The sequence below is a fragment of the Lates calcarifer genome, linkage group LG5, assembly GCF_001640805.2.
Source record: "Lates calcarifer isolate ASB-BC8 linkage group LG5, TLL_Latcal_v3, whole genome shotgun sequence".
In the NCBI taxonomy this organism is placed as follows: Eukaryota; Metazoa; Chordata; class Actinopteri; family Centropomidae; genus Lates; species Lates calcarifer.
Window position 1 is genome coordinate 12,536,005 of NC_066837.1, and position 60,948 is coordinate 12,596,952.

General features: G+C 41.3%; 3 protein-coding genes and 1 long non-coding RNA gene across 4 annotated transcripts; 3 read left to right on the plus strand and 1 right to left on the minus strand.

Moving 5' to 3' along the window:
* The first annotated feature begins 17,011 nt into the window (after nt 1-17,011).
* Nucleotides 17,012-29,932, plus strand: LOC108896632 (WW domain-binding protein 1). Its single transcript, XM_018695865.2, has 6 exons — nt 17,012-18,045; nt 21,760-21,804; nt 22,212-22,274; nt 23,018-23,165; nt 24,058-24,219; nt 24,442-29,932. Exons 1-6 carry the CDS (start codon nt 17,995-17,997, stop codon nt 25,152-25,154), a joined length of 1,182 nt encoding a protein of 393 aa, XP_018551381.1. The 5' UTR covers nt 17,012-17,994; the 3' UTR covers nt 25,155-29,932.
* A 1,305-nt stretch (nt 29,933-31,237) lies between these two features.
* Nucleotides 31,238-47,183, plus strand: pdcd4a (programmed cell death 4a). Its single transcript, XM_018695751.2, is given in 12 exon segments — nt 31,238-31,705; nt 37,929-38,231; nt 38,568-38,665; nt 40,728-40,841; nt 40,976-41,032; nt 41,034-41,198; nt 41,873-41,970; nt 42,376-42,490; nt 44,183-44,290; nt 45,476-45,586; nt 45,691-45,830; nt 46,027-47,183. Coding segments are annotated over 12 exon segments (1,407 nt in total). The 5' UTR covers nt 31,238-31,659; the 3' UTR covers nt 46,079-47,183.
* LOC127142471 (uncharacterized) lies at nt 33,296-36,718 on the minus strand. The gene is made up of 2 exons (XR_007813240.1): nt 35,581-36,718; nt 33,296-35,403 (listed from the first exon to the last, which is right to left on the minus strand). It is a non-coding gene; the product is annotated as an uncharacterized LOC127142471 (long non-coding RNA).
* Nucleotides 47,184-48,377: 1,194 nt separating the features above from the next.
* On the plus strand, nt 48,378-55,431 carry mogs (mannosyl-oligosaccharide glucosidase). The gene is made up of 5 exons (XM_018695749.2): nt 48,378-48,492; nt 49,688-50,052; nt 51,206-51,429; nt 51,569-51,762; nt 52,884-55,431. The coding sequence occupies exons 2-5, from the start codon at nt 49,887-49,889 to the stop codon at nt 54,652-54,654; spliced, it is 2,355 nt and encodes a 784-aa protein (XP_018551265.1). The 5' UTR covers nt 48,378-48,492; nt 49,688-49,886; the 3' UTR covers nt 54,655-55,431.
* The last annotated feature ends 5,517 nt before the right edge of the window (nt 55,432-60,948 follow it).

Below are 60,948 nucleotides of genomic sequence, written 5' to 3' on the forward strand. Positions count from 1 at the left end.
ATGATTTAAAAAAAAAAAAATCTAATTTATTACTTACAAATAAACTAGAACATTTAAAAACTGAGTCAATTATGTAACTGTTGATCACACAGAAAATTATTTACAATAATTTTAGCTCAGTCAGTTATTTCCAGCTTCTCCAATATGGTTATAATCAGCTTGTGGGATAAAACCATTTCAGTTTTTCAAATTTGGATTTGGAGAAGTGTGATGGACATTTTTCACTATTTTCTGACATTTTAGAAATGGTTAATCAAGAATGTAACTTTAACATTATTTGGTAATGGAAATAATTGTTAGTTGCTGCTCTTAACACAGTTGTGATACAAGTTTAAAAGTCTTTTTTTAAGTTGTCAATTCAAGTCTAAAGACCCCAAAAGAAGCAAACCTCGGCTGTGTGATATGCTTGCAGCTGAACTGTGGGAGTGAGCAAGGTGTCACAATTTCTGGAGCCATGGAAGACTTATGAATATCTCAGCAGGAGTGCCTGCAGAGTATAAATGTGGGTTGCTCTGCTGCATGGCAGGCGGTTTATATGCTAGCAGCCAGATGTTTGTGCATCAGATTGTTGGAGTGCATTCTGAAGAAATCGCAAAGGCATTACAATGAAGCTAGTGACTTTTACAGTGAATGATGAGGAAGAGGCCCCTGAGGACCACAGCCACAAACATTGTTTTTATTGTAGTTTCTTGGTAATGAGTGTCACACAGGCTCCTCATGGGGCTTGTACTGCAGACAATTTATCATGGATTGCAAGATTTCGAACATTGCAAATTGCTGGTTAAGTCTGTTGCTGTCAGTGTTGTAAATGTGAGAAAGAGGAATGTTTTGGATTTAAAAATTACCTTAAATGTGTAAAGCTGTGAGTGACTGCCACTAGCAGCCACACACACAAACAGAGATATACCAGTGGTGCTAGAAATGCACTGTATTCAATTGTATGTAACATTATTCGTTTGCATATACTCAGTTTCTGGTTTATTTATACAGAGCTAAAATGAATATTTATGAAGGTAGGATTTATTTCAGGCCTGTTGTATTAAACTATATCAGCTAAATGTACCTAATAAAATGGCAACTAAGTGTATATCTTAATTGTGTGTGAAGTAAAAACAAGCAATTTAACTCAAAATTGTACAAGACATTTAGGATGCAGGTGGCTAAGTGTAAATTGACCTTTACAAATACTGTGATTATATTTGGTTCATCAAGCTGAAGCCAAGCAGAAACCACATTCAGCTGCAGATGAAACTGTAAGAATTTATGTATGCCAAGAGTTTTTATTTCCTGTGTTTTTGCCTGTTGCTGTTGCACATGACTTCATTTCAGTGTCTAACTCTTGTTTTTACTGTAATATTTCCAATGCATTTTTCATTACATGTTCATTGTTGCTGTGATGCAGACAGCTGTAAAGGCCACGATGATGTGGATGTGTTCTGTGTTGTGTTAACTATGTTTTGTTTGTCCTTTTAATACGTACTTACGTACTTATGAAGCAAGGCTGCTTGCCAATGAGATGATTAATGGTCTCTCCCCCCATGCAATTTTAATTCACTATATACAGATCAGAACAGGAGTGATATTTGCTTTTTTTGTGTCACTCCTTAAGCGTAATAGAATATGTTGATTTATTTATGAGGTGTTTTGCTAGCTTTTCACAGGAGAATAGCGTTTGCTGTCCTGCCTGCATGTTCGTTCTTCATGGTGATGTGAAGACACAGTAAACAAGAGACCAAATTAGCCTCACTACATCCTTGTTTGAAACTGTGCAGCCACTGTACAGTCATAGTGAGAATATAACCCAGTCACACGTACAGTGCAAACTGTGTCACAACAACTGAGCTATTGCATTTTCTCTGGTCGGACCTGATGTTGTGTTTGGGCGACAACCCATGACGATTCCTGAGGTAATTATAGAGAAGTTATGCAACTTGTATACTTCTTATCACAGGCCCACACATACACAGTGATGTCGATGCACTGTTCCAGTGAACTCTGTACATCTGCAGCTTGTTTTTGATTGCAGGAGGCCACAGGTTTATGGAGCCACAAGGCGTGTTTGTCTCTTTAGATTTTGTTGTGTGAGCATTTGTTTGACCTGACTGGAGGTCAATGCAATCAAGCAAACACCTGCGAGAGACTCAACCTTGACCCTCTTTTACGTAAGCAAGAATTAACTAGTTTGTGAGTGTTAACACCTCTGAGGTTTACATGCATTCACTCTGCACGGTTTTAGAAGCCCTGTTTCCTCTCTTAACTCTGGTGGACTTCAGCAGAGAGATATGTGGCATTATGCTGCTGTATTTGCTGCAATTATTCAGTGATATGGTTTGACAATCATCTCAGTTACAGTGGAAACTTAGGCCAAGAATTTTTTATAAAGAGGGCTTAGTATGGCTAATGAATGCTGATGGAGCAGACACGAGGGAAAAACTCAGATCTTCTGTCATTCAAAATGTAAAAGGCTGGCAAAATAACATCTGGTTTTGTAAAATGCATGTTAATCTACTTGAACTTCAGCCTGTGCTGCAGTTAAAATATCTTTTAAAATGGCAACCAAACCACAGTCACATGGACATCTGAAAAATGTTTGGCTGCTAACCCAGAAAAAAATTCTCTATCTGAACAGACAATTGATATTTGTCTATTTTCATGGTATGCATGACAAAACATATTGGAGTAAATAGTCCAGAAGCCCTCCTGGTGAAATATGTTTTGCTATCCCATCTTGTGATGGTTGATTTAATGGGTAAAAAATTTAATGGTAACTGGTAATGCTCTGAAGTAGTCATTACAGAAGATTCAGCAGAAATTCAACCATCCTTTTGCATCATATGAAAGGAAATAGCCCTTTTGCCCCCCCCACTGCATGCTTCTATTTATAGACTTATCATCTGCATGCTCTCTGATCATAGTGGCTCAGGCCTCGCATTGCTCATTGCCTCAGGCCTGTCAGCCAAAAGACTACTCTCTCCGCTCTTTCTTTGTTGTCTCCCATCTCACCAAAACATCTCAATTTTGTCAGTCGACCAGTAACCAGCTGGCCTTCGCCAGGAGCATCACTATGTCCGAACCTGCACAGTAAATAAGAGCATTATGACTCTTTTTTGGGAATTTAGGTCATAATACCAACCCTCCTGCACCTCCACCACATTATACCATTACATATTAGTATTTGCTTAACTGTAACAGCAAAAAACAAATGTTATTTTTAGAAAATTTGTTTAGTTATTTCTGAATCGACTGAAACTGCAGGCCTCTTCATTGTGGCCTTCAATGTCCACCTCAAAATCTTCTCATTTCCCTTTTCCCTTGTTTACTTGTATGTTATTGGGTCAACTATTTTGAGTCACATTTAATACATACCACACTGAGGCCTCTGCAGAAGACTTCCGCATTTAATAACTGAAAACTGAGACTATCAATAAATCAAGGTCTTTATTTTTAAGTATATTCTTCAGTGTTGAAGTGCAGCCATATGCAATAGTCATCAGTCACTCGAGGAATCCGTTTTTTGAACGACAATGTAAGGTTTAATTCTCCTGCCTCAGTCAATTTCCATTTGTAGGCATGACTGAGGGACAAAATATCAGCAACATGTGTTTTGTGCTTCCTCCACTGCAGCAGGCAGTCTCAAAGTGATAATCCCCCAATCAAAGTGATGTTCTCAGGAAATAACCCAAATGTTTTCAATATGTGAGCGGAGGGCGGTTCCTTTCTACATGAGACTCCTCTGTCAGTCTCATTGCATTTAGAGTCATGCTTGTGGCTCATAAAAACCTCTTTCGACAGTAAATAGTCTGGAGCCCTGGAGCCAGGACAGAGAGTGAAGACAGACATGCCAAGTGTGACAGGAATCGGTTTTTGTCAATTATTATTATTTTTTTATCTGTTGACCTTTCGTTAACTAGGATGGACTCTTAAGATCACAATCTAATCACCACCATCATAAGAAATTCTGTGCTTTTATATCTACATGTGATTGTGAGATTACCTTGATGAAATCTCTAGCCCACAAAAGACCTGCTTGATGAATGTTTTCCACCCTGATATTGTTAGGTTCAATGCTTATAGGAAATCACAGCTCTGCACAGTGTGCTAATGTGGCTCCACAGTGATCCTTTCTCAAGTGAGCTAATGGGGGAGCGGGGTTGGGGAGTTGTTTATCTTGTTGACACTGACTGTTTACTGACTACCTTCCTCTCAGTTGCAAGCACCCTCCATCTCATCCTTTAGGCCAAAGGTCAGTTACTGTAGTCTGCGTTCTGCCATCTTGGTTCCAAACTTAAATAAATCAGATGTAGGTCTGTTAAATACTGCTCCACTCTAACTGGAGAGAGAGCTGAAGTCAATGGACACCTTTTGCATTTTCCATCAGCAGGCCTGGGATCAGATTATTAGTAAAGGCGTAAAGGTATTTTTTAAAATACAAATCAAACCTTAAAGGCTGTGTCAGCACTGAAATAGATGCTAAAACCCTGAGCTGATGGAGTTAAAGCCTATTACAAGGCTAAGATCTGAAAACCAGTGTTCATGCCCATTCTGAACAAAGGTCACATCGTATTAGCATGAACACACTCTGATTGGTCTCGAGCAACGTCTGATGTTCACTCTGCACTAAGTCTGTCCCATGACAAAAAGGTGCTGCTGCTCGTGTGACTTCACACCTGCAATTCAGGATTTTCCATTGAACTTTTGCTTGATAGCAATATGCTGCACAGTTTGCATTGTAGACACTGACACAAATAGCCTTAGTCACTGAAATTACATGTTCCATCCCTCCCCCACCTCCTGTGCATTTTCAGGAGCATCCGGTGTGTCATCGTTGTTGATGCACCAGAGAAATACAAAACTGTCTGAAAATATTCCTTAAGGGCGGGGTGGGGTGTGCACAAAGCAGGGGTTGAGTCTCTACACCTCTTGTACACGCATGCACTAACGTAATCCAAACATCCAACTGCATGATGCAATGTTTGTTACTTACAGTGTTATGTTTTAAAAGAAAAATGTTTAAATGTTTAAAAGAATTCATCACATTGATTTGTCTTTCATATTTTTCTGTGGTAAAGAATATATGATTCTGCAGCTACAAGCACAAAGAGCTTCTGTACAATTGCAGAACTCTGTTGCATCATGTTTTTAAGATTTAAAAGCTGTGCGTTCTCATGGTATAGCGAAAAACCTGAACAATCTCAACTCTGACTTGAAAACCTTTGATCTTACCAGGCTTCAAACCTCAAGCCATGGGCATATATTTCTTTCTTTCAGCCAGAATATCTCAGATGTATAGGGCTATCCTCCCACACACGCACACACACATATATTTATGTATCCAGGCTAGACATTTTCCTTCCACAATCATCACGCTCAATCTTCATGTTTATGTTTTGTTGTGTGTTTGGGGAGGACCGTGTCTGGTGACTCCACAAGGTCTTCAGCTTTGTTGTTTTTTTTCCCCAGGATTTTAAACCCAGTATTCATTCCTGTCAGCTTTCACACTTCATACAGCTTCAACATGCTGGCTGTCATGTCTGTTTGAGTCATATTTAGCACACCCATGCTTGTCTCAGCATGTGTGATGAGCATATGATGTCAATATTCTTAGGTCAAACTTAAGCATAAACAAGTAAAATTAACAGTATTCCCAATTTGTAGGCTATTCCACCTTCGCTCGTGAAATTTACATATAGCTGATTTGGCATCTTCTGAGGTCTCTGTTAGTAATTTACTCGTCACCGTGGCAGCAGTGTGCTCCAGGTCTATATATGTACATAAACACCATCTCAAAGACTCTTTCCTTCCCATATACGCCTGCATTCTCCCATCTGTGTCCCACCGTACGTCCTGTTCTCTCCATCTGTGAGGTTCTGCCCACAGAGCTGACAGCTCCTCACCCAGCAAGAGGCTGAAAGGTGGCAAACTATCCGACTATCATTTGCCATTTCATTCCTGTGGTCCAACTTCTTTTCTGTGGCATTAGCAGCAGCACCTGGGCTGTTTTCTGTGCCGTGCCTGGCACTGCTCATCTGGACTCTCTCCAGGTTCCTGGGTTCCTCAGTTCCTCAGTTCCTCTGCCTTCCTGGCATGGGTGCTGCAGTAGGACGACTCTGACTTGCTCCTTCCCCTCTTGTGCTCAGTGCCACATGATAGCACCATGTTGCTGTGGCATATGTCCTCTATGGGACCTCCAGGATCTCAAGCAGTGTTGAAGCATGAGTGCACAGGGCTGCGGCATTCAGATATGTTGTGTAGGATGTGGGAATCATAAGAGATATGTCAAAGAAAAACAGTGAAAACTCATTAAAACATATTGTAATTTGTATTTTCTGCCTCACTCACTTTTTAATGTTTACGTTCAAGCTTGTTAACTAGTGAGAAAAATCAGGCCAGACTGAAACACAGCCTCCAACACTGTGTAGAAAAACCATACAGCCACAGAAACTCAAGGAAGCCTAAGGGGGGGCAGGGATGTGTGCATGTGAGGTTGAATGGGCTCAAATAAAACAACCATATCCGTGACCATGGCAACTGGCGAACTTAAGCTAATTCATACACTCAAACAGCGGGTCTCTAACAACAAACATCCTCCCTATAAATATGCAAACTAGGCCTATCTTCTCTTGTGGGTGGGCAGCAGAGAAGGATGGTGACAGACCACCCACCAATGGATATGATTCTCTCCTGATAATGGATGAAAATTGGAAAATGAAAGTGGTCTCTTTTTGAAACAAGTATAACTTAAAAACCATGCCTCATGGTTTGAGATTTGAGTTTCATATCCCACTGAGAGGCTTTGTCAGGATGTCTGGATTTACAAATCCCTGGTGTGCCATTGCTTCTAACCTTTGTGACTTGTTTACTGGGCATTTCCGTGCATTCAGTTGAAGTGATACTCCACCCAGACTCTGTCCTTTAAATACACCCACTGTAAGCTTGAAAGGTGGCTTTAAAGAGTTGTAGTTTTTCTTTCAATGCGTGCTTCTTTTTTTTACAGCTAAAAGAGAGAAGGAAAGAAAATCAAACTGAGTAGTTAGAAATGTTGGAAAATTTGCTTATTTGTCTTAAAGCTTTACAACTCTCATGTCTCTGCATTAAATTTGCTATGTGTACATTTTTGCTATCACTACATGCCAACATTAGCATTAACAGTTAGCATGCAAACTTCTGTAGAAGTTATTATCCTAACTTCTGTAGAAGTTAGCATGCTAGCTGGTTAGCATGCTAACTTAAGTAGAAGCTAGCCCCGGGCGATAGTGAGTCACACTAGTGCTCAGTCTGCCCTTAGTCCAACATGAGAGGATGAAGAAGTAACTTGGCCCAGAGAATGTATTGTAACTTCTTGCCCTGTAAACTCCACAATGGTTGAATCCCTCAGTAAGAAGACAGTTGTTAACGTTGGCTATGTAGCGATAGCAAAAACATTTATATAAGAGCTTAAAGTATGAAGCTAGAGCTAGGTGATTAGCCTAGCATAGTATGAAGGAAAAGTTGGCATGGCTCTATCCAAAGTTACATTGATACAACACTTTCTAATGCTCACAAATTTACATATATATCATTTGTTTAATGCACACACAAAGATAAATATGAAAATGACTATTTTCAGCTTTCAGTCTTTATGTTAACATAAGCTAATCACCTGCTGAATTCAGCTCCAAAGTTGTAAAGTATGGCTAAATATGTACAAAGTAGAAATTACATGTACACAACATCACAACAAGACAAGTCAGTCACACAAAGCAGTCATCATCACACACAGACAGAAACACTGATTGAAACACTCATAAACGTATAGTGAAGAAACTCTGAGTTTCTCTCAGGAGGCAACTGTTAGCTTCATTGGCTGTGGGGGGAAAAAATACATGCACTTGTGCCCCACTGATAATTAGTTGCGTGTGTGTGTGTGAATACCTGCGTTGCTGAAATGTTTAGCTTAAGCTTTTCATCAGCCAGCTCACAAGTGGTCAAAGGGCGTGGCAGGGACAAATGTCAGAGACGGCACGCCACGATAATTACTACCATCTCACAGGGTCGCACAGATAGTATGACTTGTGTTTTTGTGACTGATTGCATGTGAACCTGTGTTTATACTCTGTGTGCTTGCACGCACACTGGCATTGTGAGCATACTATATGTGGACGTGTGTGTTTTGATGTCTGTGTGTCTCTGTGGGCATTATTTTGCCCATCTGGCATTTTAGGCCCACAGCTGCAAGGTACAGGGGTTGGCTCATATCCGGTGCTGAGCTGGCAGTGGAGGGTGGGGTGTTAGAAAGGGTCCGGCGTGTGAGGAGTCATCACAGCTCCCTTCCTGCTGTACTCTTCCACTGCGCAACTTCAGGGGAGGGGTCGGCCATGCTATATGTAGTTGTTTATTACTGAATGCGACGAAGTATGTAAGGCGCTCCCCTCCTCAAAAATAAGCCGTCTTTCTTTTCTCCTCACACACGCAGAGGCCCCTGACAGGTGGTGTCCCCATGGGCCTTGTCAGGTAATTACCCCCAGGTGCTGTGTGTGTATATATATTGAACCCACGCTGGCAATGAGGACAGATCTGGAGGGGCATTGTGGGCTAATCCAGACATGTTAGTATTGGTGTAACCTTCAGGACCACAGCAGGTTTTAATTCAGCTCAGGCGCTCGCTGGTTAATTCACGTTATACATAAGTTCTTGTCCAGAGCAGCAGGAGGGAAGCATTCTGCAGTTGTGCAATGTTTTCATCTGAAAACAATAGGCAGAACCACAGATATGCCTGGCTGTTTTTAAGGTCTCGAAGAAAAGGAGGGCAGTGAACCTCCAGGGGTGATTTTATGAGGGAACCGAAAGAGCAACAAGAGAGGAAACATGCATGTTGCATGCATGCTAACACATTTTTACTTTTCTGCATGCACAGAGATCAGTAGGACAGCAGTGATTAGTATAATTCACAAAATTTGTTAGCACAGGAGCATAGTTCTTGAGAGCTCACCAAAAGTGAAGTGCACATGCAATCTCCTTATTCATCATTTTTAAGGGAGGAAAGTGGAGCAAAGTACAGGAGTTTCAGAGCAGGGGGGCATTTGAATAGTGAAGTTAAAGCTCTGCGATGGCTGCTGGCCTCAGCAGACAGAGAGAATGGCCCACAAATGCACAGCTGTTTCTAATCGGTAACTCAGCACCGATGGCTGACCTACATTCTGGTGCTTGCACGTCTTTGAACCCGTGGCCCTGCCAGACTCAGCCGTGGGGGAAGGTAGAGGGAACGAGGGAGAAAAACAAGAGGGAGGAGAGGCTGGAGTCAAGAGGGGTAAAAGAAACAACAGGGAAAAAGAAAGAAAGACAGAAAGAAAGAGAGAACGTTTTTTTAACTTTTCTACTTTGTTTTTTATGTTGTAATGGATTGTGCAGGTATAGGTCTAACACAGGTTGCATGGAGTGCATGCATGTTTAATGACAGAGTACATCAGGCGGCCAGAGCTCTGTGTGTGCCTGCAAATGTTTCCACAGCCCCAAAGTGCAGCTGTGCACACCTAAAAAAAGAAGGAAAAAAAGGGAAAAAAGAACTCATAAAAACCTCCTGACCGTCAATTTTCTGGTCCTATGGATGGACTTGTTACACTTGGAAAATCTTCATTTTTCTAAATTGTTTTTCTTTGTCAACACCCTGCTGTCTATCAAACTTTAATAAAGTTCGGCTGTCTGCATCTGAATGAGTGTCCCCTTTCATTAAGGCTGGAGTGCATCTAGCTGGCATTCCTTGCATGCAGAGGAGGGAGAGCCGAACATGCAGAGTCGAGTGCCAGGGGTCCCCTGGTAATGACTCATGGCAAAGATCCCTATCCAATCCCACTCCCAAACAGGACGCTTCCCTGGGTCATGCAGAGAGTTTGAGTGGGGGTGGGTGTGTTGTATGGGAGAAAGAGCAAAAGGAGTGGAGGGGGGCGTTTGGAGTAAAAAAAAAAAAAAAAATGCTGCAGAAACAAAAACCGTTAGCTTTAACATTTACACACACTCCGCCTCTGAGAGAGGAAGGAACTGGAAGTGGGTCACTGTGTCTCAGGACTCCAGAAAAAAAAAAAAAGAACATAGAGAGCACCAGGGTGGGGGAGAAGGGAAAACTGAGAGAGAGAGAGTCAGTGGTGGACTCAGGCCAGCCACGAATTCACTGGATTGAAATGTGCAGCAAAAAAAAATCTACAACAAAAGTAGAAGGAGAAGGATTGTGAGTCAGAAAGAGAGAAAATAACAAATTAGTGGTGTTTGCAAAAGCGTTACTCCTCATGGGCATGCTTTCATCTTGTGTCACCAAAAGCAGGTGTGACAGACAAGTGCAAGCCTCAGAAGCTGTTTGCAATGTAGCACAAAGGCCCATGTTTCAATTTCAGTCAGTCCCTTTCTATAGATACCAAATCAACAGTTTCTCACCCTGAAAACAGTCACCAGACGTCATGGCAATACAACAGGCTGCAGAACAAAAAAACAATGCATGTTTTTCTCTTTGTGCATGCCCATGTGCTGCCATGCTGTGTTATCCATCAAAATGTGGCTGCAGCAGCAACACTTGAATCAGTCATTCCTCTCAAACAGTGTCATTGAACTCTAATAAGTCGTGCAGCTGAGGACACAGGCGCATTGCAGACACACACTGGGAACCAGCTTTTCTGCTTGTGCTGGAGTTTCCTCTGCTGACTGGCTTGCAGCAGAGCAGTGGTGAAACTCAGCTTGGTGCACTTCTTGTGTGTGTCTCTGGGCCTCTCTGGGCCCTGATGGTCCTCAGGGTTCCTCTTGTTTTTGTGCCTGGCTGAGACAAAGGCCTTATGTCAGCAGCAGTAGCACCAAACACTGAAGAAAGCCATCGAGGTCCTGTGGAGGGAGTGGAATCAACAGGGGGGGGGGGGGACTGCACTGATATGGAGGCCGTTTCATTAAACATATTCACAATTTCTTTCAGTCTCTGCTTTTCAGCAACCCCCACCCCAAGTTTACTCCTTTAAATCAATGTTATCCAGTATATTACTTATTCTACCCACGGTCTTGTCTCGGTTAACTATGGGCTGAAGCCTGACCCTGCTGTGGATAATTCATTTGGAAGGGGTAGAAGCTTTGGATATTTACCCCTATGGTGGGTTTCATCTCCTTTTTTACTTGGATATATTCTATTTTCCCATCACTCAGCTGGGTAAACCTCTGTTGTCTGTGTCACTGCTGTGTGCAAGAGCATCAGAAATAAACTGAAGTGAATGGGGTGGCTGCCAAAAGCTGCATAAATCCCACGGGCTGATTTTAACTCCCATTTTTTGCACTAGGGAGTCACAAACGTTATTACTTGCCATTTGCACTTCCAAACTAATATGTTCACATTTTCAATGTTCATTACTGTTGATGGTAGCTTGTTGTTATTTTCTCTTAAAAGTAGATTTTTCAGACATTTCTGACAGACAATTTGAAAGTTGCAGTCCTACTTCTGTGTCTATGCTACATGAGAAAAATGACATGGACTTATTCAATGGATGCACAAGGCTCAGTGGTTAATCCTGGAATATCAAAATTTAAGTCTTTGGATTATAATATACAAGGTTCTGTTTGTGTTCTCTTGTTATGATACTCTGATGTGTAGCTATGGATTTAAGGCTGCAGAGTGAGGTAACCTGATGCAAGTCATCCCATATGATGTTTTGGTTGTTTCACTCAACAGCATGATAATCGTGTTTGATAGCATGCACTTGTGTGTGTGTGTGTGTGTGTGTGTGTGTGTGTGTGTGTGTGTGTGTGTGTGTGTGTGTGTGTGTGTGTGTGTGTGTGTGCCATGGTCTCTACTACCCTCATTAAGGTAACTGCAGTTGACTTGCCAGGACTTGTTATGAACCTGTGTTTGGCCTGTGGTTCTAGACTATGTGTGTGTGTGAGGAGGGAGAGGGAGATCGGGTGGGGGGGTGGTCTGTCAGTTTAATCCGCTGTCAAAGAGAGGAACAGGAGAGCAGGGGTGCAAAACAGCCTGTCAGTCACGTGTGCTGCTTTCTCTCTGTAACCAGAGTTTGTCTCCATCTGAATGAGTTCAGAGTTACAGAGTGAGACATTATGTTTCCCTCCGCCGCCTTCATGTGGAAACAATACTTTCATTAACAAAAACATGCAGAGGAGGAAAAAGAAATGTCACAAAAGGCAGCCATTTGTGCGTCTGTGAAAGCTGCGAGTTGAAGTTGGAGCCCAAAAAGCAGATCTTTTACTGCCAGCTCATTATTTAGCAGAGTCAGGATGTGTTCTCTTTCCAAGAGATAGTGACTCACATTAATACAACTGTCGCGTCTCCGTGGAACCACACGTTGATCATGTCCACATCAGCAAAAACTCTTGTCCCGTTTAATATCTTGTGATGTGGACTTACATGAGACGAGGTGATGGTGCGTAATGAAGTGTTAAAGCGGTGTGGTGTGTAAGCAATAAGGCCTGTTATGTCTGTGTATTGACATACATAAGAATGTATTGTGTTTTTGCGTGTTTGCTTTAGATGTGGTTGGTTTAGGGCTGTACCACGGCACGTAAGGACAAACCCGGATGCATTGACAAGCATCAGAGGAGTAGTTTTGTCTGTCTCCCCCTGTTTGACAGCTGTGGTATATTCGCACAGGGACAGCTGATTTACAATGCTGATGATAGCACACTGCAGTCATACTTCAAACAAAGAGGACAAAGACACTGATCCAGTGATTTGGTCTGTCTTAACCAGTGACAGCTGGAGGGAGATCTTCTAGGGGGGCACATGAAGGCCTCATGCTGGACGTCAGGTATCATTATCAGGTATCTGATGGTCGCGGAGACATTTTACAAGTTTAAAAACACCTGAATACTTAGATTCAAATGTTGAATATTTCCACATAACATTAATTATTCAAAGCAATGATCAAAGAAAGATGCAGTCAGGATAAAAACAGAATTTATTTACACATAAATCAGATTTAAGCACTCAAAAATTCTGATAATCTGCTTCACCAGGGCTGTGGGGGTGTGGTTAAATCCAACTAGTTGACAGTGATATCTCCCTGACAACGTAGGCAACAAACCTAGACAAAGCTGTCACACTTTGTCTACTATAAAGCGTGTTTTATGTGCTCTATATTACCCCTCTCCCAAAAACACATGTATGGCATATGCTGTAGTGAGTGTCATGTAAGGCAGTGGTACCCATTCCTTTTGGCACGTGATCCCTTAAAATGAAACAAAGTCTACTTATGTCCTCTCATTAGAGATCATAGACATGACTGGTGATCTATTTCAGATTATACTGTTATTTCAAAATAACGTCTTCAAAATCATTTTGATGTTAACAGGGACAATGGTGTAACTTTCATTTCCACTCCATGCCCCAAGTGAAGCTGCTGTTGTCACTGCTCAGCAAAAGTCACAATTTATTGCTTTATATGTATTTTTAAATCCTGACTGTTGCATGGAAATATGTGACATCACCTATTTTTACAGCCTTGACCACTTCAAAACAGTAACACGAGCACAGACAAAAAAAACAGATATAAACAAATCTCATGTGAAATAACATGAGTATCAGAGCTTTACTCGCAATACCACGAAACCATGCTATTTTTGCTTGAGGTTATCATACCATCAGAATCTCATACTGGCCCATGCCTAGTCAAAATTGTGTTGTGTGTTGAACTTATCTGGAGATCTCTGGGTTCGCATCTCAGTAAATAAAGCTCAGCATTTGATGAGCCTTTGCATATTTTAGAATACCAAGTCAAATGCAGTGCAAAGCAGAGCCTTTCAAAGTTCCCAGCGAGACTTACACACATCATCAAAGGCACATTCAGAGAAAAAGACAAACCTAAGTGGCTATAATTTAACATGCAGGATGGGAAAAAGCTCAGTGCTCCTCCATTACATTGGAAAATGGCTGGTAATAATGCAAAGTATATGGAATATTTTGGGCTCCCCTTCAGGGAACCATTGTGCACTCTGCTGTCATTTACAGTGGCATTTTTAAATGTCACATGTCCGCGAGGCACAGGATGTGACTTGACAGTGTGGTAAGTGCAGGCAGATGCGTGTTGTTTTTGCAGCACCAGACCACTTTGCATTTTCCCAGCATTAGCAAATTATTGAGCTTTGCTGGCTGCTTTGTGGACTTTCTGTTGGGTATTTAGAGTGAAAAAGGAAGTTTAAAGTTGCATGACTTGTGCTTTTTCCCCCCTTATCTGAGTGACATCATTGTCTTCTGACTGTCATTTGATGGGCAGGTTTCACACTAACACAGTCACCATGTAGCTACAGGAAGCATTCCTTACTGTTGTATAACAACTTTATTTTTGACAACTGTGTCAAACTCTACAGCATGAACTCTTGTGTTTGGGCCCAGGATGCATCTAATCTCTCACAAAACAACCTGTGTTTTGTCATCCCCCATGCTGTCATGCAGCATCCACTGTGTGTGGTGTTGTGCTGTTAGATACGTGACTGTACCCGTGAGAGTGGAAATTTCTGTGTAAGCGCTCACAATATGTTGGTTGTGCAAGTGAGATTTTATCAGCAGGTGGAATGAAAAGGGAACAAACTGTTGTATATTTCAGTGTATAATTAAACACATTTTACAGCTACAGATGAATAGAAATATAAATATTGTGCATGATTAGAAGACAGTATCTTCATTTCCTAGCTAAACTTGCACATCACAGCCACATCAGGAGTTTAGAGGATGCAGGAGTGTGAGAGGGTCTCTTACTTTTAGCTCTGAACACTGTCTGTTTTCTGGAAAGCAGACTAGATCACCCTGTGCCAAGAGATGGTTTAGTGGTTGTAACCCTGCCTTTTGAACATCACATGTGCCTGTTGGTTCAGGTGGATCCTGTGCCAAATGAACTTTGATCAAAGTCTCTCCCCAAACTGTCACTTTAAACTGCTCCTGTCTGAAAACAGTGAAAAAAACTGTGCCCTAAAGAAATATATACTTCATCTGTAAAAACCTACATGTGACACCATCCCCCTTTGTTCATGTATTTGTGGATGTATAGTTCCTGCTTTGTACAGAAGCTGCTCCCCTTCTGTGGATAGAAAGGGGTTGATGACTCTGATGTGAGATTACAGAGAGAGAGAGAGAGAGAGAGAGAGAGACGTGCTGCAAAGCCACATCTCATGTAGTTCATGCCAGTTTGTAATTTGTATGACTTACAAATTACTTAAGTTACAGAGAATGTGTTAAGTAATCAGCAGGAATAATTACTGCTGACAGTAAATCACATGTCTAACTTCACCATGGAAAGAAAAACAAAACATAAAGTGAGTTTCATTTTGAGTTTCCTCTAAATTATATTGCAGGCCTTAGATCTTATGTCCTCTTTTAGCGTATTGTCAAGTGTTCCTCTTACTAACAGTCTCACTTTTCCTTATATTGTCTGATGGATGTACAGCTGTTCCAAGTGAAATCATTCTTTATTTTGTTTGCAATAAACAAAAACACTGTGTATTTCTTTATGTACCACAGCACGGTGTATTTATGTAAATTAATGTTCACAACAAATCGAAAACACAACTTCCCATTAACATTTATTATGGGTTTGATGCTTTAGTGTGTGGGCGTGCGCACACACACACACACACACACACACACACACACACACACACATGTATGTGCTAAGACGGGTCAGAGGAAGTGTGCTTTGTCACATTAATGCTTGAGAAAATTACAGTAAATCTGCATACAGTAGTACAGTGGATACAGTAAATACAAGTGGACAAAGGCAGCATCCAAGATTTATGAAGGGAGGCAGATTGCATTCATATCTTATTTCTCAGAAGATAAAATGCTAATATATTTTAATACAATTTATATACACAATGTAAAACTAAATTAAAGACTTTTTTAAAAACTGCTCTTGCTTTAAATTATTTATTAATTCACTTCAAGTTTTTCAGTGCAGAGCTGCCGACAGTTGAGAATGATGATGAACAGTGTTTCACATGTTACAGCTACTCGTTGTTAATTCCTGTCTGCATGTGGCTCATTGACATGGTATGAAACACGGTGTGGTTACCAACTTAACACCCCTGACTGGTTGAACACAACACCTCTAAAAGGCTAACACACCCTGATTATTAGTGCTGCATTTAATCCAGATGGTTTCGTGGGTTTTACACTCAAGTGCACAAACAAAACTAGTGAGCAATAACTCAAACTTGTATTTCAGACTTGTTAGGGTAATCAACCGCAGGTATATGAAATACGGGGAAACAATATAGGCGGGGCAATGGAAATACTTTTCGTTGTTCCCCTTTAGTGTCTAGGGTCTTACACAAACACATGAACACATAGAGACACACACAGAGAGAGAGAGGTTGCATTAGCATTTCTTCAACTGTAACAATACAACTGTGACTGTTTGCCCAAGTCCGGCCTCTGCTACAGGTCATTGATCCTTCCTCAGCACCAGAGTGCATGAAAAAAAAAAAAAAAAAACTACTCAGAATGCAAAAGCCTGTACTCTGCTGCCCTCATGCGACCAGCACACACAAACTGTCACTTACACCCTGCTAGATATTACAGTATATGCTGCTGTTGAAAACAAGTATTGCACCTGTACTTCTGAATACACTTACACATGAATACACATAGACTATTGATTTCATTACACATTTATTTTGCTAGTAATATTTCAACTAAATTTTTTAAAATTTAAATAAAAAAAATTAAAGTAGTTCACATGGGTCCTGGAAGACAGCAACATGATATTCAAATTCATGTGCAGGTTTATAAAGAAAAGCCTTACAAAATAAATATTTTTCCTGTCAGCAGATTCATGTGAAAAAAAGGGGGTTGCTAGTATGAAACTCTGCACATACACACCAGTCTGAACAGTGAAACTACACATTTCAAATATAACGTCAAATGTCCTGTACACTGATTGGAGGAAAGTGTATGTCAGTGGTGGATGATGGACTAAATCTGACCCTGCAGCAAAAATACCCCCCCCCCCCCCAAAAAAAAAAAAAAAAAACATCAATTTTATTTATTTATTTTTTATTTCATGTGTGGTTAACAGCAGGTAGAAAAGCCAAAATAGTGAGAAAACATAAGTAGGTGTAATATTTAAAATGTGTTTTTTTAATTTGGCAGACAACCAACAATACTGACTTAGAGTGAAACTTCACATTGACACAGTGAATTGATACTTTTAGCACAGATTTCAGCATACTGTCCTCACACCAAACTATATGCAAAAATCATGCATTTCATGGATAATTAACCCCTCGTAGAAAATATATTGAGAGAATACAAGGACATATTATAAATATTGTCAGCACATAATGCAACAGTTCTCAATAATATGCGGTAAATACTTTGACCTGTAATACTTCTGCTGCTTGTTCATTAATTCCTATTGCAGGTAGACTATCATTGGCTTCATTGAGCGAAACTGGCCGTTTAGTTAACATTTGTACACAGCTACATTGTTGGATAACGTGGTTATGTTACACTGAAATTACAAAAAAAAACAAAAAAAAAAAAAAAACAAAAAAAAACACGTGTGTTGTGGTTTGACTCGTAACGGTGGTTAATACAGCAACAGTGCGAGAATAAAGCCCGGTTGAAGCCGCCTCTGTGCGGCTGTTGCTGGGAGCTCCGGCCAATCAAAGCCGCTGCGCTCCCATACAAGTAGTTTGGGGGCTGGAGAAGCATGACATCATGCTCAGCCCCGACCCTCTCTGCGAAAACAAAGCGTGAAACATCTTTATCTCACTACTGCAAACCACAGTCGACGACTGAGCCGTCTGCGCTGTGATATTCCGCGGTCCCAATCCGTAAAATACACCGGGAGTGGTGGCCCTGGTTACCCGGTGTGCGGAGCGGAGTCTGGGAGGGGCATCCGTCTGTGCGTCCGGGGGAATGGCGGATGGGGGGAGGCCGCCGTGTCTGTGGAGTGGGACAGCGGTGATGGGGGTCTGACAGAATAACATCCCAACATCTGCGTCTTTATTTCCTCCGGTTTAGCTCGGTATTCAGCTCTGGCCATGGATCCTGAGAAAAAGTTGACATTCTGCCTCTTGGTGAAGGCTGAGGAGGTAACGCACTGCACAAGCTTTTCCTTTGATACACGCTGCTGTCAACAGCTGGGCTTTAGTGATTCTGCAGAGCAACATGCTTCCCTCGGCCTGTGGTGTTTTTGTTGTTGACAACTTGTTCTGTTCCCATCTGTCGTTTCATTTCTTCATTTTCCGGCATATTTCTCGAAACAGTAGCTGCATTTTTACACCACTGCAGCAAATGGTTTGTGTTGAGTAAAGTGAGTCAGATATGGTTCCTGTTTGATTGTTTGTGGTCAATGGAAAGGTTGTGTGTGATGCTGAGGTCAATGCACAATATCTGATAGTAAGTTTTAGAGCTGTGGGCCTAGTAATGCAGAACAAAATATCCAGAACATCATGAAATACCTTTACAAATATTTTAAAATTCACTCAAATCAAATTCTAAATTGACAGGGTGCAGATATGCAGTCAACTTTCTCTGGGAGTACTTGGTGCACAGGTTATATTTTATTGATTTCAGAGGTAGTATGTGACTTCCTGGCTTGTGTTGCAATTAGATTTTGAGCCTGATTCCTTGTTTCCAGCATGGTAGCCTTGAAATGTTGTAGTGATGCACCAAGGATTTAACTCTAATTTATACAAGCATTATTTAAAAAAAAAAAAGAAAAAGAAAAAAAAAAGCTTTTACTGCCAGACCCTTATAGCCTAATAAATATAACGTGCAATTGCTTGTCCAGCATCAGCATACTGCTGATTCAGGACACTGCTGCTTCACTGAGGATGATGTTTCACTTCTGTTGTCTGGAAGTATTCAGGCTTACATGACTGTAATTTACTCCACAATGGAAACTACATGACTATATGTATGTTGAAAATACTCAAGTACACAGAAGTATCCCTCGGTACTTTTAACGTACATGTAAGATGTATGGTAAAAGTCCTCAAGGGTACCTCTGTGTTCAGCCAGTTATTGACACACGTTACACAGCGTAAGGGAAACAGTGATAATTTTCCGATTTTGAATTCAAATTTGCATCGTAATATTCACATTATATTAAGTATGATATGGCCAAAGCAGGTTGTGCTGTATTTACAATCCAAAAAGTAAGAAACAAAAGTTAACAAATGGTCGACATATTGCTACACAGATTGCTACTGTATAATTAGAGAAAAACTAATTAGTTGAAATGACTATAAATTTAATTAAGTTAGCTCTCAAACACAATATTATTTTGCTTTCATGACAATGTCAAGTAAATATACGATTTTGTCAAGAGTGTGGCAAATTTTTATTTGAGTTTTATTCATTTTATTTTTTTAAAATAACTTTGTTCTTATATTGTCACACAGGAAGCAGTGTGGCAGAAAGTGTTGCCCTGTCTCTCTTGAATTCAGTCTGACAGTGACAGAGAATCACACCTCAGCCCACACAATGAGAGCACTCTGCCTCCACATTAACAAGTGAGATCTTAACCTCACATAAATAGATATTTATGACAGTTTCACGGTTCATCGTCTTAGGTCATGATCTTGACTACATCACATAAAATCTAAATTTTCTGTGCAGGTTTTACACTGTACTGTTGCCATCTTACAGCTGGCAGCAGTAAAGTTCACTTCTGACCTTTCACTAAATTGTATTTGTGTGGCAGTTTACAGAATTTTGCATATTGCCGTACTTTTCATGGTCAGCCGCCCTCATTTTTTCCCTTCAGTCATGATATTTGTTGCGAGGCTGTGGAAACCTTTGGGACCTCATGGGTGGAAATCATTCGTGGTTAGTCCTTTCAGAGATCAGTTAGTCCGTGGTTTCTGGGGAAGCCTGAATGATCTCCTCACACTTGTGCCTGTACCCAGAATTGTGTGGTGGGCTTACCACAGGAACTCAGCTCGACAATACTGAAGCCAGAACATTTCCCCTCTTGACTCTGACTTTCATAACAGTATAGAAACTTAGTTATGAACTTCCTGAGGTTATATTTGACAGTTAGATTTATATCTTTAGCCTTGCTGTTGCGCAATATCTCCATATATCAGAATCTGTTATTTACCTACAACTAGTGGTAGCAAAAGTAGATGGAAAATACAAAACAACAAACATTAAATCATCATAAATCTTTAAGCAGCCAGTTGATCACCTCTGATTTCTCTGATTAACCAGGACTCCTGCAGAACTTAGAGGTTGGTATCAAACCTCTGTCTTTTTTTTTTTTTTTTTTGGCTTCCTCTTGAAATGTGTCTGCAGTTGTCATTGAGTGCTTGCACAGATTTGTAATCAGAAAATGTACCTGGCTACAACAGCACTGAAGAACATGCATTCGTGGTCATGTTATCATGCCTGCTACCAGATCAGTATTTGGCAGAAAACTTTCCTGTGCTCTGCATGCTGCAGTGCCGGCTGCCTCTTTGGAGCCTGTATGTCCTTGATTAGACATTGCTCTTCCTACCAGAGCCTCACGTACGGTTGTGTTATGTAATATTAATAAACCTGTGGATGCATCAGGTGTTGAAGAAGTGTTTACTATGCACAGGTTTTCAGATATGAGTGTCTCCAGGCTGCAGCCACTGTAGTCACATGTCCAAGCACCGAGTGGAGTCGGCTGCTTTATGAAATTCAGCTTATTGTAATTTGGTACTTTGTGAGTAGACAGTAGTTGCGATTCCTAGCCTGATAATAGCTGTGTATGCATGAGCACAGGCACACACACACACACACACACACACACACACACACACACACACACACACACATACTTTGCAGTCCAGGGCCAACATTGTTCCCCATGCTGACTACATAACAAGGAGCCAGTTTTTAACAAAAGAGGTCTCATTTATACGGTTGGTGTTAAACCAGGTTGTGAGCCCCCATTGTCTCCACACTTGTATTATTTGACAGTGGCCCCACATCCAGCAGCACACACACAAGGGCTTTTTTTTTTTTCTTTTTACTCGCAGTGGGCCTGCATGGCATTTACAAAGGCACGAGTGACACACTGAATTTTGAAATCTCCACAATGATGGAATTGCATCGGGGCAGTGTAAACATGCATCCTCTGTAGTATTCGTTACCACTGCAGATAATATCTGGACACTAATCATTATATGATCATTCACTAATTGTGTCTTTACTTTGTCCTTATATTGTAGGTCATTCATTTATCAGTTTCTTCATTCAAATGTTAGAATTTTCTGTTTTTCTCTGTCGTAAATAATTATAAAATGAATATCTATAACAGCAGTTTTGGACAGTTGGTCGGACAGAACAAGCAATTTCAACATGTCACATTCTGCTTGGGAGTTTTTCTGTGCTTTCTGATATTACTGATTAAAAATGAATCTGTACTGAAAATAACATTTGAATTCACCACAATTTTACAGGTGAAATTTTTGTATACACTTGTGCTTTAGAAAGAAAAGAGGAAAGAGAAAGAGAGCAAGGTTTTACGAGTGTGTCTGGGAATTGTCTGCTATCTGGACTCACAGAGGAGAAAAAGGTTTTGTTGAGAAGCCATTGACCTTCCCATCTCCTTGAAGAGGCGAAGAGAGTGTGAGTCAGCCAGCGTCTTCAGACTGGGAAAATAGGCCTTTCTTTTTTTTTGGGATTACTGGAATGAACATATTATAATTTGTTTCTTGTGAAACATGTGCCCTTGTCATTTAAAAACATGTAGTCCCAGTCTGTTATTTATATCATATCATTTCTACTTAACTGCTCCATCTTAACCGTTGTACGTCTCTGTCTTGTACCAGATGACCATGTCCCTGCAGGGGCTGGACGGCACTGAAGCTGCTACGGTACGGAGCTCGACCTTCATCCACAACTACACATGTCATACCACTGGATAATATAACACATTGTCCACACGAGTGGGGAAGAAAAAGCCTCCCAGCGTAACCACAGTGGTTGCCATGGCATTGCATAATTATTTGTTAGCACTTCAGAGTCTCATGTGTGGTAACTATGTACATAACAGATTTAGCCTCCTCTTCTTGCTGCATTATTATTGTGAGTTATGATTCTGCTGAAGCGCCTCAGCTCGTCTCCACGCTCTGAAATTTGACGTCTTTTTATGATGTGTCAGACGTTTAATATTTAATGTCTGGGTTTAAGTTCTTCAATTGGTCGTGTCCTTCACAGTGACTTGCTAATGACTAAGATCTGAGTGTAAAATTCACAGCGGCCTTTTCATGTCTCATTTTAGGTGGCTGTTCCTCCGAAGGTGGCTGTTCCCCAGACGGAGGCCGACATCAGCACAATTAATAAGGTGTGAGATTTTTTGGTAAATTTAGCCTTTAACCTGTAGCTGCCATCAAACATCCTGTCATTTGATAAAAATATCTTAAAGCAGGAATCAATATTTTGATATTAACAATGGATTGAAAGAGCGGCTCATCACAAAGAATTATCACCCTCTGCAAAGCATTTAAGCATCTTTCAGCTTATTGTTTTGGTTACGGCCTGCAGCTGTACAGTTCTGGTTCCTTAACAACAAATCAACAGACAGACGCAGTTATAGCTCCGCTGGTGAACATAGTGGAACATTTGACAGCTACAACGTTATTGCCTCAGAAATTGGTGGAGATTCATTACATGGATACTAATACGACTCCAGATGAATGGTAATTGTGTTTTGTGTCGGCTTGATGTGTAAATATACAGATGTCTGCTAATGCGACTGCTGTAATACAGTGATGACACGTCAGTGATGTGTTTATGGCTTGTCGTGCTGTCCCCAGGCCAGGCAAAAAAACAAAAAAGTCAAGTCAAGCTGAAGATCCATCTCATTGGCTGTCTTGACTTTATGGTCAAAAGCCCTGACAAAAGCTAATAAATAGACCTTCAGTAATATAACTTATCAAACTTATATTTCCAAGGTGGTGACCCTTGTCCTGTGGTCTGTCAAAGGGGGAGCTGTAGCCATACCAACTACCACAACCTTCAACTCTCCCTCTGCTGTACCATTATTTCCACTGTGGTTATGTTGTAATGTGGTATTTTGTCCACTAGGTGGTGAAGCAGCAAGGTTCTTCTGGTAGCCAGCCTGTAGTCAGCCCCAAGTACTGTCCTGGAGTCAACAACAACCCAGGTTACCTGTGTGAAACAGGACACTGCTGCGGAGAGACAGGCTGCTGTACCTACTATTACGAACTCTGGTGTGAGTCAACCGACTGACCTCTTGTCCAATGTGTAACTGTAGACAGTGTCCTGAGGCAATGGTGGTATTTTGTGACATTTATCATCCAGTTGTGCTAGGAAGCATGAAGTCAAAAATTAGGATACACAAAAATCTGATGTTTGCTTACACTGTATTAAGAGCAGATTTGCGATGTGTGATTGGATTTCTGATGCACTGACTGGATGTATCCAAACAGAACATGGAGACGAGAAACTCCAAGTGAAAACAGTCTGGCAGATTCACTCTCAGTCAAACAGATGGTCATCAAATCTTCATTAAGTCACCCCAAACATCTCACTTTCAGAGATCAGATATAGCGGTCCTAACTTTGACATTGGGGATATTTAGATCCAGGTAATAAATACGCCTTTTGTGGGCTTTTCATTGTTAGTTCTTAAGTCATTTATTTAGTTTAACTCAAACTATAATGCTACCTTAGCTAAAGATTTTAAATAAACACTAGGAGGCACATTATACAGCTGTTTAGGCTATATACTGCAATGTCAGTAGTCAACAGTTAATGCAGTCTAGCACAGGATCATACAACACTGGACATTTACAGATAAAGTTAAAAGGTTTAAGTACATGCTTACATTGATATAAAAAGATGTATCTGCCTTTATGTTGTCTGAAGGGTTATATCATGGTCAAGTGAATGCAAACAAAGCTAAGAAATAACATAATGTTGCAGGGTAAGTTTTAGATAATGGAACATAATCATTTGTATGTCATGGGGTGAAATGTCCAAAACCTCTGTTTATGCCTGTGTGTAATCTGAGCAGATCTGAGATGAAATTGAGATAACAGGACAGAGGTTTAATGTTTGTTTTCATAGTGATGAACGTTCGGGTTCATTTCCTGTTGTCCTCAGGGTTCTGGCTTTTGTGGACGGTGCTGATCCTCTTCAGCTGTTTCTGTGCTTACCGCCACCGCCGGGCCAAGCTGAGGATCCAGCAGCAGCAGAGACAGAGAGAGATCAACCTGATTGCCTATAACGGGGCCTGCAACTACCCTTCCTCGATGCTGGACCTCAGTATGTTTTATCTCATATATGTATTTGTAAAGTGTAGCTCTACACCCAGGTTAGCTGCAGAGAGAGTTAAAAGATGCCAAGTCCTGAATACTGAGCTAACGGAGAACTTGTTGTTTTATTAGTTGTTACCTTGGCAAGAGCTGCTCTTAATGGGTTTGTACAAAAAACAGCAGTAAAAGTAAGAATGCCTTCACTTCTGAGTTGATGTTTCTTTTGTGGCAGGTTTTCTGGCTTCCTTCAAGTTGCCCTCGTATGAGGAGGTGGCTGCACAGCCCAGCACTCCTCCTCCGCCTTACAGCTCTATCTTCGCCCTGCAGGGAGGCACCATGGGGGGTCCTAGCTCCTCTTTCCCCCATCATCACCACCACCGTCACCCCCCCTGCCCTCCCTACCTGGGCCCTGGCCCCAGTGGCCTGACTTCCTCCCAGAGCTCTGACAACTACACCAGCTGCTCATGCGAGTCGTGCTCCCTCACCTCGCCCTCCAGCACCTCCTTCTCCGTCCAGGTGACAGACGAGACGTACGACAGCAGCCACATCTCCACGCCCAGTGAGGCGGGGGGCGACTGCGCCATCGTGCCGAGGGTCGGGGCTGCCTTCACGCCAATGCCCTCCCCGCCGCCTCCATCACAACTTCCACCTGATGTTATACCAGCGGCCGCTCCAGATGTCATACCCGTGCAGAGACGCTCCTCTAACGGCAGTGAAGGAGTCTCACCTCCTGGCTCCACCTCTCTCACTTCCACTGCACTCTCGTCCTTCACACCCGTCTCGCCTCCCGCTCTCTCCCCTCATGCTGTTATCCTCCCTCCCCCCTGGTCAAGTCCATCCTCTTGTCTTCTCAGACCCTCTTGGCGCCATGGCCGTCCAGAAAGAGAGAGAAGAGGAGGCCTCACCTCACGGTCCAACCCCCAGGCCCACACCGACTCCTCCTAAACAGGCTCTCTTCTCCCCAAATGTGGCTGTTTTCACACATTGCAACAGCAAGGAGGAGCAGAAACGGGAAAAAGAAGAGGAGGAAGAGGAAGACGAAGATGACGAGGAGGATCATTTCAGGCACCGGCGGCTAACGGGTGACTCGGGCATCGAGGTATGTCGCTGCCACGTGAAGAGAGAGGAACAAGACAAAGAGGAACTGCAGAAGGGGCATTTTGGTAAAGGAGGGAAAGAGACTGGGAAGGAGGAGGAGAGGGCAGATGCCCTGCACGACAGTGTGGACTGTTCCCTCCGAGCAAAGGCTGCCGAGCAGTCACCCCTCCTGGACGACTGCGCCGAGCAGCGCGGCCACGTCTCCTCATCCTGCGCTGTCATCCAGAAGACAGGCGAGGCCATTATCACTGTGGAGTCGTCGTAGGCTGACAGCCAGTGAGATAAAGTCAAACAAGAGGGTAAAACATGAGATGTTTGTGCTTAATGGCATCCTTACAGATCAAGACTAGTAGGTGACAGAGTTGAATCACTGAAGAAAAGTCTTGCAGGTCTTTACGGTTGCAAACCAAGGGACTCTGTATTCTGTTTCAAATGAGAACCTGACAGTTGAAAGTCATATTTTATGGTTAGTTCATTTGGTTTGTGGTTCAGGAGAAAGCATATCTTGTTCTCTAAAGTGATGACATTAAGTAATGTTATTAAGTGAACTGTTCTTTCTCTTTCTCCGTCATTTCTCCACATGATAACCAAATTAATTTTTTTGAGCAGCTCGGTGTCAACGTACCAACATCCCTCTGCTGTTTACTTTTTTATCTCTCTTTTCTCTGCATGATGCAACATTACTAAAGTAGCATTTTAGCTCTCTGCAGTGAAATCAGTGGTTCCCAACCGGGGTGGGGGGGTCAGGACAGGACCTTTCAAAGGAGTCTGAAGACAAATCAGAGGAGTCATAAGAAGTTAAACACGCTGATCTTTAATCTTTTTTTATGAGAAATCATGGAAAGTTTCACACTTAAAGAGAATTCAAATTAAACAATCTGAGAAGCGAAAATCAATCTTTGGTAGTACAGCTCACAACTTATTGACATATGCAATGTATAATGGCTCGGAACAAACTGTTCTTTCAATTTAAGGGGTCATACAGCAAAAAGGTTTGGAACCACTGCCCTATACAGTATAGCAGTGGCAGTATAGCAGTATAGCAGTATAGTATGTATTACTTCTGTCATCCCAGACGTTTGTAACCATAAACAAGACTGTTTATCATTAACTGGCATCTTCTTGAATTGAAATATACATATATATATATATATATATTCTAGGAGTATATGAAGTAAAATTATGGAACAGTTTGTTTTCAAAAGAGCAGTTTGAAAACAAGCGTCACATAATATTAATTTACTGGCTTCCAACATTTGAAGAACTCAAGAGAGTTCACAGATGTTGCTCTCTGAAGTCAGATTGTTTCTGTTTTTGTTGTAGGGTGAAGTTTTAGCTTTCACCAGCCTCTCTGTTTATCAGAGGAAATAATGACAGAAGGCAACTATTAAGACTGATTCAAAGGGTGTGTGTTTTATACATTATGTCTTATGTTGTTCCCTAAAGGAAAAGGGATGCAAACATTGATTAACATGTGTGGGTGACAAAGCTTTACAATGGTATTGTGATTATACATTGTTGTTTCAGACTGAATACACTGTATAATTACCTGATTGGTCGACTTTGGATTTAATGTGTTTGAACATGTTGCTGGTTGGCGATTGCCATTTTTGCAAAGGCAACATAAATCTGGTTCCTCCATGGACAGACTGTTGAGTTTTTACAAGGCAGAAACTTTAAGCCTAATCTCATGACTGATAATGAATGTAAAAGGTTATGTATCGCAACAAAAAAAAACAAAAAACACTTAAACTGTTTACTGAGAATTTTTATAGCATGACGCTTGACTGAAAATGTCTGGTAAAGTGTCCAAAGCGAGGCAACACAAACTGCCTGGTGTAGGCTTTGAGAAGACACTTTGAAATGAAGTGCCCCTTGTAACATTTGTCCGAGTTGAGTAACACTTGTTAAATATCAGATGTATGAAGTGAGGGTTTAAAGTCACAGATGGTACGATGCTTTTTTGAGAATCCGCTGTGGTTGAACGTGTGGTCACTTCTGAGAGTTGGACTGTTTTTCTCTTCATGTTTCCTGGTCGATCCTGTTTTTGTGTGTAAAACCATTCGTCTGTTGATGTCCAGTTGTACAGCGTCTGTCACTAACAAATACGTAGTCTCTGCCTCGGTGGGTGGAGTGTGATACCCCCTGATTGATGCTCTGTACTTCCTAGGATTACGTGAAGTTAGTCAGTTCTTAGTGAGAATAGCACACATGTATTCTCTTGTAATTAATTCTCAGTACATAATGTACTCAAGAAGAGAACAAGTTTTAGAAAGAGCGAATGTATCGAATCATATTTTCTACATGTTTGTCTTGCTGTAGTTAATCTGAGACAAATGTCTCTTGTAGTTCATTGACTGGAGGCCACTTTGTCGTGTCTTTGGCTCAGCACAAAGCTGACTTAATTGTCTAATGCCTGAAGGCAATGCTTTCAACTGATTTGTAGTTCTGTGGGCAGAAAACTTTGCCTCGATTCAGCTCTATAATATCTTTATTTGTCAAAGACAAATCGTGTGTGTACCTTAAAAAGTGTGTGTAGGGAATGCAAGTAGGTTTGTGTTGCCGTTTGATTTTGTTATGAAGGTCATCTTCACATCCTTGATCTTCTCTGTTCAAAGCTCTTGTGCAGTGACTCACAGGTGTGTCTCAGAGATGACAGAGAGACTCTTCATCCTCTGAACATATCGACAAAAGCCTTTTGGCTTCTGTACATTTTTGGCTGAGATCAAAGACATGCATTATTTTAATTTTCATTAGTTCTAGCTGATGTGTGTTTTTTTTTTATCAAAGCATATGGTGCCTAGATAAAAATAGACGTTCTGTTGATCATTCTATGGTTTGATGCTGCTATGTGAGTGTGTGTTTTCTGTAAATTGTGTATAGCCGTCCGTACATCGAGTGGGCAAACATTTTCTAGCAGTGCTTAGCAGTCTCTTTGTAAAATATACACAGTACATGTGAGACTTGCAAAAATAGTATTTAGCAATAGTATTCACACTTTTTTTCCTTATTCTAGTTGATGCTGGTTGATAGGAAATTAACTGTTGTGAAAAAGACATTTACCTCTTCATCACTGATCCGTGAGCTGTGCTGGGCAGAGGCCCTTGATTGTACATAACACAGCATTTTTAATGCCTTTGGCTTAAGGTTTCTCCCAAGTGCAAACTCAGATTACCTGGTTTTACATCAGCCCCAGTTTGGGCCTCTTCTGTATTATCATTACATTCGAGTCACTCAGCGGAGCGTTCGTATTTCTGAAGGATAAATACCTGACTCTCCTGTCCGCGGCATTATATAAAGATTTTTAACCCATTTCCCTAAGTCACATTCCACACAAAGATGGTAGCTGGAAATAAAGATGCGTCCTTGTTTTATTTTATTATATTTTCTATGTTGTTGGTTTGCAAGTGGAAGTCTTATTGTCTTATGCACTATACCTACTATGATGATGAATTAAGAATGTGGTGCATGAAATGGCTCCACACTAAATAAAGTTAAATAAAGTTGCAACTTAGGAAAAGGGCTTAAAATCTCTTATTGTGCACAAATGACCGTCTGGGTTTTTTTAATTTTGAGTTTTCAGGAAAAGGGATGTTCAGCTCTGTGACTTGAATAAAATGGTGGTGGTAAATAAGAGGCACAAACTGGGGCCAGTTTTACCCCGATTCTGATTTCACGTTGAAGCCAAACTGAGTTTAGTGTATATAGAGCTAGGTTAGTACAACAGCTTGTATGTACAGACAAAACGCCCAGACTCTACTCTCAATGCCACTGTAGGCCAAGGCCTGATATAAGACTGTTACCTCGCTGAGTTTTGACTGCAAAGGACTGTTCTCCTTATCAAGATAGTATTTACTCTATATTTGTACTGACTTTATTTTGTAATGCCAAGAATTGATGAATTAAAAAAAACTACACACTCAGAGCCCATATTAGTACGGCTGAACTAGTTTGCCAGGAAAAAACAAAACATCAAACCCTGTTGATTCAGGATAACTTAAGACTGTTTGTCTCCCGGGAAAACAAAGCATTCTCCTTTTCCTCCTGCAGCTCCGGGACAGCAGGATTTATAGCAGTATCTATATGTGATTGTACGTGGAATAGTTCAGATTAATATTACTACAAATTGTGGTGTTATTTGAGGGTATCTTTGTGCAATTCTACCTGCAGCTCTTCAGTGTGTTGTGCGCATGTGTGAGAGAGTTATCGTCAGCTGTGTTGTTGTGGTGTTAAATCATTGTCGCTTATTATGAGGCCAAAGTTGAGTGTTGTTGGTATTTGTTAACATGATATTTGTCGATATAAATATCCAAACATTTTTATGTCACCATGAATATCAAGTTGATTTTGTATCTTGGTGTATAGCATAGAGATTTCTGATGCATACTCTAATGTAAAATCCAAACAATGAGACGCTCTCACATTTTCAAATATATATTTGGTTGCACATCTTTTGGTGCTTTTTGAGAAGGTGGGGTTGTGTTTAGGTTTCTTCCATATGAGGTTTATTTTTTTTCTTGATGCTCATTGGGATTCCACGATGTTTGGCACTGACATCTGTGCTACTTTATTCAACAAAAACTGTGGATTTTGTGTCAAAATAAATGCTAACAAGTGCTACCAAAGACATGTCTGTTTTTTTGTGAACATTTTACACATCCATGGTCGGAGTCGTCACCAGTGTTCTGCTTTGAAATACAGCAAATGTTTAACTAACTTTTATTTAGGCAGGGAATGAGCTGAAAACACCCACACTCATGAGGAGCTGTCACTGTGACTCAGGATGAATCATCAGGCTGCACTCACTGTGAAAGCCTTGTCTTTTCAGGGGTAAACCACAAGAAGAAAAAATCTGTGATTATGTGTAGCTGACAGCACTGACAATCATAACATGTAGTATGAGAACACCGGCAGTCTTTTGTAGTCACACACGCCTGTTATGTATCAGCTGCTGCTATGTGGCCCACCAGAAATGTGGCATATTTTTACCAACCAGGCAAAGCACGCAACTGACCTGCATCCCCCAAAACTTCAGGAGCCACAAAAGCTCCAGAACAAACTGTGTGTCAGCTGGTTTAATGCCAACGAAAAATTTGCAGAAGCATAAAATCCACCAACATGATGAGGGGCCTTTGGTTGGGTCTTACAGACCTTCATTATTTCAGTCTTGGGTTTAACATGTTACATAAGAGGAAGCAGGTGCACTTTTCTGGCACTGAACTTCAATTGGGTCCTCTACCTCAAAACACAACACATTTCCCAAAAACAAAGTCAGGAAAAAGGCGGCACCCCAGAGTAAAATAACCACATCATGTTGATATCATGTCTTGCTTTTTGTGCACGATCAATATGAGTTCATGATGCAAATCAGAGGGGCCCATAAACTCATTGTTGCTCTGGGGCCTCTTGCAAGTTAAATCAGGTGTGATTATTACAAGCCTGATGTGTTACTGTGGATGAACTGCAGGTGAAGAAGAACCAGTGGGTCCAGTGAAAGGGACAAAACAATCCAGGAAATAGTCTACAAGCATGGATTGTGCCCTGATTACTTAAGTGAGCTTCATTTGTTTGCAGGCAAAGGACATTTGGCTGCATGATAAATACATTACCGAGAGCTCTGATTGGCCATCAGCCAAGTTACATGTTTTTAGCGCCATCTGGTGTTGTCAATTTAGATGACAAAACTATGTGTGTACATATACAGAAAATGCAACTTAATGTTTCCCTTAAAAAATCAAATTAAGAAAACTTTTTCAAATTTAGCTATAAATTTAATTTTACTATGTTTTTTTTTTTTAAAAATAAATTCTATATGTTTCATTAGGCGATTTTCTTTACCTGCTCTGTGATTGGTCAGCGTGAACCAGCACCCACCCCCTCTCCTAACCATTCTCCATCCGCGCTTTCTCCACGTGACTCCACTCGGATCGCTTTGCAAAGTTAAAAACAGACTTTGTTTATCTTGCAGGCTGTTTGCTGAAATGCCTTCCGACTAGTTTACCTGCGCTCCTTCCCCACTCCGTTTAATTCTTTTACTCTTCCCAGCCGGAAACGCTGAGAGGAGTGTTAAACTCGTGCATTTATCTCCTTCACTCCTCAGCATTTCTGTCTCTTTGTAATTCAATTTCATCAATTTTTTTTGTTCTCCTCAGCTGAGACCGTGCAGCACGAAGACAAGCGACAGAAGGACTTCAGTTTTTTCCTCATACATCACGTGCCATTTGTCAAAAGACTGTGTTATAAGACATAGCTCGCTCTGCAGACGTTTGATTTGCAGTTTTTGGGGGGATTTGAAGGCAGGAGGAGAGCACGGTGAGGATTTTTTTTTTTAATCGAGCATTTGGAGAGTGCCATGGCGACCGAAGTGGATACGTGGTCCAACGCTCCTCAGGCCGACGGTGAGTGACTGAAATCAACCGTGCGTTGTGCAGCCCGCGTCGGTGCAAGGTGTCGGGGACCTGCTGGCGTGCTTCCCCGGATCCATTGTCTCTGTATGGGATGGGCTGCAGCGCCAGCCATGCTCCACCATGTGCTCCGTTAAACCCAGTCTCACACACACACACACACACACACACACACTCTCTCACTCTCACTCACACACGCGGAGCACTGGTGCAACAATCCCTGCACGCTGACGCAACATTGCATTTTCGACGCTGCAATCAGCGCCGAAGTCCGTTCGCATTTTTTTTGTTTTGTTTTTTATCTGCTTTGACTCGGTGTTTAACTGCTTTCACATTTAACCCTTTCGCGTTTCTGATTGGACGAGGCCACGGTGCTCACTTCCGCTTTGACAAGTCGTCGTGTGCACACACCTGTCCTCGCGTTTTTCTTAAATACATACAGCGACTTGAATCTGCAGCTAAACCAGTTAATGCAGGACAGAGACTGAGCTGTTTTGATTCCTGTTTTTTTTCCCCCCACTCCTCCTTACGTTTTTATTGTTCCTCAATCTCGGTACGAGCATGTATCTCAACACTGTTTCTCTTACTCAGGCCATTTTAACCTTTATTTAAACTCAGACGAGATGCAGATAATGTTTGACGTCCTTTTCCTGCAGAAATGTAGATTTTTGTAGATAGGCTGAGTGTTTGCTGAACACATCGATGCTCTGTTAAATTACCGAGCACATCAGAAACAGGATGTGATTTTGATTCACTCGACCTGCACCTATGTTCACCTCATCCTGTCACACACTGTAATAAATGTTTCAGTCACTGTACTTTGGCGTTTTTTTTTAATGATATCTGAGCTCAGAGCACACTGGGTTCCGTGTTGTCTTCTCTCAGCCTGGCAATGACGTCGCCACGTATAGCTCTACTATGAGAGCCTTACATAACCTGTGTATTTAAAGGTTACGTAAGAAATGTATAGTTAGAGCTGTAAACAGCGGCTTCTAATGAATAAAACTGAGTTTTTACACGTGCGATAAACGTTTAACCTCAAATAATAATAAACACACACACTGCAACTGTGTGTGCTGAGGTTAGACGGAGGTAAATCTGTGCATGTGCGACACCACATGGTTTGTTATGGTTGTGTTAGTGTGTGTAAAAAGCAGAACAGATGGGCTCTCCTGCGTGAACTTGACTGGCCTTCTTTTTTTCTCTCTCTCTCTCAAGGAGGGTCAAGTCACGCTTGATCGAGCAGCCTCTGTTGATGAGGAGGTCACACACACACACACACATATACACACTGTCAAAGACTCTATTGTCTGAGCTGGAAAATAAGGGGGGAACAATTCCTCTATATGTTGTGGGTCAGTCTGGACACTGGATGTAAAACTTAGATGTTAGACTTATTAGCAAACATGGATCTTCTCAGATTATCCAGGCTTTAGAGATCTTTCAGTGTCATCTGTTTGGGGTCAAAAGTAGTTATTTATCAAGTTACTGATAAGTTACCAGAGTGTAAAGAAATGTCTTAAAATGGCTGGTCTGGTTTACAGTCTTAGATAAGCAGCGTTTGCTTGGTTATCAGGTTTGTTCATTCTGCTAACTTTTATATGTATTAATTCAGCCCAGCACTTATCAGTGCAACTAACAGAGAGGTACAAGTCCAGTGTTTTTAAGCAAAATCCCGGAAAAGTGACTCAGCTTGTTGTCTGATCTGTTTTGTAAGAGGATGCATTTTTGACTTAATAAATGACTATAATTCAAAATTACTTCTAAAACTTAGGCATGATTCATTTTATGTTAATATTCTGCTGATTTGTCATACTCAGTATGGACTGTGTGAGTTTGTCTGTGCTGTGATAGGTGGCCTATAGGTGCAGATTTAAAGCTCCACCTGTGGGAACATTTACATAACTCCTTGGACAAACACATGCATTAAGTGCATCATGGATGAAAACCCGCTGCTATAAATGTCAAGCCAGATCTGTTCGTGGCCTGCTGGGTACACATTGTGTTTTAGTCTTGCCTTCTCTTCTTTTGTTTAAACCCCACCCACCCACCCACCACCACCAAAATACCTTCATGAAAACATGTTTGCCCACACCATCCGTTGCATTAAGTCCCTCAGTCTGGAAACTGAACTAACCACCCGTGCAGTGTGTGACAGTGTGCAACAGTGTGAGTGATTGGTTGAGCATTAAGGAAAAAAAAAAAAAAACACACACACACACACACACACACACATTATCAGACTCTCAGCCGTTTATCTGAGTTGCTCTAATCTTTTGTGTGCACCTCCCCTTTAACTTTATCTGTTGTTGCTCTGCAGTCATTACACAGGGAGCACAGTCAGCAAAATTTTCCATTAAATGAAGAAATATTTCTCTCACTGTATGAATTTAAAAAAAAAAGGGAGACATAACATTGTTTCAGATGTGGCAACCTTTATTTGTTAAGCGTGTGTGGCCACTTCCTCCTCTACTGTTGTATATTTAGACACAAATCACCATATGCACACAGGGTTCGACGGCATGTCTGAAACATGTTTTAAAGCAAAAGATTTTGCCCATGCCTCCTCTCATTAAATAAAATGACAGTTAAACCCCCGGGACGTCCACACCCTTTTCTCCCTCTGATAGATAACCACCAGGGGAACGTATACAGTAGGGCTGGTCTCCGTTTGTCCCCTGTATCATCAAGCAGATGCTTATTTGACCCCAGAGGACATCACACATGTTTTAGCTCATGTGTCTCGGTGCGTGGGTCGACAGGAAAAGTTCTCTCTCAGTAGATATTTATTCATCTGACCTGTAATCAACCAGAATGTTCAACTGAGATTTAAGAGACTCTGGACAAATGTGTAGAAGCATAGCAACCATGTATTAAAGGCAACACAAAACTGCACAGTTTCTGAGCAAACGAGCTCACCGGAGTTGTTGGTCTGTGCATTGTAAGATCAGCCACCCTCACCTTCTCACTTCAAACAATTTACACGAGTGTCATCAAATTTTATACAGTGCATACATTACTGGCAGTGTTGGATTTGTTGCTGTATATTTCTTAAGACTTGGCTCACTTCCTCAGCGCTGTGACCGACCCTGAACCAGAGCAGTTTGAGTTAGTCGACGCTCCTGAGAGTAGGAATTCAAAACAAATCTGATTCATCTGTTTAAGGATGGGTTGCAGTCCTTAGGTTTTAAGATTAAGGTTTTAATTGCAAAAGCTTTAACTGACTGACACAAAATGTCTGCTACTTTGCTGTGAAGTCCACTCTGGGTGTATGTGCACTGGAGGATTCATGTTTCCACATGGCGCTTGTGATGATTGGCCTCTGCTTATACAGCACATAGATACATCTCTTACCCTCTGCACATTCTGCAGAGTGAAACATCAGATAGAAGTAACAGTAAGTCAAACACATTTTTTGAGTGGACTGGGACTATATATTATATACATATTCTATATTATATAATTCACACTCATACTCATGAACTTGCATGTACAGTTTTGAAAACTAGGTCTGTCCCTGGGGAGGTATGTGAAATCTCTGCTCTACTGACCTCCTTCTCATTCATAAACACTGCTCCTGTATGGATACCTAAAACTGAATGCCTCAGTGCTGCTGCCGCTGCTCAGGCTTTGCAGAGCTCCCACACAGCATGTAGGGCAGAGGTCCTCTGCTGGCCCATGCATGCATCTGGCTGTGAATAAAAAAAAAACAAAAAAAAAAACTGGTTAACCGTGGGGGCGGTTTTTGAAAAACCATCATGACTGTGTTAAGCGGTTTGGTATTCATCTTGGTAGGCGGGTTAAAGATAGCAGAGCTGAGTTTGTTGTTGCGGGTTTATGCGATTGTGACAGTTGACACACAGACCTACCTTTGTTGAAGCAAGACAACGGCTCTTTTAGCAGTTACAGTTGAGCTCGCCGTTTATGGAGGCACATGATCTTTGCTGTGTTCTTAAAAAGTTAAGTTAGCCTGGCTGCATTTTCTTCTGCTTGTTTTGCAACTCTGCGTCTTGGCACACACCTCCCGACTTTTTCTGCCCTCTCATTTTTCTGCTCTTTTCCAGTTGGCCCGTTGCGCATTTGGCTTGGTGCCATTGGTTAGTTCCTAATTTACAGTGCTGGCAGGCCCTGTGGCCTACATGAGGGAAGGAGGAGGAGCTGAAGGAGGAGATGACACATGGTCGGCTGTTTACGGATTTTTGAAGGCCAAGGGTGTGGTGCTGCTCTTTCTACAACAGGTTAATTCAGGGAGGTGTCCTGCTTTTGCTCAAAGGTGCTTCCTTTCATTTTGTTATTGAGCCAACTGAGCTCTGCAGAAGTTTGAGATCTTTTGAGCACATTTAAAAGTAGGTTGCAAGTTAATTGTATTGTTCTGCGACAGAAGAATGATCATTACTTTAGCTGCAAACATTTGGTGCTTCTGCAGCACACAAACCGCTGCTGGTGTTTAGATTTTTGGTTCTATCTGTGGCTTGGACATTTTCTCCTCCCCTCTCCCTCTGTGTGTGTTTTCTAAATCTCCTGTAATCTATAGGGCCATAACTCCTCAAATTGCCATTTGGTTCCATGCATAAGGGATCTAAGTATTCATTACACCCTCAGACATTCCTCCTCCTCCCCCTGCTTTCCCTCTCTCACTGTAGCCCCCCACCCCCTTCCGTCACGTGACCAGTCATAGACCCAACCATGCCATATGTAGTCAGGTCAACCCTGGCTGCTGCAGACAGATCGCGAGAAGACAGAGGAATAAAAAAAAAAAAATAAAAAAAATACTGGCGTCAGCGTTTCTCCAGCATGTGTTCCCCTTTGCTCCCTTGCTCCTCCCAGGCCTGCAGGAGCTCTCCACTGCCACTTGTTGTTGTTGTTGTTGTTGTTGTGTCTCTACCTCCACACCCACAAGAAGCAACCTGAGATTAGATTCCCTAAAAATCTGAACTTTTTCTGCTCACACAGGAATAGTAGATTAAATTAGCTGACACATTGACAATCTTACATCTGCTAAGAGCTGGTGAGTGTCACAAGAATGTGTGAGTGTGTGAAATTTTTTTTTTTTTTCGCTGCCATTTTCCTCTGTTATGTTTGGGGTGTTGTGTGACCTTTAGCTTGAGGTGCAAAACACGTCTATGGCATTTGGCGGTGGCTGTAGCACATGCTGTCAGGCTGCATAGTTTTTACGCTCTGAGCTGCTGTTCTGTGTAAAAGAGTTCATGCTGTTTGCTGAATTTGCGCTAGATAAGCTATAAACACTGCAGGTAAATCTAAGTCAAACAATATCAGCAAGTTAATCATCAGTATGTGTAGTCTGTTAAGTGCACGCCAGATCCTAAGCCATATTTTTTTAGGTTGTTGGCATATTCTTTTTGAGTGAGCTTTATAAACACCTCACTGCCAGCCTCAGTCTCTGCAGCAGAGCTCTGCCATAAAGTTGTTTACTGCAGTTTTTATGAATATTATTTCAGCAGCTGTAAAAATGGCAGACTTCGCTATTCACAAGTGTAGATAAGATAAAATCTGTTTAAATCATTCAAATTATTACTGAGATTAAAGGACACATAAACATTACAGAAATACGTGACAAAAACATGTAACATCCTTCACTCTGTGAGAAGGCTTTCCAGAACATTTTGGAATCTGGTTGCAGGGATTTGCTTCCACTCAGACTTTTTTTTTCTTGACTTCCACATCAAAGTCAGGAAACTTTTTCTTCATGGACTCACTTTTACCTTTTTTCTGTTCTGTTCTGGTTTGTGCATCTAGCATTTCCACCAAAAAAAGAATTGGTATAGAACCTGAAATGTTGGTTCCTAGCTGGAACAAAAAAACAGGTTTTCCTTGAAGTGCGAACCATCACGATGTGCAACACCCTGCGTTTGTGACGTGTCCTGATTACACTGGTTTTGCTCAAAACAGGAATCTGGGCTGGTTTGTAAATGGCACCATGGTCCCAAGAATCCTGAACAGAACCAGTTCAAGAACCAGAACAGATTTGGTGGAAAAGAGTTGGTTGGTGCACTGGAACAGGTCTTCTCCAACTCTGCAAAGTTGAAGCCACACTATTGTCTTAAATGGCTGTGTATTGAAGCATTATGATTGACCTTAATTGGAATTCAGCCAGCCAAGGCAGCGATGTAGTTTACTTACAAACCACCCAACAGTTTCAAGTCATTTGCAGTAACTGTTTAACAACAAATCAACCGTTCCAACTCTCTGATCACAGGGATGTTCTCCTTCGATGAGAACCTGCCAGAGGCGAACCGTCCCTACAGCGATGACGACGACGTGTTGAACGAGGCCGAGGTGAATGGTAACTGGACGCCCCAGGAGAAAGCTCTCCACGAGGCGCGGCTCAAAGCCAAAGCCAAGCGTCGTCTGCGCAAGTCCTCATCCCGCAACTCGACCAGCGAATCCATCTCTGAGTCGGGAGAGTTGGCGGGAGGTGACCCACACAGTCCCAAAGGCAAAGTCAACACCAACGACCGCAAATCCAGGACGGGCAAGGGCAGAGGACTGCCAAAGAAAGGTGCAGTTTACAGTCGCAGGCTTTGAGGCAGAGAGGCTGAAGAGAGTTCAGCTGTGTTAGAAGAGGCTTCCTCTTTTCTGATGATCAGAAACAATAACAACAGATAGTTCACAGTTTGAACAGCCTAGAGCCGAAATGGAGAAGGTGCTGATAGAAATATTGATCATAGTTATGAGGACTGTGGTTGTGAAATGTCTGTGGTTTGTATATATGTACTAACTGTTGACAGTGAGAACATTGTGTGTTTCATTAGCTGCACAAACTATAGTGGGAGAAATACCTTCTCTACAGCTAATGTTTTAATGGTTTACATTGCTGGCTGTCTGTTGTCTGCAGGTGGGGCAGGTGGTAAAGGAGTCTGGGGGGCTGCTGGGATGGTTTATGAAGATGAGGAGCCTGATGTACGGGACCCCAACTATGATGAATCTGCCCAGGTGTGTGACTATGGCAGACTGTGTCCCACATGGATTGGATTTTGTGTTGTAAAAAAAAACAAAACAAAACAAAAAAAAAACATTAACATGGCTCCCACTGAGCTGTCTATGAGAAAATGTCATACTTTGTTTTTACATACATGTTTTTCTTTTGGACTTTTGATATATCCATGCAAAAAATTGTGAAATATTATTTTGCCACATTATCTGAGGAAGTGTGCACAGGTAGGGCTGCAACCTGCCAATTCTGCCAATATGTCTAAAACACAAAGATATTTAGTTTACAATCATAAGAGACAAAGAAAAGCCACATATCCTGACAACTGAGAGGAATTTTTGCCTGAAAAACAACTTATTATTACTTGCTTACTGATTAATTGTTTCACCTCCACAATGAAGAGACATATTCTTTCTTTGGTGCCGTGAATGCTGTCAAAATATCTGTATAACTGGAGCATCGACAGTCTTTACACACATTCTCCCAGCACTGTTTTCCTCCGGTGATGAATGAGCGTCACCAGCTCAGGTTAGTTTATCATGGTTGTTGTTGCTCAGAGCCGTTGTGTGGAGCAGCTTTTTGTTCCAAAGAGGCCCACTGATCAAAGGCGCGTGGTGTATTGGACGACACCTTTTATTTCTTGCCTCAAACAAACATGCTGATGTTGAAGAGCTGCTGCAGGCACACGCTCAATTATAAAGAGGTTTTGCTGTGTGGACAAGATAATGACTGTCCGCACTCAGACAACGAACATATGTACCCCTGCATCTCTAATGAATTAGAGAATGTACTTCTCTCTTGTCAAGAATTGCAATATCCTGGATGGCAGTTGATCAAAGAACATCCTAGTTTTTGAAATGTACTGAATTACTAATATATTGGGAGATACAAAGCTGTTTATATCAAAAAGTCCACATGACTTGGCTGAGGCTCTTTTAAAACATACCCACTCACATGATTGTTTGATCCAGGTGGCTCTGTCCCATCACAATCAACAGTATTTTCAATCTTTAACCCTGTTATCAAGCAAACGCTCTGTCTGTTGCTGAAGGCCCGAGTTTGTTCATCACCTGTCAAAGGTCACGCTGACTGAATGCAGAGTGGGAATGGAGCTTCTGTCTGTAACGAGTTGATAACGGTTTGGGAACAGCCAGTGTGATTTGGCCTTGAACGTCGCAGGATCGTGGTGGAAAGATGTCAGTGTGTTAAAGGGGAAGTGGGACAGAGTGGCACAAAAAAAATAAAAAATAGACAGGACGTGCAGACTGTAGCCTTTGAATTGGGCAAATAATGTTCATATCCCTGTAATGGAAGCTAAGGCATGTCTTTTTTGGTCTTGGTTATTTAAAATATCAAACCTCCATGTGAGGGCAAAAAAAAAAAAAAAGAACTTTGGCCAAAAATGATTGTTTTGGTTCCCTCCCATCGCCCTCTACAGTCACTTCATGTAACATGAGCAGAAAACAGGAAGATGAATCAGCCTGTTGAACTTTTGGCAAAGACGTTTTTTTCCCCCTCTTACATGAACTTGGGCTTGTCAGGAGGAGGAGAAGACAATGGAGCAATTATTTGTATGCTACTAAATTTTACATTGACATTGAAATGACAGAAGTGAAAAGGGAAGTAGTTTCACTAAGCTTATTATTTTGTCAATGTTTATTATTGTTCTCCATGTCAGGAGGACTGGTTTTGACCAACATGTTTGACATTCATGAACACAAGTATTGAAAGGAAAGAGAGAAGTTTGTGTTACAGATGGACAGATCAGGGACAGATAAGAGGCATTTTAGAGAAAATTATTATGATATGGTATAACTTTTCAGACCTGATGAAACCTGGTACATTGTAGGCTTCTAATTTTTATATAACTGACACTTTCCTTCACTTTCAGTCAGGTCGCAGTGCTTAAATCTCAATGATCAGTGCTGAAATAAAGATGTGAGATGCTAAATACTGGATAGCACATTAAAAAAACCTGCAGTGATTCATGTGCATCCACCTTGTGCATGTTTGTGTATATTAATTGCTTTTTTTCTGACTGATAATGTGTCTGTTGTTGCACAGGGGGACACAGTTTATGCAACAGTTGTCCCGGAGGTGGATGAGAAGGAACTGGAAAAAATGGTCAACCCAATTGTGCAGGAGTACTTTGAACATGGAGACACAAAAGAGGTCCAGGTAAAGGATTTCAGATGAAGCATTTCCTCCCTCCCTTCACTCAGTACATGATGACACTTGTACAGTATACATTATTGATTCAGAATGGATGCAATCTTGTAATTATTTTTTAAATTTGTCGTCATTCCTGTCAGATGTTGCTGAAGGAGCTCAACCTGGGCCCCCATAAATATGAGTTCTCCTCCCTGGCCTGTGTCCCTGTCCCTGGAAGGAAAGGCCAGCCACAGAGAGCTGACCTCCCGCCTGCTCTCTGATCTGTCGGGCAAGCTGCTGTCACAAAGTGACATGGCCCGAGCTTTTGACAAGATGCTGAAAGAGCTGCCAGACCTCATACTGGACACGCCTGAGGCTCCACAGGTACAGCTGATAACACAGAGGAGAAAGCAGCATTTGTAGATCCACAGATTTATGCTCAGTGGATCTGTAAGTGTGTTGTGTGGCTCAAAGATGGCGCACTTAAAGGATTTAATATGACAAACATGCACTCAGTTTTTAACAGAGGTGTATGCACAGGTCTCATGAGTTCTGACTGCTACACACACACCACTTTAGCTTTTAACACCATGGAGCTCACAAAGACACACACTCAGACACTCAGGTGCATTTTTAAGAGTAATAGCTGCTGTATTTTTATTACATACACAGATCAATAATGTTTGTTAGCAGCTGTGATGGTCATCATAAGGCAAAAGATAATATTAAACCATCAGTGAAGAGGACCAAATCATTTTTGTAACTGCTCCATAAAGTATTGTGTTTCTCCAATCCAATCAAAAAACCATCATTAGTTTTTAGAGCGGTTTTGTTAAATTGACTCTGTGATTGCTGGAAGAGAAGATGTTGTGTTAGTTGTGAGAGTAAAAGGCACACTGCACACTGTGCGGGATTTCAAGTGTTTTCTAAAAACTACTGTTCAAAAAAGATTCAGTAACGTCGCACCATGTCTGCATGTTGTCACACTGATGACACATAAGACGTAAAACATGTGACACGGGGACACTTTCATGTTCTTAAGTCGTTCTCTCTTTCAGATGTTAGGCCAGTTCATAGCCAGAGCCATAGCGGACCACGTCCTCCCCATGTCTTTCCTGGACTGTTACAAGGGCAAAGTGGACTGTGATCATGCCAGGTGAGCCAAGACAAGCGACGACAGTCTGCAGATAGTGTCTCCCTTTTAATTTAAATGAGCTGTAAGATTTTTTTTTTTTTTTTTTTACAGGCCCCTTATGGTTCTCTAAGGTGAAATTATCCAGCTAATTTTTCTGGTTGATGAGCAGATGTAGATAACAGATGCAACAGAAACACACTCCTCTGTGTGTTGAGAAAAGCTGCTACTTTTTTTAAGAGGAACAGATGTCTTCCTTTACTGTGGTTCTGTGTGGTTGTCAGATAATGTTTACACTGAGTCAAACATCTGTGTTGTGGGCATTTTTGACCTCCATGCTAAACTGGGTTAATCAAAATTATTGGATACACTCTTTCCAATTTTCATCATATTGTGGTCTCTTTTCTTTTTTTTTTTCCTCCTTCTCAGAGTGGCTTTGGACCGTGCTGCAGTGCTGCTGACCATGAAGAGGGAGATGGTTCGTTTAGATAATGTGTGGGGTGTGGGCGGAGGCCTGAGACCCGTCAAACATCTTGTCAAAGAGGTGAGCCCAAAACAAGTGAGCTGAGAGGCCACTCGCTCGTTTCCGTATTCAGAATGAGTCAATAAATAATGCGTAACACCTGAGGTCGCGGTGTTTTGTATTGATGAGCTCTGCTTCTTTGTTGATATTATGTAATGTAAACAGAAGGCAGAGATGCATGCTGGGTAGAGAGCCACAGGCTAGCCCCCTGCTATGTTGCTGTGTCAGCAGAGCGCTTTTCTCCCCTGAGAAGTGGGAATTGCAAAAAAACAAGGGCGCAGGAAGGGCCGATGCCGATACACACCCAGGCCTCTAACTGAAACGTGCACACAGACACACACTTGCAAACCCCACATGTTCTTCTTTGTCTTTGTTTACAATTATTGTTCCATGATCTGGATTTTCTGGATTTTTTCATGCTGATGTGGGTGTGGACGGTGTGGGAGTTTCAAGTGTAAGATTGTAAGTTATGCAACATTTTAAGTGAATGTGTGCGTATGTTTAGAAATGAGAGAGCAGTCTGTCAGCACGTCCTCGGTCATACAGCGTTGTGTAAGCTTCAGTGGCCCCTCAGACCCTCAGGCTCTCCTGTCCAGTTTTTGATTTCCTGCCTGGTTGTTCATGCAGCCTCTGGGGGCGGGGGGGGTTGTCAGAGGAGGCACAAGGCCTCTTTCACTCGCTCTCCTCTCTGTTGTTATCCTTTTTATTTGCAGCCTCTTCTAATCCTTTCAATTTCATCATCCTCCCCTCTGTCACTGTCCTGCCTGTCAGAGTTACGTTTCCCTCCCATTGCGGCTTTTTCCTCGATGCTCAGACGGCCACACTTTCCCTCAGCACGGCGGAATAGACCTAGAGTTTAGCTCAGAGGGGTTTGCACTTGTTGCATCAATCACACTCCTCTTAAATCTCAAGTGGTATGACTAATTGTTCCATAAATAGCTTTAAGTAAAACACTGCTTGTTGATGTACATGCAGCTCTGCAGTGAGAGTGACATAACCGACCCTACTGAAAAAATGAAGCCAAGACTAAAAGATTCAAGCGCAGCTGCAAACAGAGAGAAATGCTCTTTTTCTTGTCAGGTATATCGAGACAGGTGCCAGCTTCTATTTCCCAAAGAATTCAGGTTATGCTGCAGTAAATCCCCTCATATAGCACAATGAAAATACTTTTGAGGGACAGGGACTTTATTCAGCTCTACTGTACATCTGCAATATCCAGGGTGTGTCGGGGGGGGAATAAAGGCAGAGGAATAAAGTTTGAAACAAGAAAGTTCTCCTTATTTTCCTTTTAAACAGAATAAATTTTCTCACTCACACCTTTACCGTCCATCGAAGCTGTTAAGCTGCTGTTGATGGACTTGAGGCAAAGCAAAGGTATTCTGTCCCCCCGAACTGCTTTAGGATTATTTTCAAATCAAATGGATACCCTATAAATACTTGCAATGTGTGTTACAAATAGGGTGGAGCGACATATTGGATAAATCACAATTATTTTTGTATGCATGCTTCCTGACCTTCATACCTCTTCTAAATGTAGTTTGCCAAATGTGGGCCATTGGGTTTCAGAACAACCCACTCTACTGACCATAACGTCTCCAGCTGTGTTTGTTGCAGTTTTTTGTTTGCACGCTGTTAATAACATGCTGTCATCATGCAAATAGCCCAAAGCAACAATGTTTTTTTTTTTTTTTCATTTCTGTGTGTTTGCTCCAGATGAACCTTCTGCTCAAGGAGTACCTGATATCAGGAGATGTGTCGGAGGCAGAGCACTGTCTGCGGGACCTTGAAGTCCCTCACTTCCACCATGAGCTGGTCTATGAGGTACTGCACACCTGATTGTTTATGTCAGTCTTGAATGTTACCCGTTTTATGTCAGATTTCTGCATGTTCTCCCCAAATTATGTGAATAAGACAGTTAAAATCAGCAGAGCGAACCTTTTAGTGTAGTCAAATAAACTGATGAGCAAAACTGGAAAAAAAAAAAAAAAATAAAAAAAAATCTTCTCAGTCACTTTCACTTCTGTTTCCTGCCAAGGACAGTGTGTGTTTGGCAGCAACTTTCTCTCATTTGCACTACATGTATTAGCAAAGCTCCAGTCCAAATCAATCAATCCAATATAGAAGCACATTGCATAACATGGAACTGTCTATCCTCTATACAAATGTAACTGCTCAGTGAGGATTTGACTGTTCGGTACAATGTGTTGCTGAGTGTTTGCTTCTGATTTTAGCAAGGAGAATGGACTTTCTGCTGTTTTTAAAAAAAGAATATTTGTATGACACCCTGCAACCCTTAAGGATAAACAGAACAGATAATGGATGGATTTGTATGCCATATACTTGATCTCCAGCGAACACACAGTTAACACAGACTTGGACAACAGGTTTTTCTTTTCTAAATTAGATTTGGAACAAACATGGTTGCATCTACTCCAGGTCAGGCACTCCACAGACTCTAGATTTTCATTCCATCAAATGGAACTCAACACATACATTTATATAAAGCGATAAATTGCCATACAGCAGTAATAGAAGAGTGGATGTACATTTGCTTTTATTGTTTTATTTGTTTCTGTTTCTGGCAAATATTGTGTACACAGTGGACTATGTACTGTTGTGTAGCAGGGAGCAGCGTGTTCTTCGTGTGCTGCACGTTCAGAAAGTGTCCACAATTTGGAGTTGGCTTCAAAGTGGATCATGATTATTTGTCACTGATTTTAACACACAAGCATGTATGATTTTTATTATTTACCGAGGAAAAAAAAACCCTACATAAATTGAAAAGCAAAACTTTCTTTTTTATTTTCTCATTTCTCATTTTCTTATCTCCACTTTGTTCCAACTCATGTCAAACACTGCCACCATGTGGTGAAATGTGAAACTTTCACACGTCTGGGGGGGGGATATTTTTGATCATTACACATGTTAATTCAGCCCTTAGACTTTAGATCAAATAAATGCAGATAATCTCTCTCTCTTTTATTCATCATGATTGTTGTTTTTCAGGCTATAGTGATGGTGCTGGAGTCGAAGGGGGACACTGCCAGTCATATGATGATAAAGCTGCTGCAGTCCTTCTGGAAAACAGGTCTCATCACTGTGGATCAGATGAACAGGGTCAGTCCCTTAATGTGCTCCTCTGTAGCCAGACTAAAGCTGAAATATCAAAATTAATGAGCATTTAACCTTGTCATAATATTTCTACATCGTTTTCCCTGTAGGGTTTCCAGCGTGTCTATGACGAACTCCCTGAAATCAGCCTTGATGTCCCACATGCTCACTCCATCATGGAAACCTTTGTGGACCTCTGCTACCAGGAGTCTGTCATCACCAAACAGCTGAGGGATGCTTGTCCCTCCAGGTTAGTTACTTCAAAACACTGTTATTCCTTTCCTGCCTCCTAATTAAGTCAGAAATATATTGTTTTTTTGTTTAAGATAATTTAAAAAATGCTCAGCAGTTTCCTTGAACAGCTCAGAGCTATAGTTTTTAATATTTGATCATATAGGGTGTATACCAAAATTATACTAACATGTCTCCTAAACTTTTTCCACCAGAGGGCGAAAGCGTTTCGTAAGCGAAGGAGATGGAGGAGTGATCAAGAACTAATCCACCAGAGGAAGAGGAACAGCAGCAGGAGGAAAAGGAAGGGTGTCTACAGGTTCCTAACACCCTGTTTCAGCTCCAGCATGTTTTCCTGAAATCAGCCATGCTAGCAGTCTAAAGTTTCCCTGTTCCCCTCCTGATAAGGTTGTCATCACACAAACCAGCGTTGACGTTCGGTGAAAGTAGACTGAAGAGTGGCCTGGGCGTTCAGTTCCCTTCATCTTGTTCATCACTGTTTTTGACATTTTTGTAAGAAAATTCTTTATTTCTGGGGTTTGATGGGCCCTTCTTGCCTCAGTCTTTGTACCTGTTTGTCAAGAATATTGAGAGCCAGAGCTGCAGACGACAGACAGGTGGACAGGTTGGGTTTTGTGGGAGATGAGTTTTGGGTGGTTTGTCTCTTGCTTTGCTTCACCTGTTGCCACATCTCCATTTTTTTCCATGTTATGCGATATAAATGAAAAAAAGCACTTAAAAGACGGAGTATACTGTACAGTCAGCAAGCACTTAGTAATTTAGCTCAACAATAAGGATCTAAACTTTTTTTATTTTTCAAACATGATTTGACATTATTTCAAGGACACCAAGCTTTGTATCTTCTGGTTCCAGTGGCTTTATTGATCCCTCATGAACAGGATTTTTTGTTCTTTTTTTTTTTTTTTTTAAATCCTTGTCTCTGAGGCCACATCTTCACTTTGTAAAGCACAGCAATCAAAGCAAGAGGTGTTTGAGCTCTTGTTTGGGTGTTTAATTGCATAAGGGCAAATATACTTTTGAAGCCCTTTATGAAAATAAGAATAAATCTGGGTTAACGTTTGTAAAAAAAATAACTGAACAAGCAATTTTTTGAGCATTAAGACTTGTAATTAATGTATCTTCTGGACAGGTAACCTTAAAATACAAAGCCAGACTTCCTCTAGAAAACAGAATTAATCTGGAAATTGTCTTTAAGCTCGGAATCTGTTTAATACATCTGTGAAAAGACAACCCTGACATGTTGGGTGTATTCAGATTGTTTTTGCCACTGTCTGTTAAAGTTTTCCATGTTGACCAGAGTTAAAGATGTGGATAAGAAATATATTTCATTAATTAAAAAAAGGCAACAAAAGGTGTTTCTGTTGTTTTTTTCCATACCAGCAGTATTGGTGAAAGAGTAACCAGGATCAAGTTATGTGGGTGAAAGTAGATGTACATCAGTCACATTTGTTGATCATAGTCATCGGTTGTGATCCTTTCACTTGTACCTTCCATCAGTTTGTCTCATTTCACATTTTTCTCTGTGGCTATTGAGAAAATATTCAGAGCAGATGTAAAAATGTTAACTTAAAGCTGTAACTGAAAATCTGTTAAAGGCTAAAGGCTCCCCAATTTTTTTTTTCTCCAAAGGCTCTGACTCTTGACAACATTTATGGTACATACAGTATAAGATACCTGGCTATGTGTCTTCATAGCACAGCTTTATTATGCCTACAGTGTAATTAACTGGTCGAGGGAAATGTTATTGTTAAATGGTTCATGTTTGGAAACTGGTGTAATTCACAGGACACTCACATTGATTCATGCATGCAGCTATCCACTGTCAGAAAGAGACTATAATGTTCATGTTTTGTATTCCTACAGTCATATTTGTACTATTGATTTATTTTGGATCGACAAACTGTTCACAACACTCTGCCCTACAGAAGAGGTTCATTTTCTATATTTCAATAAAATGACATATTTCCCTCTATAAAGTCTTGCATTTTTTTCCCCCTCTTGCACATCAATAGTATATTTATGATATTTATTTAATTTTAGTTGTATGAGGAGCAATTTGGACAGTTACATCAGAGTAAATTCAAATATTTCAACTAAAAAAGTTAGACAATTATAAAATTTTAAAAAGATACACGGTTTTAGTTGTTTTTGAATTAGAATTAATGAATCAAGGTTTTATTTTTGAGACTTCACATTTATGTAGTTTTCAAAAATAACATTAAAAAAGTTCTCTATATTTGTATAGCCAAACAATACATTTAAAAGGCGAACAGTACTCATAAGATGAAATAAACTTCTCCGTCTCTGTCTGTGGAAGTTTGACAATTTGAGAGGAAGTTTAGTGATATTGTAACTGCATAGCAACAGAAAACGTAGTCCACATAATTTGGAGAATGATATTCCATACTGAATTAGAATTTCCCAGAAACTATTTGAGCCAATTGATTTTGAATGTGTCAAATCATGGAAATAAATGTCCTCCAGTTGAACGGATATTCATCTGTAGTCTTGTGATTTCCTGTTGTTGTCTTTTTTCCGACATTACTTGAATGCAGCACGAGGAGAAGCGCTACACGTCAGTAGAAGCGAGTACTGACCAGGAAGTGGCGTAGCTAGCTAGCAACGGAGAATGAGCAGCTGAGACTCTGGCATTTTGACAGGTCGGTAATCATTTCCTCAATGAACATTAAGTTAGAACTACTAGAAGTAGATTTTACTAGCTGCTGACTAATTGAAGTCATACTATCGTGCGACAGCCGGTCGTTATTACTGTAACTGACGTTAGCATTACGGCACTACTAGCGTGCAGGCTCCAGGCAACGTTGCTTTCCCGGGGCGTAGCGACGGGTGACCGGCTGAATACGGTCTGGGTAAAACAGGTGTCAGTGATTGTAAATGGAGACGCTTTGCATATATATTGGTTTTAGTTGTATTACCTGGTCGGCGACTCAAGAACACCTTGTCTGCCGTCAAACACCATGCAAGGTTAACGTTAGCCAGACTGCTCAGCCGTTAGAAGAGGCTTCGACTAGACACCAGAGAAACAGCGACTAATTTCATTTCATAAATGCTAAGAATTATGACCAATGTCTGCGCTGTAAATACAAATAATACTAGTTGTATTTCTCTTGCTTTGAAAAATTACCCCCAGTTTTCAGTTTATCATGTGCGCTTTGCTAAAACCAGTACAGTCTAATACAGCAGCCTCTCCTGCTCAGCAGAGCTGCAAAAATGAGTCGATTAAGAGGATTAGTCGATCTGTTAAAAATATCAAATATTTGCTGCGTCTAGCTTCTCAAATGTAAGGATGTGGTGATTATCTTTGTCATGCATGACGGTAAACTGAATATAAAACATTTGAATATTTAATTTAGGCGTTAGTCAGCTTGGAGGCTTTAGTTCATGTTTCTGTGTTCTGTCTACCTGAAAGTCTGGTGTCTTTACGTGAATGAGGGTAGACTAAATATGCGAAACACCTCAGAGCCTCCAAAATGACCAGAAACATGAATCAGCACCTCTTTAAACCATTTAAAGAAAACCTGAACAGCATAACCTCTAAAATAGAATTTATTGCCCTCTGTTGCATTAGTTGCAGTAGTTTCAGCCAGGTGTGTCTAATAAACTGGCAACTAGATGCACATAGTACTTGATTTATATAGAACTTGATTTGAATTCTGTATAAATAAAGTTTGAAAACAAAAACCTACAGCACAGAACAGATGCAAATTCCTAAAAGGGTTGGTTGATGAGTGCATAAGGAAACATTGTCTGTCACAGGGCTTTCCTTGACACAGCTACACACAGAACAAAATATTTAAGACTGAACATTCTCCTCCTTTCTCCTCTTGTCTCCAGCTTCAGAAGGGCAGGATGGGCAGGCAGAGGAAGAGGGTGGTGACGGGTGAAGCAGCTCCCCTCCCAACGGAAAGATGAGAAGCCCTCTGCATTTCACCGCAAGGAGAAGAAAAAGAAAGTCGATATTGGCAAAGTCTTCATCAACATCTCCATCGGCCTTTGCATATTCAGTTTGATTTGGTTCTTTTATGCCCTCTACATGCGGTCCAGTCTGGCCAAACGGGTAGTGACTCTGCACCCGTCATCTCCTGTCCTGGATGCCAACAGCAGCAGCGCCAAGGTTTCCCCAGAGAGGTTCTGGGGCTCGTACAGGCCGCAGGTCTACTTTGGCATGAAAACCAGGAGTCCAAGGTCAATTGTGACAGGTAGGCCAACACACTCACAGTCAAGCTGAAGCTGACAAGCACAGTGGGATAGGTAAAGGAAAGTTTGACATTGTTAGTGGTATTTATGTAATTTAGTACAAATGAGACATAACCTTGATTTTAGTTAGATATGGGTAAGGCAGGGTCATGATTAAAGAATTAAATATTACAATACTAGCTTTTCTTACTCTTAATGGCGAGTTGTCAACCCGTCTCCTCTGCGGCTCTTCCGCTCCTGTGTGCGGACGCATACGTGGAGACACGCAAAACAGAAAGCGGGGAGAGAGACGCCAACGTAAATTGTCTTTTAATTTTTTTCTTTGCCATTCTTGGGAGGGCATGGGGTTGCATTGGCAGGGCGGGCCGGGGGTAGAGGAAACACTGTCATGCACTGTGTACTAATGAATTCAAAAGGTTAACACAATTAGAAAACATTATTTAAACTGTTCTATTATATACAGTAACCAAAAGCCAGATTAATGTATTACATCTTGAGTATTATACTGATACGCTACCTTGATCTATGGGGAATCTTGATCTGATTTAGAGCTGTAGTCACACAAACAAAACCAGAACTCATTTGGATGCAATATTGTGTGAGCCCACAGAGCCACTAATTAATCACAATGTGTCACTGACAAAAAGTATACTTCTGCAGATACTGTTTTTACTCTCCGATAACACTAAAAGCAAGTCTGAAAGACATTGGACTACCACAATCTAATTAGAATGGATTTTCCCTTTAATATTTTATTGTTTGCTTTGCTGCCTTGATCAAATCTTCAGTATTAAATTGCATTAGATCAGGGACAGGGTGGGAAATGAGCCCAGGCACTTGTTAAATTCAAGTAAATTTTGGCCATAGTTCTTACGACTGCTTATCCTGTCAGCCAATTTGGATGACCAATATTGTTAGTTGACAGCACAAAGTGCACTACGTTTTTCAATATTCAGTAAGCACCAATAATTATGCACTGCTGCTCTGAAAACGCAGTTGGCTGGTAACTTAACTCGTGAGTTTTGGGATTTACCTTTTATCTGAAACTGTTGACAAGTTGTCACATAGCAAGGTGCATAATTTACCAGCTTTATTTGTGCATCTTCTGTGCTATACACCCAAATTAATTTCATTTAATCATCCATATCTCCCCAGGCATGATGTGGATGCGTCAGTTTTCTGATCTGGACGTAAACTTGAGGCACACCTGTGAGCAGGGGGATCGTTTGCAAGGCTATGGCTGGCTGATGCATGATGGGCTCACCTTTGGTGTCCAGGAAATCCGGGACAACGATTTCATCCTAACCACAGAATTTGTCAAGCGGATGGGAGGGGATCATGGAGGAGACTGGACCTGGAGGATCACCGCCAAACAGCATGTGAGTTCTAATTGTGTTAATTCAGCATGACCCAAACAGTTTTTGTCATGGATATTGCAGTTAATGGTTGTACTTAATGTTTTCTGTTTGAAATATCAATGATTTAAGGATGCTGATTTCTTTTTTCTTTACCCATCAGAGCTCTGCTCCTCAAGCACCCGTCATCTCCCTGATGTTTTACGCAGCAGCAGACACACAGGGCTCACTAGAGGCTCACGTGGAGGAGAGAAACCGCCTCGCATCCATCACTGGTTTCTCAGAGGAGCTTGGCAACTTCAAGATCACCTTCCGTAAGCCTGTGACTGGGGAATTATCCAGTGCTAAATATGCCAGGTAAATGGATAAACACAGGACTGAACTGGCAGCAAGAAAATGATTATAATCAAGCCAGAAAGAACATAATTAGTTAATCACAAAAAACTTAACTAATTAACTTTGTTGAAGTACAGAATACAGTTATGTTTTGCAGAGCCAATCCAAATAGTTCAGGTATTAATCATTCTGGGTAGGAAAAGATATAATGCAGATAAACTTAGATAGAAAATTGAGAAGATGTCGTGAATTCAACACCCTTTGATGAAAACATAAATGTAGTAAGTGATGAACACCATCTTTTATACCAGAAAAGCTGTCCAAGTGACCCTGAAAGTGCTCTGTTGCGCCTCCCTAGATTCCTAGAATCATATGTGTGGTCTTTTACACTTGTGTGTGTGATACAAAGTAACATGTCATGTTATAATGCAGTGTGATCACTACTTTGGTAAAAAAAAAAAAAAAAGCAACCACTAGATGGCAGCACAAGCAGGATTTTCAGCCTTCAATTTCGTCATCATTGTTGTGATTTGCATTATGGCTGAATATATGCACTGCCACAGACCAGTTAGTGTATAATTAATGTTTGAAAAGCCAAAGAAAATCAGACCCCTACCTTAAGGGCTCTGAACTTTCTCTGAAACACCACAGAGTTCATTTAATTAGTGAAGGTGTTTATCCACCTTCACAAGCTAGACCTGTTATTTTTTGCATTGAGTGGATCCGGACTCTGCTAGCTCTCTGCTAGCAACATTCACAGGCAGCGCCAGTATTTCACAGATTTATGAAGGCCAGAGAAGACCAGCATAGCAAAATAGAAAGGTACGGTATGCACTGATAGAAATGATAAGAATTGTATGAATTACAAGTTATCGTAGGAAGATAGATGATGTGGTGTAAGTGGGAGCTTAAAAGTTAGATTTTTACTGTGATCAGTTGCTTGACCTGTGAGTCACAGTTGCAACATGAGACAGCAAGCTACGATACAGTGTGCTAAGGCTACCTAAGCATAGCTAGTGCAGTTAAGATGACCTGTGCAGCAGTAACTCACTGTAAACTACACTTAATAGATTTGTTTGACTGCTTTTGTGTTTCTGATTTGAAAACACAGGACAGTTAACAATAGTTTCTTACCTTTTCAGTTACAACTATCTTCAGACTGTGTCTCCTGGCTTGGAGAAGCTGACTGACATTGTGAAGCACAGTCTGAATCACAGGTTTGTCTACAACCTTCCCTCTGGTGAGAAGAGGCATTACATTGCTGTAGACACCTACAAGCCTCCCCATCACCAAAACCAACAGAAACCTGCTGACACAAGGAAAGAGAGTGACTTTGTGGTTCACCAGGTGACGATTCAGACACCGTTCCAGATCGAAGTTCTGTTTGAGTCTGGAAGCTTCCATGATCGTCCCAACCAATTGGTGGGCTCGATCATGACACAGGAGCTGGAGAAGAGGAAAGCTGAGTTTGACGCGAAGTTTGAGAGGACTTTTGGGCTTGCGAGCAAAGGTTTTAGCCAGGCACACATTAAATTTGCCAAGGCAGCGCTCAGCAACATGTTGGGTGGAATGGGCTATTTCTATGGCCAGTCAGTTGTGCAGTCAGTCTACAATGAGTACCCACTCCTGTACCCTGAAGGTGCTTTATTCACTGCTGTGCCATCGCGTTCTTTCTTCCCCAGAGGATTCCTTTGGGATGAGGGCTTTCACCAGCTGCTGCTGAGTAAGTGGGATCCCCAGGTGACAAGGGAGGCTATTGCCCACTGGATAGATCTAATGAATATGGAGGGCTGGATCCCTCGTGAGCAGATCCTTGGAGATGAGGCTCGCAGTAAGGTCCCAGCTGAGTTTGTAGTTCAGCGGAACGAGAATGCCAATCCACCTACTCTTTTCTTAGCTCTTCAGGAACTAATTGAACAGCTCTCTGCTAATCCAGACGAGGCAGCTTTCCAACCAACTTTGCCTTTCCTCCGCCGGCTCTTCCCCAGACTGAAAACCTGGTTTGAATGGTACAACACCACGCAGACAGGACCCCTACCCAACTCCTACCGCTGGCGTGGGCGGGACAAGGACACCAATCTGTTCCTCAATCCCAAGACCTTGACCTCTGGGTTGGATGACTACCCTCGAGCATCACACCCCTCAGCAGATGAGCGGCATGTGGATTTACACTGCTGGATGGCCTTGTCCTCAGGCATTATGGCTAGTGTAGCTCGGCTCCTAGGCGAGCCTTATCATGACTACGAACTTTCCTACCAAGTGCTCAGTGACAACAGCTTGCTGAATGAGCTCCACTGGTCAGAACAACTCCGTGCTTTCAGTGACTTTGGCAACCACACTCAGGCCGTATCTTTGCAGCAGGAGAAGGTGTATGTACCTCCTGGACAACCTCGTCATCAGTTCCCAGTGGCTCGCCTTGTGCGCTCAGTCCGCAGGGCCCCCAAGCTGCAGTATGTTAATGCTCTGGGTTATGTTAGCTTGTTCCCCTTCTTACTGCACATCCTCCAACCTGACTCACCCAAGCTAGAACATATCTTCCGAGACATGAGAGACTCCAGTAAGCTGTGGACACCCTACGGCCTGCGCTCACTCTCTAAGGCTGATCCCTTGTATTTGAAGCGAAACACAGAACATGATGCCCCCTACTGGAGGGGCCCAATTTGGATTAACATCAACTACTTGGCAGTGAGAGCTCTCCATCACTACAGTAACACAGAAGGGCCATACCAAGAAAAGGCAGCTGCTCTTTATGAAGAACTCAGGACTAACATTATCAATAATGTTTATAGACAGTATGTGGAAACAGGATATATCTGGGAACAGTACAATGACAGCACTGGCAGGGGCCAAGGAAGCCACCCGTTCACTGGCTGGTCTGCACTGACAGTATTAATGATGGCTGAACAGTACTAATACTGTAGATTTCATCTCATTTTTTTGAAGATACCAACCTTCATTTATCTGGATGTGACTGAAACAACACCAGTGTTATAGAAATATGACTTGTCTAGTTTTTAAAATTCTATTGACAAGATCCAGCTGAAAAACAGGCATTTATGATCTCATTTCCACATTTAACCTTTTATTGACATAACAGGTTTTTCACAGGTATTCTCTGAAGGGCAATTTCAAACAAGTGTAAGTGCAGCTACCCTGACTTTGCTGTGTACTTAAGATGCATTTTACTTAATGAAATCATGTCACAGACACCTTCACATGCCTGCACCTTCACTGCTTCAACCTGCAATCTTTAATGTGGAAAATGAAGACTGGCATAGACAGTCATTTACTTTTCTTTTAACATGCAGGAAACTTGTGGTCCACCTCTCTTAGGGAGGATTCATGCTTTCCCACTAGATGTGAGGACAATTTTAAATGGACAACTGTTGACAGATTTGTCACAAGTTTCTTGAAAAATTTGTGCATAAATCAGCAAGTTGTGCTTTCACTTGACAAATAAGGGACTTCATCGTTACATGTGCCATTTTCTATTTAATCTATCATACATCCTTGTTTCTCTGTCTTAATGAATGATCATTTTGATATTTAATTGTTTTGCTCAGCATCTCTGAAATTACTGCTTCTAAAAGCAGCCCTATTTTGTATACACAGCCTGTGATTTGACTGGCAGGGAACATTGGTGACATTGGTCTTGTTTTGTTAAAAACAATAAAAACGGTTTAAATATTTTTTTGTCCTACTTTACTTCATAATACATTGTCATACATTACCTCCATTGACTGAAGCAAATTGCTAATTTAATCTAAGACAGTAGCAACAGTCTTTCCTTGAGATGCAGGAGACAGAAAGATTACTGTCCACCTCTGTCCTTACTTTCTAATTTGAGCTCAGTTGTTATGGCTCAGACCCCTCCTTCACACTGGGCACCTCACACCTGTGATCTCTGAAAGATTAATATATCAAGGCTTTTGAGTTGCTGTGGATTAAAGTCAATCATTTGAGTCTCTCACTAATAAAACCGACCACTCAGTAATCTTTAATCCTTGTCTTTTATTAACGTAATGTTTAAAAGCCCTGGACTAGAACAACATTCAGCTTTATCTTAAATTTGATATTACAAAGTTTTTGAATCTGTGCACACTTTAACATTTATATCTTGGACTAGTAAGGTTGTTTCCACAATGGATTTTATTTCTACAATCTAGTTTTCCTAGAAATGAAACAGATAGAGTGCATATTATCCAAGAAATACAAGCTTAACATCTTAGAGTTGTAAGTTAATGAACGTTAGACAATACGATGGAGGCTGACAGAGAAGCTCCAGGATACTTAAACTTCAGTGTTGTAGTTGAAATTTGATTGATTTTCTTGCAATATTATGAAGGAGCCAACATTGGTAACTGCTTCTAGTTCCAGTTTGAGACATACACTGTCCCCACTTTGCATGTTAAGCAGTGAAATGACAAGATCTTGTATTAACTCCTCACAGAGATGTCCAGCACTCCTTTGTCAGTCAAAGCAGACAGTAGCTTCAACACACTGTGACCTTAAGTACAGCAGCCTGGTCCTCTTTCCTTTGTCAGATGGCACATTTGAAGGCCTCAAGCTGACGTCAATGTGCTGCAAGTTATTTCTCTTTTTTTTTCCTCTCTTTGCACGGTTTCCATGGAGCGCAGTTGTTGTGAGGGCTTGGTGCTTAATTAGCCAACATCAAAAGACATGGAGAGTACATGGATGGCAAATTCTTTTCACTCCTTGACATATGCTGGCATACATTCACAGACCAGGGCTCACGGTGGCAGTGTTCCTATTAATACTTTGACACCAAATATAAAACGTTGGTACTGAGAGCACTGATACTGGCTCTCCATCTGCGTGCAGGACCACCAGGTTCCAACCTCTAGACTTTTATGAATCCTTTGAATGGGCTAGACGTGCAGTTGTATAGTTAAAGGCTTAGCATGGTGCATTAAGGTTGCATGGCTAAAAATAGTGCCTCTATCAGTTAGCAGAACAGCCGATAGGCTGTGAAGCCACAGATTGGTTTCACCACATTTATCAGAACATACAGTACATTACTCAGTTTTCTGTTCATCAGAACTGTAGATACTGTAAAGGAACAGCAATTCAAATCAACACTGTAGGTTAGTGACTGTGTGCAACTCAAAAAAGGTTTCAAACTAATCTTTTAGCTTTTTTTTTTTTTCAAATCTGTGAAATGTTTAGTTGACTGGATCACTGCGAGTTTAGATCTCAAAAATTAGTGTATGATGTATCAGCGTGCAATGGTGCCTTCGGGCTCAGTCGTGGGAGACACAAGCTCATCATTTGACCCTTTGACTTGTTAACGCAAAGCACAGTATCAAGGGATTTGGGCACAGATGAGCCATATCCTCTGCCTTTTTGCCATTTCTCTCAGAGGAAATGGATTCCACATCCCCTCAATGCAACTACAGTCGAAAATGCATTTATTTCTTTGAAGAGTGCGGACAATCTGTGTGACTAAAGCACTCACTGCGCAATCCATCCCCCTCACCCAAGACCCTTTTTTCACAGTGAGATGGGATAATAGCCAAACAGCATCAGAGCTAACTAATGTGACTGCATAATAAACAGATGAGTCAGGGAGTATTCATTTGCATATCATCCCAACCTTATCAGAGCTGCTATATAGTGACTATTTTGTGATTGCCTACAACCAATGAATTGGCTGATGGCTGCATGCAGTGAACATGGAATGAATGCAGTGTCCAAATGGCCGCAGCTTGCTGTAGAAATGGTGTATTTTTATGATGGAAATCATTATACATCTGCACAGTAATTATAAAGTTGTCTAATAGTTGCTGGAAATACCCCCCTTGTAGCACTGACTGCTGTATTGAATGTAATTACTGGGAACTTATGCTAGAGGGAGCTAATTAATAAGGCATTTGTGAGTGGGAAAGAGGCTTTTTGAATACAGCTTAGCTATCATTTTACTTACAATGGAGAGCTACTTAGAATTAAAGCAGTATAAGTGGATAATTATGCTAATGGCTCAATTTGGATTTAAGATATGGTGGCAGGCTGTATTTCTAGATGATCACTGCTATTGCATTACAGCTGCTCTCACAGAGCTTCTCTGTGCGTATGTGGGCTTGTATGTTCATATTATCTCACCAGAGATGTCAGATGTTTTGTCCCGAGGCCACACATTAATACGTCTCTGTGTGTGTGTGTGTGTGTGTGTGTGTGTGTGTGTGTGTGTGTGGTCTCCTCTGACCCAACTTTTTGCCTCCTGTGCAAATAAGCAAGACCTCTGGCCAAACTGGCAGTGAACTTCTGCTTCTCGTGACGTATGCATTTTCCAGTCTTTGTGAGTTGTTTAATGTGTCAATTTTCATTAGCTTATTGCATGTTAATTGTTGTTCATGGCACTCCAGCTTTGACATCACTACCCTCCCAGGACAGTGTAACATTGTTTGTTCTCCCTGACATCAAAACAGCAAGCCTTCCTCTCAGTCTCACTGGCCTAATTGCTGTTTATACTTCTCGTCTTTCTACAAAATACCCTCCAGGATCCAGCATCTCCAGTTCTCTCTCCCCTGCCTTTGCCCCCTAGAAGCTTATTGTTGAGCACCAAACTTGCCTCAGCCAACATAGGTCTATGTATGTTATGTAAGGCCCACTATAAATAGGTTCACCCGCGATCTTTTGTCTTTACCTGATTCGCTCTTAGCCCAACAGTTTTTATTTCTGGAGAGAGCTGTGGAAGCTAGTGCAATGTAGAGCTGGCCGTTTCCATAGTTACTTTTGTTAGCTGCAAGCTCTTAACATTCTTCATCTGTTTCCTCACAGGTCTGCTGTTAGCTATTTGTTTGAATCCATTTGCATTGCATGTCCCTGCAGTGACTGTATGTGCATCGATAAAACAGTAATGGAAACAATTCTTTCTAATTAACATTCATATCTTTTCATACACGTTGTGGTGTCACTGGATGGAAGAAAGAGCAACAAATAGAAATCAGTGTGGGTGCAGATGAGTCAGAGACTAGAATATGTAGACCTATTAACTTCTGTTGGTCAAAAGTACATGCAATTAGTCCCATGTTGCATGATAGTGATTTTGTGTAGTGGATATTATTGAGTTTCAGTTGTTGCTGTATCTGGTAAGGCAAATCACCTAGATATTTGCATTTTGACACTTTGGCTTTGGTTATTCAGACATTTTTTGAATCAGTTGTGGAGTAATTAGAAGAAAACATGAAAATCCACTGTTCTGTTTCACAGATTTCTCTTGATAATGTGCAGGCAGTTAGGTAACAGCAGGTACAGTAGCTGGATCAGGCCCAAGAATTTGACTGTCAGAGTGCTGCGAGCATGGATCCAACAGAGAAGAGGGCAAGGTGGGAGCCATGCAAGTGCAGTGTGTGTGGAGGAGTCTGGGGGCATGGTTAAAGAAACACTGGGGCATTCCGCAATCACGATTGGAGAGCTGAATGTGATTCTCACCCATCCCTGTTGTAGAACCAAAGAGTACAGGCGGCTGGGGACCAAAGTGGGCGAGTGCGAAAGTATTTTTGGATCGCACGGGAAACCTGCCACACCAACAGCAGCAGCAGCATCGGGGCCTGGTACCGGGCTTCCCTAACCCACTCCCACTCTCAGAGGAAGAGCAGGAGAGAGATGTTCCTTCAAAAGAAGAACCACGCTTCCGCTGCTTTTATTTTTCTTATTTGTGCTATTTTTCTTTCAATTGCCCAGTGTTTGAATGATGATGTAGTATATATAACTATGCAGAGCCCAACATGACAGAGAGAGGGAGAGAGGGAGAGAAAATAACGAACTTGGCAGCTAAGGCGAGTATCTTGTATTTATAGAAAGTCGTGTTTCCGGCAGAGGTTTCTGTGGTTTTAGCACTCCCAATCCATTTTTGCGGTGTCTTACAGGCCCTATTGTATCCAGGTTTAGATTGAAGATGTTCCCTCATCTAGCGCCTTGGGGGGAGATTTGACTGTGAGACATGTCAGAATGTGATTTGGGGGAGGCAGATGGATTTCTCCAGCTCTTGTGCAACCCTAGCTTTCGTAGGATTGCTCCAACGAATCTGCTTTGCAAACTTAAAAAAGCATTAGTCAAAAGTACAACACAGCACTTGAGGCTGAATGTAAATGTGTGTGCTGTATTAAATATATGCATTTCATTACTATATGTATGCAGGCAAAGCTATAGCCCACCTCATTTTGTTAAACCTCAGGTTTTCTGTATTTGTCTTAACAGATTCAGTACAGTGTTTCCTGCATAACCTATCCAGATCATGGTAGGTTTGAAGTGTTTTTTTATTTCAAACAGCAAACGACAGCCTCTGCATCTCAGTGGATTTCCTGGTATGGATCAGGTTCTTCTATTATTTACTCTCAAACAGTGTGGGTTGCATAGTTGGTTGACAGGATGCCAAGGCATTGAGACTTTGAGGAGCTACTGTATATCAAGTGAGATGTATTTCATTTTGAAGTGAGATTTTTTAAGTACAAGATGATTGTTCTTAAGGCTGTCGAGTAGTAATGTGGATGTATCACCACAAACAGCCAACGCTTCAAATCTTATAGTCTTGAGACAGAAATTAGTCTGGGTTTTAAATGGTTAAAGTCTGAGAAAATAAAAAAAAACAAAACAAAAAAAAAAAAACAGTGGAGCTGTACTGTCCACTAAATTTGGAATTCTCAGTGGAAATCCATGGACGAGAAACTGGTTATTGATTTTCAATAACAAGTGAAAATCCCCTACTTATCTGACGTTTATACAGAATTACAATGTACTTTTCAGAACAATAAGAATAGCAAGTGATTGCTGCCGAGTGGTGTCTGGTCATCTACGGTCTCTGGCTGAAACGGGAGCTCACAGTCTCTCGTGGAGAGTTTAAAATCTAAATTCTAAATGTAGTATATACAGAACCCAAATTAGGTGCAGTATGATCCAATGATGTGCCTTTAGTTTCTGTCAATAGCTTTGACTGTTGCACAGTTTTGCCAAATCAACATGCCACAGCTTGCAGAATTCATCCTAAGATGTGTATCAGTTTTGTCTGAGGCAGCTTCTTGTTGAAGGTAATACTTTTATTTTTTAGATGTTTGTCATTATGTTTCATAAAGGCTTAATACAGCAGGAGACAGCTGAGTTCGATTAGCTTAGATCAGCTTAGCGCTGTCAGCATAGCAACTCCTTTTGTTATTATAACACAGGAGATTAATATTGAAAGTCAAAATA

Excerpts from the sequence above, each read along its gene's own strand:
- LOC108896632 (XM_018695865.2), top strand. The coding sequence starts at position 17,995 with ATGGATCCTGAGAAAAAGTTGACATTCTGCCTCTTGGTGAAGGCTGAG. Across the intron at positions 18,046-21,759 it reads TCTTGGTGAAGGCTGAGGAG|ATGACCATGTCCCTGCAGGG; the intron begins GTAACGCACTGC and ends GTCTTGTACCAG. Across the intron at positions 24,220-24,441 it reads TTCCTCGATGCTGGACCTCA|GTTTTCTGGCTTCCTTCAAG; the intron begins GTATGTTTTATC and ends CTTTTGTGGCAG.
- mogs (XM_018695749.2), top strand. The coding sequence starts at position 49,887 with ATGCGGTCCAGTCTGGCCAAACGGGTAGTGACTCTGCACCCGTCATCT. Across the intron at positions 50,053-51,205 it reads TCCAAGGTCAATTGTGACAG|GCATGATGTGGATGCGTCAG; the intron begins GTAGGCCAACAC and ends ATATCTCCCCAG. Across the intron at positions 51,763-52,883 it reads TCCAGTGCTAAATATGCCAG|TTACAACTATCTTCAGACTG; the intron begins GTAAATGGATAA and ends TTACCTTTTCAG.